We start from the raw sequence: 72,089 nt of genomic DNA, 5'->3' as shown, positions 1-72,089 counted from the left end.
GGTAGCACAATGTGCAGCGTGGATGAGACCTGATATCGTGTATGTCAAGCGGCCGGTGTTCCAGTGTAGGTTTGAGCCACAGGATAATTTTTTTAATGCAATAATTCCGTTTCTTGATCCTCGCACGGAACAAGATTACCTTTGTCAGTTAGAAAATGATGATGGCAGTGTTGAGACGTGTACTTATTATGGTGGATTGTGTAAGCTTGTGAAGGTGAATCAAAAGGCTTTTGTTGATGATGTGGTTAATGCATATCAGAAATTGAGTGATGAAAAAAAGTCCAAATGTTTGGAATTTCTATTGGGCCATCATCCGGTGCAAATTTTACATCCATATACTAAAGAGTGGAAGGCTAAGTTGGAAGAGATGGAGCTTGGTTGTGATGCTCCTGATGAAGAAGATGATGATATTGTTGGTGATAATGATACTGAGATTATAGATTGGATTGAGGATGAAGGTAGTGACGGAGATGCTGAATTTGATGATGGTGGTGAATTTGATGATGATGATGATGATCAAGAGATGGAGGAGGAGGATGAGGAGATTGATAATTTTGATATCAATGCAGACCAAGATCTAGTTACGGACATGGAAGAAAGCAAAGATGGTAAATTCCATGCCATGGAAGAAGATGTGAAGGGCTGGAAGGAGTTTCGGAAAGCAACAAACAGTGCAGAAGCAATAGAAAATATGGCAAGGAAGAGTGTCAAACTCTCTACAGAGCTATATAAGAAGCAAATGATGACAGCGGATGCAGGGGAAGAAACAACGCGTTCAGTAGACGGAGACGAAACTGTTTTAAGAGGAAAGCGAGCAAAGGTTAGTCCAGAAGAGTGGAAGTATGTTGGGGTCGGTCCGTGGAGAAAAAAGATTAAGAAGAGCAAACTTCCTCCAGATCTATTTCTGCGAGCAGCTGTTCGGCCTTTCAATTACAGAAATCTTGTTAAAGAGATTGTTTTAACTAGGCATGCAATTTTGGATGGTGATATTGGTAGGAAAGAATAAGGATATAGTTGTTTAAGAGTGATGTTGAGAAAATTAGTAGAATGAATTATTTTCCTTACTTTTATGTTAGGATTTTTTATGCTTACCTGTTTCTGAAAAATATTATGACAGCATACAACATCAGTTTATTTACACTTGTGCTTCTGTGTTTTCTAAAGTTTTTTATGTATGTGACATTTCTTTCTAGGACATGTCATGTTTGTCATTAACATACTGTGGCAAGCTTTTTAGTGAATGCTTTTTTCTAATACTCGTTCTCAATTTATGACTCAACACAATAGAAACTGTTCTGTTTATGTGTCAAACACTACTTATTAGTACTTGGTAGTACTTGGGGAAAAGCTTGAGGTTGTTCTAAATTTCTGGTTTAGGTGCCCTTGAAATTGCTCATCTAAATTTCTGTTTATGTCTGCTTTTCTCCCACTGAGATTCACATAAATATTGAGTCCTAGCCTTTAGGGGATGTCACAATTGCCATGTATGTAGATGCATGTAATCCAACATTTGTGACAGTCCTTGCAAGTCTAATAAAATCACTTTCATCAGCATCATATTTAGGCCAAGATCACAACTCTGACACGGTCAATTTGACTGACTCCATAAGAAAACACAAGGAACACGCATCATTGTTTATAAACTTAACATATAAAGGATTGTTTAAATAGTTAAACAAGAACAGCATGAATATTAAATAAAGTCTCAAATTTCATTGAGTGAATACTATTTTTGTGGCATTTTCTTGTTTTATAATCTCCAAAAATTATCAAAATTGTTTTTCTGTTTTATAACTCTAAAACTGTTTTAAATTAATATTACCAAACATGTCTTATTTTAATTTTGTTCTGAAAAATAATTTTTAAAAAATAGTTATGAAAAACAAATGGCTGAGAGGGAGAGAGCTAGTGTGAGAGTTACCTAGAAGATGAGGGAAGTCTCTATAGGAGTGATCAATGTTTTGTTGATGTAAGTTTTAATTCAAAGGGACGGAAAAACAGATTAATATTTGTGAAATGAATATTGCATAGAAAAAATATTAGTATGGAAGAATAACTAAAAGTGGGGGAACGTGTTTATGAATGTATAGAACAGAAAAGATGGTGGATCCATCTGTGATGGAAGAAATTGATTTCTTGAAATGCTATGATTCCTTTAAATTGTAGAATGGAAACCAAGTTAACTAATGTCTTTTTTAGTCTAAAGTTAGATTTTATGGAGTGGTCTCTAAATTCTGCACTGCTATAAATCTTGACAATATGACCGAGTTCTCTCTACAAACTCAATATCTAGTGGAAAATAGCAAGTGTAGTGGGGTGGGGGATATAGCTAGCAAGATCATAAATTAAGAAGACACAAGTAGCATGTTCGGTATTTTTATTTTCAACTAACCTAGCAGTTAATAATTCATCTCTTAAGAGAACAAGGAAGTATTAGATTTGAACCTTAACCCCTACGTATATTATACAATCTTTTTATCGACTGAGAAAATGTCACGGTTACGGTATTTATTTGTTTATACAAAAAAGTTCATAAGTTTATACTTCATCCGTTCCTGTATGTTAGCATTATTTGTCTCTGATAAAAAGGTGTTTACATATAGGGACAGAGAGAGTAGTAAATTGGAAAATCATGATGAGAAAATAAAATCAAATATGCCAATGTGTATTTAGCTCAGTTGACGGAGACATTACATAATATATATAAGGGTCGGAGTTCAAACCTCGAACTCAACAATTAAACTAATTAAAAAAAAACAAATATCATTCACTACACTGTATCCTAATATATATTAATGAGCATCTATGCATTCTCTATATGCAAAACTTATATCTGAAAAATAAGATAATATAGATAGAAGAAAATTTTTAAGATTTAAATACACTTATAGTCTTTTTATTTTACTAAAGCGGTATTTTAGTCCTCCTATTTCAAAATTATTATATTTTATCCTCAATTTTAAATTAAATATTGATACAATTTTAATCTCAACATGCATTTTTAACCACAAAAATGATAAGTTTTATGAATTCAAAAGCGGTAACTTTTTGGCTCAAAAGATATTTTTATTTATTTACTTTCAACGTCGTGAAAACCACATTATCCATCAATAAAAGGTGGATGGAGTTGTTTATATGACACCGATCAAAATCATTCATTTATCTTTTCCTATTTATGTTATATATTATAAGATAAATGAATGATTTTAATTGATATGAACACGGTATAAATAACTTGATCTACCTTTTATTATGGGTAAATAAAAAAAATTGTATTTGGAAATATCTAAGTTGGTGTTCTACAAATTGTCCAATCTGATGCCAAGAAATACGGAGCTAGATTGTAGACACCACCCATGTGGAAGGATCTAAATTTCAACAAGATGAAGGGGATATGGAAGCATGCATTATGGGAACAATGAACATATTTTTTTTAAGGAGAATGATAATCATTGTCCTTGGAGTATTGGATAAGGGGATAAAAATAGAAATATAACATTGAAAAATGGTGAAAAGTGATAAATTTAATTTTTTAAAAGTTAAAATGTTGTTGAAACTAATGCAAAAATGATACTTTTGGCTTCCTTAACCATTGCCCTTAGGGCAATAGTTAGCAAGACCCTTTTTTAAGAGGTGTGTTATTTGAAATAATCATTTGTACGACAACTTATATGATGATAATAATTTTACAATGAAAAGAAAATATTGATACAAAAGTTAAACAACATAAAAAGTAAGTAAAAATATAGAGTTGTGTTATTTGAACAACTTTTTGTATGACAATTTTTGGGACAACTATAAATGTATAAAGAAAATGAGGTATTGACATAAAAATCAAATCAATAGAGATAGAAAGTAAAACATAATATGAGTATTAGAAAGAAATTTGTCATAAAAATTATCAAAAATAATTGTACAGATATCATTTCCAAAAAATATAATGTAATTATCAGAGATAAAGTTGTCATAAAATGATTATAAATATCATTTCTCTATTTTTAATCGTTACATCTATTAATATATTGTAGGTAATTATTTCTTCTTTTTTGTTCTTTTTAACCGTAATTCTCTCTTTTATAATTGTAACATCTTTACCATCAAATTCAGTCTCTCTGTTTTATTTTATTTTATAATTTTATCTCTCCTTTTCTTCTCTCATGTTTGACGAAAAAGATATAACAATTAAGAAAAATTAAGAAAATTTTATCAGAGAGAATTAGAAAATTTTGTAGGGGAGAATCGGCTTCTATAGATTATGGAAGTGGATTCAATAATATGATATAAAAGAAATATACAAAATAAATGTTAAGTTAATCAAGGGGAGAGTATCATCTTCGTTTCACAAAGAAATTAAGAATTTAACTTATGAGAGATAGATACAAATGAGATATCGCTATGAAAAATATATATAATGAGATTCATAAAAAAAAGAAAAATTGTACTCTCAATTTCTTTGAAAAATGGAGAGGAATTTTTTGTCATTAAGAATGGAGCATCAACTACCTAAACCGATGGAAGTTACATCAGAAGAATCATTACAAACAAGAATGTCTAATAAATGAAAGAATTTTTTTTTTTGACACATTTGATAGGGCTGAAAAACACATGTAAATCAGTTAACTGCCGAGACAGTTCAAAACCGGCTGCAGTTAACTACCGAGAAACTTCAATGATGTTTTTTTAATGATTTTAACTACAAATTTTTGTTTCTCTTCAAACCACCATGAATGGTTCTTCATCTTCCATTATGCCGACAATTTTTTCTCTTTCCAACAATTTATTTTGGCTGAGATCTATTTTGGCTTTTGAGATTTTATTGGAAAGCAATTTTTAGTCATCTGTTTGCCACAACAACTTAATTCTCGATATAAAAGAAACACGAAAAGCAGAAATTTCATTTATTTTCCATTCTGATTAATTAGGGAAAGAGCAACAATTTCAATTTTTTACTGATGAGAAACATGAAGGGACAATCATGGTTGAGTTTGAAGATTTAATTTTGAGAGGAGTTTGAGTTTGATGATAAAAGCTAATAATAAAAATATAAAATAAATTGCCAACAAAATGAAACCGATAGCAGTTTGAGTTTGAAGTTTTTCAGCAGTTAACTACCGAAGGGTATTTGGATAACTTACATGTGTTTTTCAGCCCTATCAAATGTGTCAACAGCAATACTCAAAAAAAAAAAAACATCAGAACTAAGTTGAAATAAATAGAATGAGTTCGATGTGCAAAAAAATCTGCACGTTATTCGCGTTGCGGACATTATCATAATGTAACTTAATATGCATATTAGGAGTTTGAAAAATGTAAAAGATATTTGCAAGTATTAAAAAACTTAATTTTATATATAAAATTAGACAAAAATTTACCATGTTGATCACGGATCAACCCACCACAAGTTAAGTTTCCATTGCTGGTAAAGTGGAGATGATTTCAACTCAAAGTTTTTGTTCTTTTGTTGATCGATTTCAACTCAAAGTTAAGTGACTTAAAAATGAGAAATAATAAAGTAGAAAAGGTTGAAAAAAAACAAAATTTAATTTGTTCCAAGTTCTATGGCCAAAGCATAAAACTCTTGAAATCCAATCCAGCTAAGAGATGGTGACACTAAAAAATAATACCAATGCTATTGCTACGTGTCTATGTTTGATTTTAAGAGTACACAAGTCTAGCCCCACTCCACGTTGTTTATTTCTTCATCTTGTATTGTATGAACCTAATACTCAGCATTACATTTATCCGATTTTTTTTTAAAAAGAAAAGAATATTTGTATATCCAGCTGTCAACTCTCTCTCTATATATATACAAATGAAGATTGCAACATTTTTGAAGTTAAGATACTTCAAGGAAATATCATATAGTATGCTGATTTCAATATATCACAATGTTGCTCTATTCATTCTTATTAGGTAATTCAACTGAATTAATTTAAATTTAATACATTGTTATAAGATCTCCACGTTCTCAATATTCAATGTTTGCTCTTATAGATCTCTCACGTCCGAGATTTTAGATTATCTTAAAATATTTGTTATACTCAAAACGTGCTCAAACGAGTGAATTCTTAAATGGGTCAAGTTTTGAGTCATTTTCACATTATATCTTATAGTACGATTACTAAAACCAAAGTTAAAGGAATGTGAATTGTTGTTCTGAACTGGGACAAGTCAAAACTGGCGTAGAAGAAAAAAAAACTGCTCCTTTAGGTCACTAACTTATTACAAATCATGATTTGTCTACATACGTCATCCAACATAGTTATATCCATCTTTTGTCATACAAACCAGGCCTAATCTTCCTCCTAGATATGCTAACTTATTAATCAAGTCGAGGGTACACAATATTTAAATCTTAAAACCATCACATTCATTACATTTGATTGACTTGATCGTTAGAGTGTTTGCAGGTACACCACCCTCCCCATTTATAGAGGAGTCATCATCCCAAACCATTCAAGAAGAATGAGCATCAACGTTTGTCACTAGTCAGTGTGGTCCCAAGAGGACGTTTTTGGTTATGAATTCGTCCACACCAATTCCAAATGTGGCTGATGAGCTCCTACCTTACCACTATCGTCCTAGCATTTCTCCGTTCTCAACCTATGTCATTGTCCATTTGTGCAGTGTAGTGTGCGAAGTCTTGCATCAATATGGTCCAATTTTCATTTTGAATCAGTTTATATGCATGTGATCAGTATCACCCTATCATAAAGGACAATGATCATATATATTCCCTAATCAAGCAAAGTTCGTCAAATGCTTCTTTATGTTTTGTTTATTAAGTTTTAATTTTGAGTGAATTTTCTCCAACTATTATTGTTCCCCCTATGCCTCAAAAAATTCTATTATTCCCCCTACACTACCGTAATGCTTACAATATTATATTATTCCTTATGAAAATAATATTGAGGAAATCAACGAAAGTGGAGCGTTCATTGTCAATCTCAGCACAAACGCTGTGGAAGATAGTTTTAGATATAATGATATATATGTGGTTGAGTTTTTAGCATGTATATATAAATAATGGTAGAGTTGTAAACTTGACTATGGAATAAAAACATATATAATGTTAAAGAAGCGTGTGCATTTCCCCGCCAATTAAAACCTTTGAAAATGTCTCATAAGTCCTAGCTCAACCAACAAAAATATTGAAATTATTAGGTTGGACGTCATCATCGGGGTTCGTACCCCCGGCACCTCACTTTATGTTTGTGAGTTTATGATACCTTTGTCATTTCGTTTATCTAAAAAAAGGAACCCTTGAAAATTAAAATGATATTAAAATTAGATCAATATTTTTTTTCTTAATCATCCGATTATCAAACAAGTCCTTTTATGATAAAATATTTAGATTGGATCGAAAGCTAAATAAAGAAAACTCAAGTCCTTATGATAAAATATTTAGATTGGAGAGTTGCACACTATATATGGAAAAAATCTATAGTTTGTGAAGATTTTAACCAACCTCATCAACATGTGCTCACAGTGAATTTTACGTATGATTGTTAACAGTGAACTTTGAAATTCAATCTAAATTACAACTACTATATATGAGTAGAAGATTCAACTAGATGTGTCAATTTCATTGACGAATACTTACATTTAATAACGTAGGGCTCTGGGTGATTACATATGTCTCATTCACTCTTCTGGCTATAGATGATTGTGACATTCTTCCACTATGCTGTCAAAGAAAACTGTAAAGTTTTATAATTGATTGTGTACCTAAGTTTGGATGATGGGATAACATTAATGTAGCTAATATACTATATGTCTTATCCAAATATATATATGCCAAAGGAAAAATTGGAATGTGGTTTATTCATCTCCGTTGCTTTAACCTTATCCACACGACATTTAGGTCCCATTTTCTAAAGTTATTCTTGATGTTTTAATTACGTTTGTATGTGTGTTTTTGTTTCAAAATCATTTTGTTTAAAATTAATTTTTATGTTGAAAATGAAATAGATATTTTAAGTGTCGTGTTAATGAGTATCCTCAAAGCACTATTTAAACATTTTAAATTAAGTAATTATTTATTATTTAAAAATATCATTATATATAGATGTGCATTATTTGGACTCCTATGTTTGATTCGGTTACTCAAGAATCAAGATATAGGAGTCAATTCACGAGCAGGACAGCAGCGGGAGGTTGGACAAACCAGAAGTTGAAAGATATAAGTGTAATGTAGATGCATGCCTCTTCTCTATGGCTCGTAACGAGGCGGGCATTGGTTCTTGCATCAGAGATGATCAAGGTCGTTTTGTGTTTGCTAAATTATGGATATCACCAATCATTGATGCACATGTGAGTGAACCTATATAGGACTCATTCTTGCTTTAAAATGGGTACGGGATTTGCAATTGAATAACGTAGATTTTGAACTTGTGATTCTAAACGAGTGGTTGATAAATTTTATAGCAAGAAGTAGGTGTTTGTGAATTAGGTGGTATCATTAGTGCTTCTAGGTGTATTTTCAATTCATTTTAGAAACTTTTATGGTAAATTTATTAGAAGACGAACAAATGAGTTTGCTCATGTTCGTACAATTTTGACCGCATCCTTATTTAGTTTTTATTTTTTAGTTTTCGATATTGATGTGTTACCTAGTAGTAGTATCACAATTGTCTTTCATAACTACCAAAATTTTATTGCAAAACAATAAAGGATTTTTAATCCCTAAAAAAATTCTTTAAACAATAGTTCTTCAAATGTTTTCAATAAGCATTTTTTTATCCTGCTTCTAAGTTAACTATATCCCTTCAAAATTTTGAATTATTTTTCTCAAACATTCTTTTGTACTTAATAGAAACCTCTCTAGGAAAAATTTAGAATTTTTTTAAAAAATATGAACTAAATATGAATTTTTATATTTATGGTGCTTAAAAAAAATCATATTTAATGCATCTTTTGTTAAAATTCTAAATTTTTTTGGAAGAGTTTCTTATAATATTCAAAACATGCATGTAAAATCACATTAAAAAATATGAAGTGTACACATGAGTTGGCATAGAAATGTGGGTAAAATATCTGATAGAAAATATTTCAAGGACATTGACCATTATTTGATGGAAAAATTTAGAGGAATTAAAAACAAAATTTAATATATTTATAGTGGACAAAAACTTATCTAACCCAAACAATAATTGAATAAACTACTGATTTAATTCTCTTTTTTTGTTACATGAGAAAAGAAAAAGAAAAAGAAAGGTGGGGGATTATGTCCTTACAAAGGACATCCCAAGAACATCAACTAGCAAAGTCGATGACAAACTAGAAGGAGACTTCTAAGCATAATTAGAAGATCTAAGTTAATATATCCCATCTTTTCTAGAAAATATGCACAAATATTCCCTTTACGAAAGGTGTGATGAACAAATATGACACAATATTTCTGTATGAAATCTCTAATAATCTCTAACTCATTAGCATGGTGATGAAATTGAGATGTTTCATCTGTGACAAGTTGAACCACATGCAAGGAATCTTAACAATGAATTATCTTCCTAAATCCAGTCTGCCAACACGGTCTCATGTCATGGTTAAATGTTATTTTCCAAACCCCGTAGAGAACTCTCATACAAATTGAGAAAACCATGGCATCCACGTCCCTTTTTTCTTTTCTTTCCAAGACACCTCACATATTGTTTCGGGGGTGGGAGGTTAGACTTTCAAACGCCTGCTTGAAAACATGTAATTGTACGTAAAGATGGACGGTGTGATCTGATACTTCACAGAAGTTGTTCCCTAAAAAATAAATTTGTTACGAGAGATCCAAATATTCTTCATTATCAACCGAGCTAAGATATCCACTTCACCCACTAAGATTGCTAGGATCTCTGAAATATTGTCGAGACCAATGAAAAATGGTTTCGTCATCACTGCAGAAAGGGCAAGTGGACGCTAAAAGAATTTTCTGATGACACAAGAGACCAAGCATGTTTGCCATAAGAAAAATTACAGAGTAGCTAAGAGAAATGATGTATGTTTGTTATCAGGGTGAGTATTTCAGAATCACAGTAATCCACCGTGATTTTTTAAAAACTTCACCATGTAACTTCTGCCAAATCAAGATCTCTCAGCATGATTCTGACATACCTACTACAATACCAAACATATGCGTAATTTCCAAATATACGTCCAAGATTCTTGAGAAATTTCATTAGTGATTAAGTTCTTAAAGTATTTGTCTCAGATTTCATCTTTTTATTTTCTAATTGAGTTTTTTGTATAACTAATATAAGCTTTCTTTAAAGTAGAAACTAAAAATTCGTCAATTTCATCCTGATAAAAAAAACTAATAATATGATAATCAATTCAAGCAGAATTCCAACAAAATAATACTGATCATTTTGTAAATAAAAATATTGTGTAACTCGTCTGTATATGTTTAGAAATATCTAAGTTTTTTTTTAGAGGAGAGATATCTAAGTTCATGTTCTCCAAATTGTCTAATCTCATGAATTTGATCTGGACCAACCACAGAAGGATCTAAATTCCAACAACATGGTATGGATTATGGAAGTCGGGTCAGTAAAATAATAAAAAAGTAGATATAGTAAATTAAATATAAAGTTAAGTGACCTAAAAAATATATGAGAAATAAGGTTGAAAAATAAAATAAAATTTGGTCCTAGTTCGATAGTTCCATCAACAAAGCATCAAATCTGATGAAATCTAGTCCAGCTAAGAGATAGTGACACTAAAAATAATACCAATACTACGTGTCGATGTTTGATTAAAAGAGTAAACAAGTCTGTCCCACCTCACAGGCCCACATGTTTATTTATTGAACTTGTTTGTATGATTCTGCAAGAACCTAATACTACATTTATCCATTTATGTTCTTTATTTTTTAGAAAGAAAAAGGAAAGATTTTTCAAAACATTTGTTGGTCGAACTGTCAACTTTTTGTCTCAATGTAAATGAGTGAAGATAGCAACATTTTTGGAGTTAAAATGCTTCAAGAAAATATCAATAGTTTGACGATAATATTATGATATAAATAAACCACATAATAAATTTAATGCATTGTCTTAAAAATAATAATTAGAAAACTGAACTTTTCTAGCATCTGTTTGTTCTTAGCATGTATCATTGTCCACCACAAATTACACTTCTTAAACATCTCACCTTTACATAGGTCAAATGTTTTGGATATACGAACCATCATAAATTACTTACGATACTCATAACAAAAATTGCTCTTTAGACATCTATATTAATATATTCACAGCACCTCAAACTATCAAAAATATTTACAACAACAATTAATTATTATTTGATGTAGAAAAGTATTTATCTACTTATTGAACTCAGCCATATATAGGAACGATAATTAATTACCGTTCAACTCATTTTCTTAAATTGCCTTTTTTTCATAACGATGGCAGCTTGAAACAAGCAAGCAGTAAATTTGAGAATGTGACTTTGGTCGTGATTCAAATTATCATCATTGTTGAAATAGAAAATCCCCAACCCTTGGCGTTGGAGATCATGAATTGAAATATTGAAGAGTTACATAACATCTCATGACTGGATGAGAGAAAATTGAGAAATAACACGTCATCAATAATAACATGATAATCTCAAATTTTAGAAATAACATTGAGATTCCTCGAGTCACCCATAGAAAATGTCAATCTCACTTGTGTTCATGCAAATCAATGTTTATAGAACAAGAAAAATTGTCCTTATAGGTCTATACATAGAGTTTTGTTATGGATTGTCCTAGTATCTCTATGTACACAACTCGTGTCATTTTTCGATCCTACACTTAAATATCTCACCCTTATAGACTTTATGCTTCAAGGGTTGACAACTATTCTAAAATACTTGTTACTAATTGTTATAGTCCAAATGAACGCAAAAATGATCGATGTTGTGTACATATTTGATGAACGCATAGATGTACTCCCTCTGGTCTTGAATGTAAGAAAAAAAAATCACACATATTAAGAAAGTGGATTGAGTCATTGTAAAAAATATCATTTTTCCTGTTATGCCCTTGTTTTGGAAACATGACTTTTGAACTCCACCAATGAAAAATCTTTGGAATGCGTTAAACATGAGAATGTGAAATAAATTAGATAAAGTAAATGAGGTTAAAATTGGAATAGTAACATTTAATATGATGACTTTTGTATACTTTTGCTTACATTTGAGACCAACAATTTTTTTATTTTGTTTCTTACATTCGAGACCGGAGGGAGTACTTAATTAACTTAACAACTCATAGATGTACTTAATTAACTTAACAACTCATGATGGATGATCAAAGTCGAATCGTTTAATTTTAAAAAAATAAATCTCAATATAGACCAAAGTAAGGCTAATCTCAAATGGTCAAAGCCAATATACTCCTTCATTTTACGACATGCCTTAGTTTACACTTTACATCAATTGTTTTCTACTTTATACTAATCTAAAATTTCTTATACATAATTTTTTTATCCAATTGTTTCCCAAAAGATACAATTTTAACCTTTCCCCTCAATCAAACACTACACTACTAAAATCACATGGAATCATCAGAAAAAATCTCCAGGCCCCACCATTTTCCTCCCACCTTTGCCAATAAAAAATCCTACGAATCATAGGTGTCCAGACACAGTACACGTCATAAGTTTTGGTCGGTTAATTAGCAATATTTTTTGTTCCAATTCCATTAATCAATCCCTATTACTATTATTAATTGTTATTGTTGACGTTGATCTCTCCTCAAATCAACAACCACCACGCTAACATTGTCCGAACTATTCCTCGCCAATGCCAACTTCGTCAACAAAATTGAAGCATCGGAGCACGCCTTATCTGACCCATTTCCCGCCACTTCAAGTCCCGGAGACCCAGGCGGCGTCACCGTCTTGTTCGCCTTGAGACACATTTGCACCACCTTACACGCCGTGTCATTTTGCACCACGTCCCATAAGCCATCACTCGCAAGTATCAGACATTCATCCTCATCACTCCTTTCCGTTATAGTTACCTCCGGTTCCGAAATAACATATGGCTTCAAGTAATTGTCCCCTACAAAAATAAACCATAATTATTCACAACCAACGTACAAAAAATATTTATCAAAATATGTGTGGTATGACGATGGATGTGTTAGAATTTCGATCCAACATCAACATGTAGGTTTTGAAAAATTAGCTTGTGATTCTAAGATAATGTATTGGATGTGTCAAAATCACAATTATTAAGTAGTTTGGTACAACAATTGTGTTTGATTCACCATTAACAAGTTTTGAAAAATTATCTCGTGATTCTAACATATCCATATCATATAAACATGGATAACACATGTAAATCAACAGTTGTATAGTCGTATGATTCTGACATATGCACGGTAAAATGAAACCATGCACAACCACATTTGAACTAATCAAATACCAAATTTTAAAAGTTAGTTAACGTGCGCACTTGCACTCACTCACCAATAGCTCTTGACATGGCCAACACTCCAAGCACTCTTGCACCATCCCAATAGATCACACGTCCTCCGGCTTTATTAATCCGATCCAACTCATCGGGTCGATCCGGCTGCACAAACGAATACGGGTCAAAAAGTTAATTAAAAAAATACTACATACCACAAAAAATATGTAAATGAAATAAAACTAACCTTATGATCGGAGGAAAGAGGAATGGCAACCCCGTTCCGGCAAAGGACGGCCCGTGAATCACCACAATTCGAGACAATGATTTTCTCCGGCGTAACAACGGCAACAACAGCAGTAGAACCAACAGCATCACAGTGAGGAGTTTGAAGCTCACACTTACAACTGAAGCTCTGTTTCGTCTTACTAGAATTCAACACTTCTTCATCCATTCTAATAAAACTCTTCTCCATCGTTGATTTCCAGTCAACCTTCTCTTTCTCTACTTCTTCTTCAACAATTTCATGCAACCTTTCTTTACACATAGTCGCAACCTGTTAAAAACAAATTAACGTAATTAAAAAATAGATCCACTAAAAAAATTATTATGAATTTATGATAACGATTATTAGAATTTCGAGCAATTACATGTGAACAACCATGACCGTCGTAAACACCGAAGAAATGATCTTGTTTTTCTCTACAAAACGATGGATGAACAGAAACAGCGTCTTCCATTTCTCTTCTTCTTCCACAAACCGATGTTATTCCATATTTAGGAGAACACTCTTCAACAACAACCACTTTGTTTTCCAAGACAACTTCATTTTCCTTTGATTCTTCATCAGTACTTGATTCACAGCTATCAACCGCGTTTTCGCACTCTCGAGCTGGAGGTGGTGGAGGAGAAACCGATGGATCTAGCTTCTGTCGTTTCCGGCTATTCTCCGGCGGATCTGCCATGTATTTCAACGGTAGTAAATCCAAACTCCGTCGACCGGAAGGTCGTGAGCTTGGCTCAACCGGTAGAGTAAGAGTTTCTTCTTCTCCAACTACACCACAACAAATTTCAGCCATTGGATTAAAATTCAACTGAATTGAAAGATGAAAATTATAAGTAAAGAAATTTTGATTTGTTTGATACACAAAATGAATAATTGAAACACAATCAATTGAAGTTGTGTTTGGAGAAGAAACATTTGTAGTGGTAAGGTGGGGTCCACTTTTATTCACGGGCAGACTGCCCGTCACAGTCACGGGCAAACACTCGACATTTACAGTTGGTATGACGTTGAACGATTTAACATCAACATGAAATCTGAACCGTTGATTGAATGAATATTGTTTCATGATTGCACCACGTGGTTATGTCTTTTGTGTGTAATTTACGTGGTCCAATCATAATGTTACACGGTAGGTTGAAAGTTGTTCATTTCTGACACGCATGAGTAACACCAATACTTTTTTCGTTTTTTCTTTTCTTTCTCTTTGTCACGAATATTATATTTCCTATGTTTTTTCCTTTTTTTTTAAATTTTGTTACTAACACGTGGCAACATTGTAGAATACGAGATTATTTTGTTCAATTCTATTTTCCACGTCTGATCCCTAAGTTAACTGCATGAAGCCATGATCTGTTCGAATTCAGATTCTTTGCTCTTAAAAATCTTGCATCACGTTTTCATTTTAAGAGTTAAATAAAATAATTGCCGTATAAGAAGTTAACTAACATTATGGTTGTGAATTCAACCCTTGCCGCCCAAACGTTAAATTCTCATGGATGAATTATCTATAAATATATTTTTTTTTGGGATCTATAAATATCTTTGTTCTTACTGAGTTTTGATCGTACTCCCTCCGTCTTATTTTAACTGAGTTTTTATTCATTTCATATATATTTAAAAAAAATACAATAGTAAAAGAGAAAAACAAAAGTTTTGAGTGTTTTGTCGTATATTGGTGTATTTTTCCTTGTCATAAATATAAAGTATAATATATTGAATTGAGAATGATAAAAGTAATATTAATTAGAGTTATAATTGAAAAAATAATTAATATTGTATTGAAAAGTGAACTGAATCAATTTTTTTGGGACAATATTTTTTTGTAAATGGCTCACTTATTATGGGATGGAGGGAGTACCTTTTTAAAATGATGATGCCCGGTGCGGTTGTTTTTGGTGTTTGTAAGCAAGAACTGAGGGTTTAGGGTTGAATAGTTTCGTACATTATATTTATAAAATTTTTAACGTGTGTCCTTAGGGTACCTTGTGGTATCTTGTTCGACAGTTGCCATTTCAGTAAAATATTTCGGTGATAGTTGTTTTAAAAAATATTTTCAAACTAAAATATTTAATGATATACTTCATCCGTTTCAAAATGAATGTTGTTTGAGGTTTTTACACACATATTAAAAAATGCATTAATTAAAAGAAAGAGAGATATTATTTTACCAAATTATCCTAATCAACTATTGGTTTGTTTTTCATTAAAGAAAAAATAATATTTTGGAAGTAGTGTGCATAGTATTAATTGAAGGGTACAATTGAAAAGAAAAAAATTATTATTGCATTGGAATGAAAGTGACATTCATTTTATATTTTTTTTGCTAAAACGATACTCATTTTAAAACGGAATGAGTATTCATGAAGATTAAAATTTTACGGAACCTTAATTTTAATTATGTAATCAAATATTGAACTTAAATATAACCTTTTTTTTATCTTAATCGAATGCCAATTGATATTTTTAATGCCTGAATGCAAGGATATTTTCTTGAAGAAGGCCTGAATGCAAGGACATTAACAATAGGGAAAAGTTGAGTCCCGATATGTTCTACTACAGCTTCTTCCATATTATTTTTTGAACAAGTTGTCTCCTTAGTTTATAACGTTGATGGTTCAAGTTCACACGAATTTATTTAATAATTGTCACAATAGATTATAATTTACTAATGGTGGCATTTACGGTGATGCATCATAAAAAAAGTCATGATGGAAAGTGGCATTTTACTTATGATAGGCGGTTATACTCAGTTTCTTTATGTAGCTTATAATGTTTTTCTTTGAATTTAGTTTTAAAGTGAGCACGAATAGATGATGTTTACAGGTTTAGGAGCACCTCCAAAGCTCAGAACAGTTTCCACGTTCTGCCGATCGTTGTTGGGGTCAGCTAACCCTTCGTACTTCTTCATCATAGGTGGTTTTCGAAAAGACCGAAGCAAGGTTTTATGGTGACTCTTGTGAATGTTTCGTTCTTGAATATGTTTTCTTCCCGGTCATAAAATTATAGGGCTTGCCAACATTTCTTCCTTGGGCAGTTGATCCCTCCTCCCATGTCGCCCCTTCGTAATGAGGGGGTCGATTGATGGTCGGACGAGAGTCTGCGTCTTTGTGGAGCCACAAATCTCCTTACTTCTGGAGTTCTTTCTTTCTCTTTATTTAATTTTGTTTTTTTTTAACAAGAAAATTTATTAAAAGATAAAGTCACTATTCAAGGTGAATAGAGACAAGCAAGACACAAACAATAAAACATCCGACAAACCAACCAAAAACACCCTCTACATAGGGCTACCACCAAAACCATAAAATCTATTACACAAAAATCAATTTCAACTCCAAAAGCAAAAGTCAAACTCTCTAATCTCCAACGTAAAGTGCCAACATTAAAAACAACAACTTGTTGCTCGTACCAAAACTCCTCTAACATAACCACCAAACCGACCAATAACTCCAATTTCAACACATTTGTATCTTTATTTTTGTGTTTATAAAGGCAATTCTCCTGCTGATAAAGACTAAGATGTTTCTGATGTTTAGAAGTGTCATTGTAATGGACAGATTCCTCCGTTGGTTCGGGTGAAATGCACTCATGTTGGATGTGGTTTGAAGAGGAACATATCTTCCTTGAGGCAGATGGTAATAGGCACCCTCCAAGTTTTCTATATATACTATATTAGGCACAATTTCACAACATATTTCAGCATGTCGCAATGGAAAGGTAGTGTTACTATCAACAATAGGTTCGAGTATTTCTGGCACCATTTTTTCGTTATTGTTTTGGCAGAGACTTGAACCCACACCCCTAAGCTACATGTTGTGAAGGTGCACATGGTGTGAGAATGATCACGTGGATAGGTTGAGAGCCCTACATTAAAAGATATATGATTTGAACATGAGAGTCAGTCATCACCATACAAATTAAAATTAGTTTTATAAGGTTAAGTTAGATCCAACTTAAAAAAGAAAATATAAGAAAGAAAAAAAAAAAAAAAAAAGGAGAGCAATTTTTAATTGCTCCTACTTTTTTTTCCTCCAATTTTGAGATAGAAAATATATGATTTGACCAACTAATTTAAAATGTGATTTAGTTCTTCACATTATTTCACCATGTAAAGAAATATTTTAATGTCTCAATAAGCATAACTCAGTTGATAAAACATTGTAATATGTAAATGTTCGGATTTGAACTATTATTTCCAACTTATTCATTGTAAAATGTGAAATTCTAACTACTAAATTATTAGAAAGATAAAAAGCAATTCAATAAATTATATGCAGTGTTACATGATAAGTTTGTAGATTTCAAACAAACATGATCATTGTGAAAATTTAAAATAAAAAACATAACCTCTGGTAGACAACTACTAGATGTTAATTATGCAGAATCTGCCACTAAAACGATGAAAATTATGCATAATTGAATGTGAAAGACAGAAGTAAGATTTACTTGCTAATTGATCGTAGTTGAATGAAGATTAACACTATTTGTTGGAATGATTGTGATGGAAAACCCCAAAATCCCCAAAAATCACAAGGTTTAGAAGGAAATTAAGTGGCAAAAGTGGAAATAAACTACCTGACGTTATTTAAGGGGTAAATTCGGTAATTTATGAGGCCTTTGGAGATTTTGTTTTGGAGGGGGCTTAAAAAGTAATGATCATTAAGATAAGCAAGGGCCATAGGAAAGTGGGTAAGGCCCAAACAGCGCTATGGTTATAAATACAAGCAACACAAAATTGTACCTGATACCCCCTCACTTTATCTCCTACCCCCTCCAACCACCAATATTGCCACTATTTTGTTGTTGTTGTTGGTAATAACCAATATTCAAACTTTTTTTTTTTTTTTTTTTCTGTTTGTAGACGAAGTGGTAAAGATTACTGAAACTCATACATACCGTAAGGTTTTGAATTTGAACTCGGATAAAGACGTCAAACCTTACCATTTCGACATTGTCAGTTGAGTTAGGCTTTACTAACACCAATGTTCAAACTTTATCCCTCACATATTTTTTTTAATTAAAAATGTGAAATAATAAATTTCTAGATTTTTTCACTTGAATTTTTTTCAGGGACTCGAGAATTTTCAAATAGTGAAAGTTTTGGGACATTGAAACTCAAGCTTTTATTTAACGTCACTCAAACCTACGTTATGACCGATTCTACAAATTTTTGTGTGGTTTAAAGTTAAGATTTATGTTTTAGATTTTAAAAATAATGAAAAAATTGAAACATAAAAATTTCCGATGATTTTTTTTCAAATTTTCTTATTTTTCTTCTGATGCTCTTATTAAAAATGACATTGTGGGTGTTGAAATGATGCTAAATGGGAATTATGATAGTGAGCTAGAAGAAAAATTATTTATGAAAAGTAGGCTCAAATACAATACATGAGATTTTTTAAAAATGAAGAGGATGATGAAACGTATATTTGAAAAAATAATTACTATTACTTTTTCCACACTCTCACGCACTATTGGGAAAGTGACTCAAAATTGAAGAAATTGGAGTTCTGGTGTTGTCAACATCGGTGGCTGAATTGGAGAGCATGGTGGCCGAATTTGACCTGTTTTATTTTGGGCTTTTGTTTCGTAAATTTTCGGTGGCCGAATTCGATAGTAGAAAATAAAACATAAACGTATTTTCAGGCCTAGATTTGTTCCAGTTTTTTTAGGATTCTTTTACTGTAAATATAGACTTTGAATCAGAGTAAACCTTGAGATAGAGGGGGCTGAAACAAGTGTTTAGAAATGCAACAACAAAACTAGGGTTTGTATAGAGTTTGTCTCTTGGCAACAAACACTAGGGTTTGAAGGTTGATTCACCTTGGGAAACACTATTAGGATTGAGTCTCTTGGCTACGGGAAGAGATTAGGACTTTGAGTAGAATTAGGCGGGAGATTTATTCTTGTAACTCATTGATATCTCTTTTGTAAAGTTGCTCATCATTATAGTGGAAGAGAGGGCTACCCATTGATATTCTCTCTTTCTTTCTGTTGCTGTTGTCTACTTTTGACTTGTGTTTATAATTGTTCCATACGCTTTGTTTTGGTTGCTTGATTATCACTTGCTCGACACATCAAGTTTGTTATTGGTGTGATTTTTCATCGAATTCACAACACGCACCCTGTATAATTTCCAAAAATGCCCTTTGCAGTTCGGATTTCATAATCCGGACAAGTTCATATTTCATAATCTAAACTATCAACAATCATAATCTCTCCAATTTCAGCAAATTTGAATTTTGCTTTAAAAAACAACCAACAAAGGGTTTATACATGTCAAATAAAATCATAAAAACACAATGATGAAAGTTAGGAAGATTAATATTGTCCTTAAAATGACTAACCATGTTACAAACATGTTCAGAATTAGTGCTGGTGTTGTTCAGATTATGTAATTCGAATTGCATTAGCACCATGAAAAAAATGGTCTAAACGATGGAATTTTGAATTTTGAGGGCGGAGTCTTGATCATAAAAACACAAGGATGAAAGTTAGGAAGATTAATACTGTCCTTAAAATGACTATCCAGCTACAAACATGTCCAAAATTGGTGCTGATGATGTCTGGATTACGTAATCCGAACTGCATCAGCACCATAAAAAAAGGCTGTTTAGAGCGTGTTCGGATTCTATAATCTGAAAAAAAATCATGTAACACGCCCTATTTTTTGAGGTTTTTGGATTACAAAATCCGAAAAAAAAATCCGCAACTCATTTTTTCATCCTATAACAAAGGAAAAACTAAGTTCGGATTATGAAATCCAAAAATTTCAAGGATATTTTCGAAAAACACTGAACGTGTGATGACATGTTATAACGAGTTAGGAAGACATGTTATAAAACTCTCCTATAAAAGCAACATCAAGCACGAAGACATGTACTTGTAGACCTAGTCCGCATTTGAATCATCTAAAATGAATAATGTAAAATTAGAAAACCAATACTGTTATTTTAATAAATTATGGTGTATTAATTTTTTTTATTACTTAAATGTAATGCTAGGATCTGAGCCTGGAAGCACCAGTTTGACCCCCTTTTTATTTTTTTATTTTTTTTTCATATATATATATAGGGGAGGTTGATCACTTAATGTTCTGCATTGGTTGGGAATTTCTAGTGATCAATCGGCTGATATTTGCACGCATGCCCTCCAATTTGGTGCTTCACATTTTTGTAACAATAAGGCCATCTACAATAGTGGAAAATATTCAACAACATTCAACACCTACTTTTTTAATTCTCAACACATCACATCATTTTCTCTCTTTTATTTAACATTCATTTAACTTTTATCCTCTCCAATGGTTTTTCATTCAACATTCTTCCCCACCACTTTTTATTTCATATTCTTATTTAATTTTATATTTTTGTTTTTTTTACATAAAGTTATAATTATCGATTATAATTAAATTAAAATAATAAACACTTAACAATTTATTTTTTTAGTATTTTTGGAAAAACAAAATTTATTTAAATAATTTATTTTCACTAAAAAAAGATTAAAACTTCAAAAGAAAAGCTAATAGAAAGATAATAACAAGATTAAGATAGTGAAAAACTTGATTTTTTTTTTGTGTCCAAATCAAATGAACCAAGTCTCTATTTATAGACAAAAAAAAAATCATAAATTTTGGTTAAAAAAAATTAAAAAATTATTTTTGCAATGAAATAATTGAGTTCAAATTATTAAGATGATAAAAATTCAGGCAGCTAATCAGAAGATTACACGTGTCACCCACTTTATCCACAAAATATTTCTCTCTCCAAGTTCAACAACGTTGAACTCATTCAACTCCTCTCTCCTCCACATCATTTTTCTCTCATTTTCAACACCCTCTTCCAATAGTTCAACATGTTGAACTTGACTTTCAACTATCCCATTGTACTTGGTCTAAGTTGAATCTTGATAAGTTACTAGATCTCGTCAAACTTTTCTCGTCGTGGTGGTTGAAGTCTCATAAACCACGTTCCTTTTTTTTTTTTTTTTTTTTTTTTTTCATTCTTGGTAGGATAACCCGTGAGTTTGTATAGCTATGCCACCATGTAAGTTGTGTTTGGATTTTTGTTTTCATTTCGATTTTGTAACTTTTGACTCCGTTTTGATTTTCTATATGGCACACCTTATGGTTGACAAAAATTTACTAAAAAAAGTGTTATATGATACCGACTTCTTAACTAAACATAGTCTCATTGAAATATTTCAAAGATTTTGACATCTTCCTGTTTTTCAAGAAGCGGCAATTTTTGGTCTGATGGATGCCAAAGGTCTACAGGAGATTTCTCTTGCAATAAGACAAAATATGTAATATGAATTGATGAGTTGATTTATTAGATAATTTTGATGCAACTACTATATTTTCTTCATATAAATAAATACATGCTAGCAAGTGAGACTAATTACCTAGTCAGAGTCGTGTTTAGGTAAAAGTAAAAACCCTACCTAAAATAAGGATCTAGAATTTGAACTTTTCACACTGACCTTATTTGATGCTTCTAACTCACGAGCTTCTTAAGCTTGATGAATGATCCCCATTGTCTTTCTTTACTCAATAAAATTTTCATTCACTCAAATTGGGTTGAATACATAAAAAAAACAAAACAACCTCTCAAAGAAAGCAAAACAAAACAAATTTAACATTGCAAGAAAAGAAAATGCTACAAACAAATTCATAACTTAAGTTAATAGCATAAATCGTTAAAATGCCAACAAATGATAAATCTAACAAAATTAAAGTGATCAAAATACTCATGACTTTAAATTAAACTCCAAGTTATTGATTGAATATGTAATAATTTGAAAAAAAATATATGTTAATCTAAACCTAACGAACATCGCTGCAAGATGAAAAATCTATCAACACTGCATAAACACGATGAACAAATCAACAAAACACTCATGCTAAAAAATCACATATAAAGAACGTAAGAAAACCAAATATATTTAAAAACCACTTGCTTAAATTAAAGTGAAAAATTAAGGGTTAATTATGTTTTAGATCTCTATAAATAGGCGTGTTTCCAACATTAATTCCTACTTAAATTTTATTAAATTTTTGGTCCCAATGTTTTTTTCCGTTAGCGAAATAGGTCCTCGCTGTTAATTGTTGCTGATTGAGCAAACGGTGAAGCACACGTGAATGCCACATCTGGTTTTTTTTGTTGGGTTAAATATGTTTTTAGTCCCTAATTGAGGCATTTTAAGTTTACTGCTTACTTAATTTTAATAGTTGTTTTAGTCCTTACAAAAATACTATGCACTCAGTATTATAGTCCTTGCTCAATTTAAATTTGTTTAATTTATGTTTAAACTCAGTATGTTAAAAAAAAAAAAAAAACTTCTAATTTTAGTCCCTACTAAAACAAAGTTTGTTTAATTATCCTTAAATTCTTAAATTTTTGAACGAATTTTTTGAGACAAGTTTAGAACACTATGAAAGGTTCAATTAATAAAATTTAGAATTTTTTTAACATGAAACAAATTAAATATGAATTTTTAAAAACAATAAAAGTTAAAGATAAAAGTAATAAAATATGGACATATAAATCAAATTTTGCGGCGGAACATTTAGTAATGTTCTTAACACGTCTACAAAAAATTGTTAAACAACTTAAGAGTATAAGAATAAATTAAACAAATTTGAATTGAGCAGAGACTAATATTGAATGCATAGTATTTTTGTAAGGACTAAAACAACTATTAAAATTAAGTAAGGACTAAACTTAAAATGGCTCAATTTTATAAGGACTAAAAACATATTTAACCAACAGAAAAAAGTCAGATGTGACATCCACGTGTGCTTCCGTTTGCTCAATCAGCAACAATTAACAGCGAGGACCTATTTTGCTAACGGAAAAAGAAAAAAAAAACATAAGGGACCAAAAATTTAATAAAATTTAAGTAGAAATTAATGTTGGAAACACGCCTATTTATAGGGACCTAAAACATAATCAACCCTTCCAAAAACTAATGAAGAGGGAATAAGAGAGAGTAAATTCCGGATCCGGACAAAAAAAAAAAATTAGCTCAAAACCTCCTCTAATAAAAATTGGAATTATTTGAAGTATATAAAAGTTATATATAAACCTTGTTCCTTTAACAAAAATAATCCAATATTTATGAATTCAAACTAAATCAAACAATAACTAACTAACTTGCATGTCAAACTAAAACAAACATCAATCACTTGTAGTGAGATATATAACAATTTTGTTAAGTGTGTGATTTATTAGTATTGTACAAAATGGCATCACGTGTATGTCAGGTTGTAGATGATCAGTGCCTCTGCCCTGGTATAAAAAATAATGGTAAAAATATTAAAGAGTTCCAAAATTACTCTGTTTGGAACGTTGTATAACATGCTTATTTGAGTATTGGGGTTTCTATCTAGGAAAGAGTGAAGGAGAATAAGCTTGTGAAGTGTCATATGTCAAAGTTACTTTCATAACCAATGAGTAGATTAATTATAGGATGAAATGTCTGTTTAGTTGTTTTCATTGCCATAATGCATAGTCACACACGTGCTAGGTACCTTCTATTTGTCAGATCAACCTCTAGTTTCTGATGAACTCCTCTCATTATCTCAACTGCATTAAACTCTAACCATAAATCTAAATATCCACCAGATTTGGATTCTCTCATACTACTAAGTTTCAATATGAGTGACTTATGTTGGTGATCTCACCAAATATTATATAATTCATTAGGTTTCACTTGTATACTTCTTTTTTTTTTAATGTATGTTTGATATTATAGCCGATTTATTAAAATTACAGTGAGTTATCGTAATTTTGTAAAAGTTTAAAAGTATAGTTTCTGCAAAATTATTATATCTCATCGTCAAAATTTACCGTAATATTAAACATGCATATAAACTTATGATATCCAAAAAATTTGGGATATGTAATATTAGCAAAAAAAAATCAAAGACAATTTGCAATTTTTCTATTTCTAAATTTTCGTAGTTATTTCAACTTTTTCTAATAGTTATACTATCATTTATTCATTTAATAATTTATTTATGTGTAATAGTATAACTCACTTTGCCACTTTGATATCCAACATTTAATCAGATGCATAAAGTTAGATGCTTCCTCACAACCAAAGTACTGAGTGATCCATCCTCCTCCCACAATATTCTCTATACCAATTAATTTCCTGTTACCATGTGAACACAGGTAGAAGCAAGTGAATAAATAAAAGTACATCCCAAAAATAGGACAAAATAAATATTGTGAAAGGGTACCTGAATTCCCCTCGTATACACCAATGCATCTATCTACTACTAGTAATCTATCTAACATTGTAAACAACATAAAACAAGTCAAATGTGATATTTCATCAAATTAATATACATTGAAAAATCAGAGGGTGTGACGTCGCCGTTTATTATGGAGGAACGGTCGATGTCATAATATTATGTATAATAAGGTGGCTATCACTGTTTTTATTTTGCTTTACTATAACAATAACAATCTTGGGATTCCAAACATAAGCAAAATTTTGGACATTTTTAGGTTCCTAGGTGGTTGGTCTTTTTGGGAGGCTTCATTCCAGCTTTTATGTGTAACAGCTACATCTATAAAATGTCATGAATATGTATATGTATATATATCCATTCCAAGACTAAAAACAAAGGACGCGTTTAATTTACTATAGGCTAAATGATGTGATGTTCTTTTGTCCTTTCTCTCTATTTGTCAAACTATATTAATTCCTCTCTATTTTTATATAAGTAATATTCAATCCAATGTGTGATTAGTTGGGTTTTTGGATGTGTTAGGATGAATTATGTCATGTGGAAGATAACTCTAGGGTTTACAATTTATTAGGATAAAATGAGATGAGTTATTTTCTTTTTAACAGTAAATTGTTGTCAAGTTAGTTGTTACATTAGTTTCAAAATTTGAATTATAGATCTTAACGTGTCTTAGTTCACCAACCGAGTTATCTACGTGACATAAATGAGGTGATGTTATTAAAGACAACGTAGGTGATGTGAAACTAATAAGTAGGTTTGACATGTTCATGTTGCACCGTGCACAATTTGGAGTTGTTCAAGAGTCGATGTAGATATTGATTCACAATTCATCATCAACTATGAATTTACATTCTCCAATGTTATAATTCAACATAAGGGAATGAATTATGTCGGTGATCTCTCATCATTATTCTTGTTGGATCCAAACAACTTAAAAAAGTGCAAGTGAGTTTTAACGGTTAATTCGTCAATATATTCTAGCATGCAGAAGAGAATCAAAAAACCCTAACGATTCAATATGCGTATAAATTAAAGACCTAATACAATAGTGAATTTTAACGGTGAGATCACACTCTGTCTTAAACCATTTTTTAGAGGTTCATGTTACGTGCGCCTACGTTAGACAAACCCGAATATATTATTTACTAACAACCATTGTCAATATTTTAGTAACTTTGAACTATAATAGATAGTTAATATATTTATACAAAAATATCTCCCTAGCTAGCTAACTTATTAGTGATAATCAAGGAAGAAGGAGGTTATTGATTATTTATCCAGGTTATACATGTGGGGACTTCTACTGTTAGTTAGCTGGAATGTATGTAGCTGAAGTGATTTCATGTTGTCAGTTTACACTGTCGTCAGTCTCTTTCACCACTTCAATATACCTTCCAGTTTAAACTTTACATTCCCTCTCTCTCTCTGCTTCCTATCTAAACTTTCAGTTTACTGGATGCATCATATTTCTATATGAAATAAAGATAAATAGTATAATAATAACAAATTTCCACTTGCATATTATTTATTTTTTTCAAGAAAAGAAAAATCCAAGTTTAGTTTATTCTAGAGCTATTCCTCTTGTTCATCTTTCTTTGCCTCACCCTTCAAAGAAACCCTAGCTCTTTAACAAGTAATTTTGAGTCTTGTAGTGTTGCTTTAATTTTTATGTTTGGCTTCTACTTGCACTCTTTATTTTAATTTTTCAATTTTTGGATATGTTTTTGGTTGTTATAGGCGGCTGATTATATATAATATATATATTCTGCAGGAAAACTCCAATTTCATTGTTTCTTATAATCTCTTCAGAACAACTTGTGCATTATATTAGTCAATCCTTTCAACAAAATGTACTTAGCTTGTAAAAAAAATATTAATTTTGAGTGTAAATTGTATTTTCCATTGTCATTTTTGAGTCATTGAACCACATGCAGTTAACCTTGCTATATATATAGTAATTAATATCTCAAACAGAAAAAATGAGATAACACAATTCCATAACATGTTGAAGAAAAAACAAAGGTTGCAATTAACTTGAAAGAGAAATAAAATTAATATCCAAACATTTGAAGATACTCATTATAGTCAATGTTTGCTTAGGCAAAGAAAAGGTTTCTCTTGCCATTTATCTAAAAACCTAGTTAAAAATTACCCAAGAAAAAAAAAAAAAAAAAAGAAGGAGCTAGGAGAAGCATTGAAGCAACTCCATTAATTAATACAACTTCAGAAATCATAAGTTGTGCCCAAATACAATAAACTACTTAATAATTTTCTGTTGTTTCCCCAACCTGAGTTCAAGATCTAAATCTTCCATTCCATGATCGAGTCCAAGTACAATTTCTGAAGGTTGTTGAAAAGCCAGGAACCTATGATGATCATTTGAACATGTCTTGAGGAAAACAGAAGGCAATGAAGAAATGTTATTAGTCTTCAATCTCTTACAATTGATACCTTTTTCCTCACAAGGAAGTACAGTTGATGATTTTTGTCCAAACATTCCTAAAGACAAACTTGTTTCAACACAATCATTACAATCTAAAAAATTGTCTTCTCTAGCATTGACAATAGTTGAGACAATTCTAGAAGGTGAGAGGGACCTTCTTCTAGAACAAGGTTTAAGTTGATGATAATTACAATCTATTTTTGATGACATTTTTGCAGAAAAATAATGATTACCTAGTGATGAGTTAATCAAATCATTGTTCTTCTGAGGGCTAAGATTTTGTTTGAGCCTAGCTCTATCTCTCCTATGAATATTCATGTGACCACCAAGAGCTTGAGCAGACCTAAACTCTCTTTTACAAAAGTTACATGAATAAAATCTTGGTGGCCACATGCTACCATTCAGTATATTCCTAGCTGCATCTTCTGCAAAAGCCTTTTCTTCCCATGATTCAATTGGTGCTTGAACTTGCCTTCTCTTCGTCCAAAACCAGTACTGATCAGAGTAAGATCCCTCCATGCCAGTAAAAGTTAAATTTACTATAGTTGAGAGAGTATTAATTAATTGAGAGAAAATAGCTATAGGACTATGTGGAAATAAGAAGCAATGAAGTGAAGCAAGAGAGAGTGAAGGGAATATAAATGATTTAAGGGGGTGACCTTGTCCATGTATATATACTTGAGTAAACAGTAGTTTTATTTTTAGTCCTTAAAGATGTGAGGTGATGTCGCAATAGTCTCTGAATGTGTTAAATTATAAAAACGTACATACATAAATGCGTCTTTCGTTTTTAGTTTGATCATCGATTATGTCTTTCATTAGTTATTTTTATCCTCGAACGTGTCTTTTGTTAGTCCATTTAGTTCATAAAATTTTCAAGAAAAGTCAGAACAAGGGGATATTTTTATAATTTCAATATATTTAGAGACTATATTGACACTACTATACCTAACATATTTAGGAATATTTTTGCAGCTTAGGAATCTATGAGTGATCATAGATAATGACCAGATATAAAGTTATGTTTATAAGTTGTGTCTATTTATTTGGCTTTTGTTTAGTGAAGAAGCTACTATTTGTTTTTAGTTTTTTTTCTTCTTTTTCTTGGTGAGATACAAAAGGTCTAGTGGGGTCTCTTTTAAGAAACTGTCTTGTATCAGATTTTATTCACACGGATGAAGAAAATAACGGTTATGATAGCAAGAATTGAGAAATACTGCAAAACTAAATAAATTTTTGAAGGTTCCATCAACCTTATATATATGGTAATAGTGTTGACTTATGTTAATATGACACTAGTTTTTTCCTTTGGTAAATGCAGTATATATGTACTGTGTGCATGTGCATGAAGTATATAGCTCATTTATAACTCTGTACCATTACAGCAACTAATCTGTTATGCAGAAAGTCTTATTTAATTGTTTTCTACTTTGAGCTTATAGTAGTAATTTATGTTTTTAAGATATATACAAAATGAATGTGATGAGAAGTGAAGTTAGTATAGGTTTTGATTCACTTTTGGGGAGAGCACAAAGTGTTTTTAAAGATTTGAAATTGATTTTATATGTTTGGGATTTTTCAATAGAATATATACAAAACGAATTGTTCTTTATGATAATTGAGATATAGAAATTAGAACTTCGCTTTGAGGTAATGTAGTTTTGTTGATTGAAATTTAATTCTCTATTCCTTGAAATACTAGATTCTACTTGTTTAAGATTCATGAGTAATGGAACATTTTCTTCTTTGATTTTAACAGGCTGATGTTGGAGTTGGAGATATGCACCTGTTTCTTCAGGGTTTGGATACAAGTTTCAAATGAGGTGATTAACTGATGTAATATATGTTTGATTGTTATACTAAGCTACATATGTTAAGGATGACATAACAATTTAATGCCAGTATCATACAAGTGTGCACTGATGGTTTATTTCTTAACTTAATTTATTGATATCTCATTTTTTGCAGGAATTGTTGGAACAATGTTGGCACTAGCAGTAAAGAACCATGGGAAAATGTTAATGCCATGTTTTGATTTCCCTAAACTTTTCTTATTTGGAATGTAATATATTTCAATGGCGGATTAGATTTGGTATGACTACTAAACTTGTGTGAATGTGGTCCAAATCAAGCAGGGACAAAACAAATATTATTAGGTTCAGCTTATTATCTATTAAGGACACTTGGTGTTGCTCTGATAGTAGCATATGGATTGTATTGCTAGAATTGTATGTTGATGCTAAGACTTAAATATCTACTGCACAAGTGCACTGCCAAAACCAATGGATGTTGCTCTTATAATGACTAGTAGTATTTTCTTAAAATGCCATGTTTTATTTCCATTTTTTTCGAGAAAGATGTGTATTTAAATTTATATCATTGGATCATTTCAAGACTAGTAACTACAATGTATCTTTAAATTGTTTTTTTTATCAGCTAGGCTTAAAAAATGACTTCAAAAATATGGACAAATTTTAAAAATAAAAAACAAACAGGCCCATTTGAAGAAGGCCCACAACTGATCCAACCCACCCATGCAAACTGTAAACCGTCGAAACCGAGACTCGTCTAAACCATGTGTGATTGTGGTCGGAATCGGGCCTTGCAATATGGTGAACGGTTACATCCATCTTGGCAAGTTCAGGCCCAAGCCCGGCCGAGCCCACCCACTGCTCTACCCTAGCCAATTCTTATCGAGTCGAGTCAAGCTCAGATGAGTTCAATTCAACTCAACTCATTTCCAGCCCTAGAAGGTGCAGAAACATTTTCAGCCGGCCCTCTATCTCCAACTTGTTCAGCCTTTTCCTGCTCCAATTGCTTAGCCTCTTGCTCGGGGAACACCTCGGATTGTAATGATGGGGCAATATTATTTATATGTACCCACGTCAGTTCCCATAAACTTTTTTCATCACCACTACTACTGCTTTGCTCTAGTACATGGCTTGCTTTCATAACAAGCAAAGTGTTCTTCATAAGCTCAGGGACAAGCTCTTGAAACTTCTCGCTTCTCCTTCCCCTAATTTTGACCTTCATAAATATTTCAAAACGATTCAAAACATTCAACCACAATTTGCTGAAGTCTGTAGATTGTGATAGGTCTTGGAGTAACAAGAGGAAAACTTTAGACAGGAGCTTCAAGGCAAGAATAAGTGTTCCTTCCATGTTCCGGTAGTCCTTTGGAGAGTGCGTCTGAGAACTTTCAAGCAGGTCATCCAGCACGGTGAAGATTACTTGGTCAAAACATTGTAACCACAAGTCATGTGGGAGATGAATTCCAACTGATGCTGTTAAGCAATTCTGCAATGATAACAACGCGTGGTTTCGAACCTCTTCTCTCTGGTCCATACATAGTTTTTTTAGTCCCTGTACGAGCCTCAACCACATGTCCTCAATATTCTGCAACATCTTTGCCATTTCTTCTGTCGTTGCTTGCTTAGCATCGTTTGCCCACTTCTCAAAACAATTGATAGACCCTGCCATTAGATCAAGTGCCACTACAGACCGCTCAACCTGTCCAACACGAGATTCGGCAAATTGCTTTGCAGCATCTACACAGAGAGCAAAATTAGATGGAAGTATGTGGGCTCCATCTGACATAATGAAAAACAATGCATCAAATCCAGCCTCAGATGATTCCAAGTGTCTAGCAGTAATAGAAAGCAGTGATGTTATCGTCCGCCATCCTAACTGAGATCTGATATGAGAAGCATTTGCTTTCACAAGGTTACTAACTTCCTGTGTAATCTGCTCATAGTATGTATCAGCAACACGGGCATCAAGCTTCAGGACAAGTTGCAGGGACCTCAAAAGTTCATCGGTCATGTTCTCTTTGTAGGGAAGTAAGCGATGGCAAATCCTCAAGAGTCCAAAAACAGCCTTCTCTACCTGTGTACAAGGCATCACAGTGGACTGCACAATATTGGAAATATGCTCATAAACATCCTGCCAAAGAAGTTCAATTCTATCTCGATTATTCAGAGTGATTGCTACAAGTAACTCCAGGCAGAAGACTGAAGTATCTTCATCCTCAGATGTGCCATTCCCTTTCTTAGGTCTCACTCCTGCGCTTTTGAGTGCTTTAACAAGGTGCAATAGAGATTCAGCTTGCAAAAATTTACTCTCAGTAAATATGCTCTCAATGTGACACTTCTGAATTGTCTGAAGGGAACACTGCTGAGCAGCAAGTTGTTCTTCTGATGGTTCTGATCTTGTCTCTTCAGCACCAAGGTATAAGAGTTGACTAAACCTGCTGATAAATCCCGACGATCTCTTTGGAGTATTAACAGATAAAAGCTGAGATGAAGATAAAGAGTTAGCATAACGCTTCCCATTCCCAGTTTCTGTGGAAGGCTCTGACTCTTCGGCCGCATCATTGGCCATTTGAGCAGGAAGAAGACCTAACTTGTGAAATTTTAAGATGCAATCAAGAATATTCCTCCACCCTGTACGAATGTAATCACCATACCTATTGGCAATAGTGAAAACAGTCTCAGTTGCCATTCTTGCTTTTGTGTCCTCTCCAAAGGCTAAGATTGACTCCTCGGGAGATAACGGATCCAAAATAGTAACAAACTTGCAAAGTGACACAACCAAATCATCTAGTATACTTTCAAGATGATAATAAGCTGATACCTTTGCAACAGCTAAGAATCCGTCCATGCATGTTTGGTACACCTCTTCAGTTTCAGCATTATCAAATACCACAGAAATGGCTGCAACTGTTGGACCAGACATAATGGAGAACATATCATAATCAAGGTGTGCTCTGCAATCAGAAACAATGAAGGGAGCTGTGTTTTTTGACTTGTGTATGAGATAAATCCAACGACTCGGGGTCATTTCGGGAAAAGCAGAACCTTGCTCAGGAGTTGTACGGATCTCATTTTTACAAATTGAATGATATAGTTCGGACAGGACTTCCCGAGGTAGATCATTGCCACCATTTATTCGCCTATTGTTTCGGACAAAATCTTCTTCTGTCATCTTCTTTTTGACCTGTGAATTGTGCTGGTCTGTATTAAGCATTATAATTGAATATGATAACAAAAGAGCAGCATCCTTGTTAGCTAGGATATGCGGTGACTGCTCATAATATCTCTCAGAAAATGCTTCAAGCACCCTCTGGATCTTCTGTGATTCTCCAGGCAATCTGAAAGTCTCCAAAAATATTCGCAGGGCTGTATCTAATGCCATGTCATTAAAATCAAATGTCCTAGCAAATTCCTGAAGAACCTGAACACAGAACTCATCATGGTTTCCAAGGTAATCCCCAATAAGATTCTTATCCAACCCAGTAGTGTATTTGAAAAAGAAGGCAACACTTTGGGGATCAAGCTTGTCAGGCAAAAGATGTGTTCCTTGAAGAAACTGAAGACCTTTCTTAGTATCACGATTAAAATGATCGGCGCCAATCATCAATCTTTTCTTGAAGTGCTTTCTTCGACCAACAAAAGGAACCCAATCATTTGGATCATTGAAATTTTCACACTTTTCAAGCCAAAATGGAGTATACTCTTCAAGATTCACAACAGAATGTTCTGAACTCAAAGATCCGTTACCTATCCTTTCAGCCATTCCTTGTATGACAGCAATAAGACCATCCAAAGCAAGAATATTCATGGAAGATAATGGACTGTTCACAGGAAATGCACTCTTGGATAACAAATTAGCAATATCTTCAAAGATATTACTGCAAGTTATGTCACAGTCAAAGTTAGCATACATCTCCACCACGAATGCTTTTTGCCTGCAGAAGTCAACAAGTGCCTCCATGGCTACTTCCTGCTGTTGATATGAAGCCCCGTATTTGCTTTGTGCAAGTCTCAAAATTACACAAGAAAAAAATGCTTCTAGCTGGAACTTGATTTCTGTACGAAGATGGTGATACAAATTTAAAACAATGCTACTTACCATAGAAAGTACAAGGGGACTCATTGACAAACCAAATTGCATAAGATTGCAGAATAATTCATCCTGAATTAAGCTCAACAATCTAGGGTGTAGGTGAAAGGAAGAACCTCCCAACTCTATGGCTGAATTAATCAACGTTAAAGCAAAAAGGGGAACGTCTTCATCAAATGCTATTGTGTTAGATCGAGGACTCATTCCCATATGCTCACCAACATTCAACAGTGAACATAAGAAGCGAAATATTTCCAGCATGCAGGGAATCCCATGCGGTTCATTCATGAGCTGTTTATTAAGATCAGTCTCCTTGCCACTGCTCGTAGCTGTGTTTGCATCCACTATAACTGCTGCTACATCACTAACAGTATTGGAAGCAATGTCTGTGGATACAGATTGACTATCACTTGCTGAAATCAAACTACCATTTTCCAATTGATTGTGCATAGAATTATGCTCAATGTTTTGCCCATCAATCTGTCAAAAAAATAAAAAGCTATCAGTTATTAGATACACATGTTCATACATGTTCTCGCTGTCAAATTTTGCATCAGTAGATCAGTTTGATTTATATGACAATTAAAAGCATCCCTTTGAAAATTTGCAGCATTGACCATAAAAATATCAGTATTTGCATACATTAAGAAACCTCTTACTTACATACACGAACTCTAACAATTACTCTCTTTAATGTTTTTCCCCATATATGGAGGTGCAACAGCCAACAAGAACGTGGTGCAGGAAAAGACATGGACAGTTATATTTAGAGTATTGTTATTTGAACATCTAAAAATCAACAACTATTTGACAAACCGTATAAAAATAAACAGTTTATAACATTGATGTGAGTGGGACTATGAGAGAGAGAGAGAGAAACAACTAATTAAAAAATGAAACAGTACTTATACAGTATATATACGGTGTTGGAGAACCAAATAATTGTCAACATAACATTTCTAGGTCTCTTATCATTTTCATGAAATTTTCATAGATTTTAAATTTAGGGATTCTATTGAGTACTTTAGGAAATTTTAGGGTAATTGTGATACAGTTGAAGTCCTATAGCATACAACATGCAGGGGTGGCACTGCCTTATAGGTGAGGAGGTATTAACCCCTTCTTTTCTTCAAAAGAAATTGCTTTTCCGATTTTTTGCAAGAATGAAAATATCAATTAAGTTAAGCCCTACTCATCGTTAAATCTTTCACAATGGTCCCCCTTGTTAGTTTACTCAAAATCTGCCTGACTTATGCGGACTACGGGAAGTTGTAGAAATTTCCTCATTTAGGTTTATTATTATGCCCAAGTTTAACAGGGGTAAAAATGCTGCATATTAAGGGTTGCTACATTAAAAATGATGTCATAATAGCCAATCAAGTAGTAGAATGTCCAAAAATAGATAATTAACTAAGTCTTTTCTAAGGGTTTTTCTCAGTCTCCTTTTGCCACTATCAGTGTTGTCAATAGCAGAGGCGGGGCCAGGGGGACTAGGGAGGGCCAGGGCCTCCCCAAAGTCTCAAAAATTTCATTTTTAGTAGATATATAAACACATTTTATCTAATTGTTATATTATATATACTAACGTTTACATAACATATCCATCATATGTAGTCCGGCGCAGTGGTCATGCAACTCACATATAAGCTTTAGGTCGTGTGTCCGATCCTCCAGTTTGGTCATTTTTAGCCTATCAGCAGTATTTTTTGTATTTTTATACAAAAAATGCCATGAAAATGCTGTAAATTGCAAGTATTGAACCATGGTTTGGGTTGCAAAATACAAACATCCAAACCACTTGACATGTAGCTGTAGATTAAAATTATAGTGACATATTAAATATATATTTTAAAATTATGGCCCCCTCATAAAAAAATTCTTGGCTCCACCACTGGTCAATGGAAGATGGCGGACCATGGCAGAGAGCCAGAAATCCGATATACCGGCCGACAAATGGCGCCACTATCCTTAACAAAATTGGCCATGGCGGAAAGCCAATATTTGACAACACTGCTAACTATCGGATTATACTTCATCTAATCAACCCTCCTAACCAATCTCTCTACCAGTCTTCTACACACTGTGGTTATCAACTCTAATGGTGGCCGACCCCAAAAACACTAAAGCAGGATAGCGCATAGCGAGCTGACATCTATTAGGTATTTTTTAAGTCTTAATAAATTTTTAATACTGAAGAATTATACACATAAATGCTGAAGAATTAAAAGAATTACTTGTGTTTCATGAAATATTCATAAGTAATTAATAAAGAAACTCACAGGTATTAAGGAAAACATAGAAGTAAATACCAACATAAGTTAAGGAATTCAACAAGTTTAAGCTCTAAGGCTTAAATTAAAGTAACTAAACATTAAAAATTCAAATAAATATTCTACTTAAAGAGCAGAAAAGCACAGCTAATTGAACTTTGGATGGTGGTCTTTTGCCCAAAAAAGAGGTAGAAAATAAAAAGGTTGGGGCTGGTGGAGAGGAGGCTAGGGTCACATGGCAGCTTCAAAAACAACAAAGGCTGCTCATGGTATTTTCTTTCAACCCCTTATATTACCCTATAGCACACCTCTAAACCACTCTACTGAAGTCTTCAACCATTATAGCGAACTCTTGATAACCTAACTCCAAACTTGTCTAAATCACCCAAGACAACAGTCTACCATCTCTTTTACGATGGAAGCTACCACAGTTTTCTCTCTGATGATTGCATTTCTATTTCTACTGTCTAGCGCAGCACTAATCCATCATACCATTCTATTTCTGCGTCACTGAGTTTACTTTCTAGTGACTCTTTACAACCCAACATCTAGTCTCGTCGTATAACAATGCAGGTTTTACAAATGTGTGATATAGATATAATATCTCTCTGAGCTTGAGTGGTATTTTTCAATCACAAATCACTCCTAAAGCATTCTTGTATTTTAGCCATCCTTGCCTATATCCTATGGTTTGATATCTCCCTCTATCTCCCCATCATTGTGCATGATGGTTCCACAATTTTTTTCCTCTAAGCTAGATGTTAGTCTCTTGCTAAACTTGCATTTGACATACTGATTTACCTGAAATCGTGTTTTCACAGGCTTGTCCCCATATCTTTAACTTCCTATTTACTTTTTCTCTTGATTTCTAACTAAAACTATATTATCTGAAGAAAGAAGGCATTGTGACACCGTCTCTTGGATGTGTTCAGTAAGCATGTCTAAATAATATTACTCCCAAAATATTTCCTTCTTTCCTGGTATAATCTAGAGAATCTACCTAAAACATTTCAAGGTCTTGATCTAAAACAATACTAACTCAATCATTAGACTCATTCCTACATTTGAGGGGAAATCAGTAAGGCAGGTCTTAGTTCATTTTAGGCCAGACTACAAACTTAGTCAGAAGCTAGGTTTTAATAAGCTGATCAAACATTGTATGATATACTTAAATCCAAAAATATCACCATATTTGTAGGGGAATAATAAAGGACAAAAGTGCCTTTATCTTAGGAGCTTTTCCTTCTTTTCTCAAAACACACTTAAGTTTGAAGAAAATTATGGTTAAAACAAACTTTGAGAAAATTATGGGTTTGAAGAAATCATGAGTAGTTAAGAAAAGCATAAAAAGCACCTAAAGAAATGCACCTGAGTTTTCTCCGATAATAAATAATGGAAATTAGAAAATTGAAAGAAGTGATTAATAATAATGTAAGAAGAGAAAATATTGTAAGTTTCAATGATTTATGATTTGTCAGCCAACAATAAATGAATAAAAACATCATCGTAACAAAAAATTTAGCATAAATTTGAATTGTAACCCCACAATAAGGTCCATATTATTCCTCATAATCATGTTCCTCGCTAAAAAGTAGCAATTGATGGAATGGTCACAAAAAAATAGAAGATGATTGCAAGAAACAGGGCAAAGGTAACACAATATTTATACCTCTTCCTTTAAAGCGGTGCTTCCATTTACCAAAGCATGCTCTGTGACATCAATGTCTTGGAGGTGAGAGAAAATTGTGCGGACAAGTTCATGCATAGTGTAGCGCGCTATCCTCTGCAATAACTCACTTTTGGTTCCCGCCTGATGAACTATACGGAAACAAGTGTTTACTATGGTGCATATATGTTGGTTACTTAGCATCACAGATGCTTTACTTTTTACACATGCAAGAAGAACTTGCAGTATCTTCATCAACACCACTTCTTCGGATCCTGGATCCGTCACCTCAAATCTGCAACTTGTAACAGCCTCGACTACCAAGTGCATGGAATCCCCAACATTGACAGTGTTTTGATCAATTACATCCAAAGTTAAAATCTTGTAAACAGACGACAGAGCAACACCAGTAATTGGTGCACCAGTTTCATCAGATTGAATCACATCCAGAAAAGGCTGGAGATACAAGACGGGGTTTATGACATGCCACTGACTCTGCCAAGAAAAAATTTCCCTCCTTAATGCCTTTAAAGATTGAACAAGGGAATGCTCCAATTGATCATCATCCGACATATAATGAACACCCCATCTAACATTTCTTCGCATGACCGCCAAAACAGCACCAATTTCTGCATTGATCATGCATGCCACACTAGTTCTGCTAAGGTATCCAACACCACACTGCCCAGCTTCCTCTTCCATTGCATTGATATCAGTTTGCATTTGCAACTTCGCATGTGCCATTTTGCCTAGCAAACCTATTTGATGTTTACCAATAGAATTTTCAGAAATGAAACATAGCCCAAGGATAAACAATGTTGAATCCGACAACTAACATAGAACAATATAGATATCCACATGTCAAAGTAAAGCATAAGCCACACAAAAATTTTAATCTCAACAAAGTTTAAAATATGAAACTCAGCTTAGAATCAACTAAAACTCCAGAGAAATTCATCAAGGCACTGTATATATGGTGAATAATACATAAAAACAGTGGTGAATAATACATTCGTACAAGAACACGTAAACATGAAGCAGTGTTGTCAAATAGCAGCTATAGTGGCGCTATAGCATCATAGCATAGTGGAATTTTAACAGAATGCTATTATTATGCAAACACAATTAGCATAAAGTATTGTCATATAGCATCGATGTAGACAGCTATTTTCCGCAATCTGCGATCGGCAACACTAACATGAAGGCAAAGATGTTCAAAATTATAAGAGCAAAAATGAATTCAACTTTATCATCGATCGCCTTAAAACCACATATAAACTTATCAAAATCAAACCAACGCTGCATCAACTTTCCAAATTGTCAAAGCGTCATTACACTAACTCAAAATTCACAAAGAACAAGCTGCTACTCTAACCAGCAACTGTAACTCACTATTTCCTCCACCAAAACCCAAACCTCAAATAAAAACCCTCAATTTAACTTCACCCACAAATTCCCTAAAAGATCTAGAATAAAAAAAATAAAAAATAAAAAATAAAAACCCGCTTTTTGATCAAATCAATATCATTACACAGTAACAACAAATCCAATGATCAATCTGAACATGGCCCATTTCAAATTAAACTCAAAATTCAACATAACTGAGTCCTAAACACTATCTTGACCCGTTAATTCCAACACTAACACGAATAAAACGAAAATCAAAATTCAATCTTTATAATAAAAAATGTGGAAATGAAAATGAAAATAGTTGAAGATGAAGAAGAAGAAGAAGAAGAGGGAAGATTACCGAGATCGTGAGAGTTAGGTCAAAAATCGGAGCTGGTATGTGACATTGAAATCATGCTACTTCAAATCTAAATCTTTACAACAACAAGGTTCCTCTTTTTTACACACGCGACAAATTATGATAAAAATGTCACTAATTTTTTTTCATTCAATGGTTTTTTTATTTCACTTTCACCACTGTTATGAAATCCGCGTGAGCTTTAAACTTACTCGAAAGAAAAAAAAAATGATAGAATACGGATCCGCCGATATATGGATTTTTCAAAATTTACGATAACTAATCTAATTAACAAAAATTCTATACTAAAACTTGTATATATTTAAAATACTTGAAAAAAATAAAAATTAATTAAAATAACTCAACTCAAATTCTATCTCATGTTGATTAACTAATCACCTCTTTCATTACTTTCATCCATAAGAAGTATAATTTTAAGTGGTTCATCGAAAAACAATGTTAGTTATGCATATCTAAATTTAAATCATATACATCTCTATTGAGTGTTTACAATATTATCTCACTTTTTTACTCTTCATCTTTTTCTACGATACGTATCTCTGAAGTATCTTATAAGTATCCTTGTGTGTATGCGGTGTATCGTATAAATATTCGTTAGAATATTTTTTAAAAATTTAAATAATTAATTCATACTTCGTGGGTGCGTATCCGTGAAATATCAGTATCCGATGTGGGTACATCTCCATTTTGGAGTATCCAGACTTCACAGATTATGATTCATTAAAAAAAAAAAAAATCTATTATGATCATCACTCGGATAGTCTAATGACACATAATTTATTTAATCATTTTAGCTCATTGTCATAAAAAAAATTAATTAATTACTGTTAATGAAATTATTGTCTTTTTTCTTTTTAAATAAACTAAGTATAATAAGAGTTTAATTAGTATAATTTCTTTTCGATGTGAGTTTTCAATAGTTACTTGAAAACTCACATCGAACATGATGATTTATGATCAATTTTTGTTTTATAATTTGTGTCCGTAAAATAATTGTATATTGATCTGATATATTAATTAAATTTTTACAATAGCTACTTGAAAACTCACATCGAACAGGATGATTTATGATCTTTTTTTTTTTTTTACAATAAATCACCCCTTTAAATCATTTTTTCTCCTTTCCCTTTATTTAAATAAGTGATTTTACACATATTTAGTTTTTTTTTCTTTTCATAATTTTGTTGTCTAAGTGTGACATTTTTTTAAAGAACGTCTAAATGCGACGTTGTTTTGTTTTTCGTCTTTGTACGACATTGCTTTGCTTTTCCGTCTTTTAAGGTGTTTGTTTCGTTCAGATTGTCAGTTCAACTTCGATCTAGTGCAAATATAATCAATAACTTTTTTTTGTGTGTAAATTGAGTATCATTCACATGTGCAACTGCGAAGATTAATTCATCAAGTTTTGTAAGACCCAAATGGACGACAAATAATGACACTAGATCATACTACTTTATTTTAGTTGTTGTATGCCTTTTTGAGCAAGTTAGGGAGTCTTTTGCATTGAATTGATGCTGAAATAGGTTCATTTTAGCCAAAGATGTTAATAGGCTATATGTTCATGTAATGAGATACTTTTTGAACAATTTGGGTGCTATTTGGCAAGCTGCAGCTACCGGAAATAATGTGCCACAACATAACCTATATTATGGCATGTTTCGAGCAGCGTTAGATTTTGGTTTTAGAAATTTTGGACAATTTGGACTGTGTCATTACACGATGGAGCTTTAATGAAGAAGCCACGTAGGATTAATGAGCACAACGTGTAGGGATGGCAATACAGGTCAGTCCACCCCGTTTTGGCCCAGCCCGCTATTAGCCCGCCAAAAACGGGGTGGGGCGGGGGCTGGCTCAAACTCACACCCCGTCCCGCCTAAAGGCGGTCTATTTTTTAAAATATTTTTTTATTGATCTTACTTATTTCTAATACTAATAACAATGTTAAGAAAATGTGTCAACCCTAATCCTAAATGATTTTGGCTCCAAACATTCCTGGCCATTGATCAAATCTTTCTGATGGTTTGCATTGTAAATAACAAACCCTTTAACTAATCAATTCCCCAAAATCAGGCGATGCGGTTGATCAAGACAAAAAATATGGGAATAATGGCTCTCTATTTCTCTTTGGCAACATTCATCGGTTCACATAAAATTCCACCTTCTCTCCACACAAATTTCATTTTTTCTTCTTCTTCTTCTTCACCCTCATCGCCTCCACTTCCGGCAACCTCACCTGAAACCACTTCAAGAATGATGAGATTGAGAGCGAGAAGAAAATTCCAATTCAAATCTGCTGCTCAAAATCATCCCCATCTCCATATGCCTGTTTCAATCCGTGGAAACACGTTGGATTTTTCTCTCCAGGTAATCCATTCTATGCACCTTTTTTTTTTGTTAATCAACTGTAGTTAATTTGTTTTATTTTTAATTCTATGCTATTTCTTTAATTTCAAAATATGGGTTTGGTTCTGTCTCTTTCATGAGGTTCGTGAGTTTTTTTAAGGATCCACGAGATTCATGAGTTAACATTAAATTGCTTAATTTTTTTGCTTTTTTTCTAATGGGTAAACAATGATGTTGTCAAGAATGTACAATGGTAAAAAGGATGGTGGGTTCTGTCTAATCAAGATAAATTGTTAAGTGATTTTGAAACTCTGAATAAAGCTATGTGTGTTTGAGCAGAAACACTTGAAGGAATTCAATTTCTGATACCAATTTTTGAAACTCTTTTTTTCCTTAAAAAAAAGAGTGTGATTTTTGTTTTAGTACTGGCAAGTAAAGTATTGTATTTGTTCATTATTTTGCATACTTTTGATGTGTATTTCTTTTTGTGTGTTTTCAGTTGTAGAACAATGACTTCGATAGAAGATTGTAATCATTATAGAGGTAGAAGATGGAAAATGTAAGTTTATGGATTCAAAATGAGGACTTGTGCAGTGATAGGGAAGAATTATGATATGAAGACTCTTCAAAGTCATAGCTATAAATGCTATTCAATCACAAATCAGTGTTAGGTAAACAACAGATATGAATCGCTGAGGTAACAAAAAACAAGCAACAGACATGAACACATCCAGAGACTTTCTTCCTTTTTGCTATGGTAATCCACATATCTCTGTTATTTAATTAGGTAAAAAATAGTGTTGTTGTGAATTAAAAGTGGAAAAAAGAATGGTGATGTTCTGTTTACAACTGGTTTTTGTTAAAGAATTTCGAAATTATGAATAAAACTACATATTTTGACAAAAACACTAATCTTTGTATCTACTCTTGAGGACACAAAAATTAAATGCAAGGTTGCTCATGCTAATCATGTTTGTGGCAAGTCTTCTATAGTCATCATGTCAGAGTCACTATATATACATGTAGACTAGACTTTGAGTTCACCATTACCTGAGAATAGCTTAAGCACATCACAAACTTAAAGATATTTTCTGTTTTTTTATTCATCCTTGCAAACTGCTGCTGCTGGAACTAAATTGTGCCTTTGTTCTTTGCGATCTCACATTCTGCGTTCAATTTGTAGGTTCATCTCTACCACTTTCTCTTTAATAGCATCATGCCTGTTAGATCTCACATTCTGTGTTCTTTTTAGTATATATTTTTTATCTTTCTTTTGGGTTTATAAAACTTTTTTGTTTGTGTGCTGCATATATTATGCTCTAGAATTTTGATTTGAAATGAAATAATGGGATTTGAAATGTGACTTATGTTGCATTTTTGCGATTGTTGAGGTGAGGTGAGTGGTTGTTGAGGTGAGCTGATATCATGTTCTAACGAGGAAGAAGAGGCTACTTTAATGATATTGATATCCAGTTAGTATTGATATTAGAATGGTAGTGTCTTACAATTCTATAGTTCTACACAAGTTTCAGAATTCAGTTTTGATCTTCGTCCTGTTTTTGAATTGGATTTCTATCTAATTTGCTATTTTCTCTTATAGTCATTGTTGCAAATCGAATGCCTTAGTTTTGTTTGTTGTGTTTTAAATGTGTACAAAGATCATAAGTGTACAAATCTACAAGTATCAACTCCTTTATAAAAACATCTATTGAGATATCTCATTGTATACATTCTATATACCAACACACCTAACATGTTTCCACCACACTTGTGTTTGGAGGAAAACGTTTTTCCACTAGGCCAATCGATAGCTTTTTATTATTTGTTGTTACTGATAATGTCCTTTGGCAATTGTTTAGAATGCACACATAATGCAACCTGATATTAATTGCATTTAATATTTTATTTGACTTTGGAATGCTGAGTGCACTTGAATAAAGGAATAACAACTATGCATTTGAGATTGTACATATCAATGATATTAGTAGATATTCTCAATGTAAGCCAACTGACATTTTCTTTCAAGCATGCTTTCCCTACTTAGTTTTAAAACATTATAACCTAAGCTACAAACTAAATAATGCTTTGTTTCATGTGTGCTGATCGAGTCCAAGACATGACTGCATCTTCCCAACTAAGTCTCTCCCCTATTGCACCAGGTAGGTACGTTTTGAAGTGTGCTAGGATTTCAAGAGTTAGCGAAGATAGCCAAAACTTCATATCGAAAGCCAAAAACTTGGAGGAGGTAGAGGTTCTGGATAATGATTATGGTATGTCTGCACATCTCATTTGCATCTGTTCAATAGTTAGGTTTCGTAAATGGAGTTGTGATTTGTACTAAACATATATGTTTGTGTTAATCAGTCGATGGAGCTGACAGCACCTGCCAGTATATAGATGATAATCTAGACATTGATATGGACTGCGACCAAAACGGTGAATTGTCAGATGTTCCTGACAATGAATCTGGTATGACTTATAATTAATAATGTGTAAAACAGGTAAATTGTATTTTCTTGAAACCTGTTTTTACTTCATATCATATTAAGGATGAGTTATATATAAACATTGCTGGCTGTGAGAGTTATATGTTGTTCATGTATCAATCAGACATAATAATCAATTTGTTTTTTCAACAATCTGATATAGTTCAATAATGCCACAATTTAGAGTTTTTTTTGTTTATTGTTTGTTTTTTCTGTTTATTATTTGATAACAATAATGTAGTTGAATAGAGTTCTCATTAATCATACTGTTAAAAAAATAAAGGACTGATTTTTGGTCGACATTCAAGAATGCCGTAATTTAGAGTACTTACTTTTATACAATCCAATATTTTTGGCTTCTTATAATCAAGTATAGGATTTCGTGGAGGATATTAAGGTGTTGGCGTGGCGTTGGTGTTTGAGTTGTTTGAGTTCGCCGACTTTTTTGTTTTATGAATGGCGGTGGAACCCAAAAAGAGTGAATTTTGCGGTAAAGGGGAATTTTTTTTGTGACTTCAGGTTGAGGCTAGGGGGTATGCGACGTCTGCTGTTTCTGTTTTTCGGTGCTGCCAGTTGTATATTTCAGCCTCAATTGTGTTCAGTTGCGGCTTCTGCTGTTTCTATTTCTGCAATTTACGGTGCTGTTTCTGTTTTTTGCTTCCTCCATGCTGTCTGTTTGCTGTCAGCAGGCTTTGATTCTGTTTTTTTGGGCGGATTATAGGGTAACATCAAGGAAAGGTTTGAAAATACTCATAACTGATGAAAATGGTGATTGCATTGATAACACAACCAATGTCGTATACAAGGAAGTATTTCAGAATGTATAAACTTCGACATACAATATAAGAATCAATTAGCTTATTTTGTAATTCACTTTATCTAACATTTTCATTATTTGTATTTTCATATTATGCTTAATTTTATTTGTTACTATATAAGACTGGCTTGAAACTATTTATCAACATGTACATATATTATGTGTTATAATCTATTATATTTTAATCCACACTATAAATGCCCGTGCGTCAGCACGGGTTGGGGATCTAGTTATTATTAACAAATACACTGCTATTATAAAAACAATAAATTCAATATAAATACTCTTAACATTAAACAAATCTCAAAATAAATCAACCATACATCCAACATAAAACAAATTACAAAATAAATCCAACAACATGAAATAATACTCGATATAATGCAGTGGTGAATCGATTTTTTTCTAGAGGTAGTGGACTAGTGGTGAATCAGTTATCACTATTAGATAGAGTGGGACAAGTTAAGGTTGGGTTGGTATCATTTGGCCCAACTGTTTATGGGGTGTTTAGATTAAAAATTCAGTCAGTAATAGTAAAAAAAAGAAAGTTTAATAATCTCGCAGGTCAGCCCGCTCCACGCCGCTATGACCCACTTTTTCAGCGGGCTTAACAGGGGCGGGCCAACTAGAGAGATGGGCTCAAAATCTCACCCCAACCCGCCTAAAATGAGGGGTTAAACGGGCTGGGCCTGTTTTGCCACCCCTAACAACGTGGCACGATGGATATGTGCCATGATGAAAACGTTACAAAAGTGCTTCAATAAAGGCCAAACACGAATTCAGAGCAAGGGTTCAAAATTTTGGAGCTTTGAGAGCATATTCAGCAGTTGAGGACCTATGAACAAGGAGTGGGTCTCAAACCAAATCATAATTGGTCTTGATTTATGTAATGTTTCATTATTCTTTGTTATTCATTGTTTTAGTTATGAGTAGCTAATTCTCTTTTGATTAATTCATGAAATGAATCTATTGTAAACAGTATTCATGTGATTTGTATGAATTCTCTTTGACATTAATGAAATCCTAGTATTATTCAGATTTGCTTGAGTGTAATTTTTTTGTATGTTTATGGATGATTACTGACCCTAGCTTTTAGATATATCACTAGTGCAGAAAACACTTTTTAAATCAGGTGAATTTGACTTTTTAAATCGGGTGACCATCCGACTTATAGGTGGCCGATTTAAAAAACTGTCTTTGTTTTTAAGTCTGCCCCCTTTACCCGATTTAAAATCGTTTAATTTAAATCGGTTGAACCCATCTAAAACCTTTTAATTTAAATCGGATAAACCCATCTACATTTGTATAGTCTCCATTTAAAATTTAGATTTTAAATCTGTTCAACCCATTTAAAATCTCTCTCTATTTTTTTTAAACACGATTATGGTGCAGAATTTAATATAATAACAAAAAATTTCATAAACTTAGCAACTAATATGAAATATCATATGAGCAAATTTCATATCAGACCTGTCATTGTTACAATATCAACCAAATCCAAAGTTACAATATCATAAAATTAAACAAAAGTTAAACATTGTTTCAAAGCATAGTTATTGACATAATTAAATTACATCAACTCTTTCCAAAATCAAACTTGCACAGCGTTCTTGAACTTTTGTCATTTCATCATCAGTTAACGGAGTTTCGTCTCCAAAAATATGGAGAAAAAAAAAGAAGTTAAGATAACATATTAGAATATGAAATTAACTTTAAAAAAACATTAAGAAACACAAATGGTTGTAATATTTAGTTATACACCATATTCCATGAGTCGGTAATGCCAGCTAATACAATGTTCAGCATATGTATCATTATAAAGTAGCCACACTCATAATTGAAAGGTTGTCTTTGGCACTATAGTTGTCATAAATATGAAATTATATTGAGTAAATATCATATATATATATATATATATATATATATATATATATATATATATATATATAACTTATAATATTGTATGAATATAATTTTTAACTTACTATGGGAATCTCCCATGTTGGCTTTCTCGCCTTTCTGACGCCACTCAACTTGTTATACCCTTCTATAGCACTACAATAATAAAATACATTCATATAAATTGATGTGTAAAAAATCTTTATTAAATTACATCCAATTAGTTAAATATATATACTTACGAATTAACAATTTGCACAAGATTTTTATCTGGCTTCCAACCCATCGAACATAAGAAAACGACATTTTGTTTTTCTGGTTCAATAATAAGCAATTGCCAATGGCGACTACATTGGAAAGAAAAAAAAAAGATTTGTTTTCCAGTTAAGGCTTTCGGAGCAATTTTCCATTCTGGGTGTCCATTAAAAGCTTTTCTCAACCTACGATATGGGTGATTCAGTTTGAGAAATCTCCTATGTCCAAGGTAAACTGTCTTCCTTCTATGTTTCAATTGGTGGTAGCAAGTGTGTTTTTCACATATAGGACATGCTTTATGTCCCTTAACACTATAACCGGACAAGTTCCCATATGCAGGAAAATCATTGATGGTGCAAAATAACATTGCACACATCTTGAAATAATCATCAGAATGGGCATCAAACACATCAACTCCTTCCTCCCAAAGTAATTTTAAGTCTTCAATCAATGGCTTGAGATAAACATCTATGTCATTTCCTGGTTGCTTAGGGCATGAAATCATCATGGATAACATAATGTACTTGCACTTCATGCAAATTGAAGGAGGCAGATTGTAGATAACTAGGAGAACGGGCCATGAACTATGGTTACTACTTAAATTTCCAAACGGATTCATTCCATCTGTAGCAAGTCCAAGCCTAAGGTTTCTTTTCTCTTTCCCGAATTCCGGATATAAATCATATATTTTCTTCCATTGCAAAGAATCAGCCGGATGACGAAGATACCCATCACGTTTCCTCTCATCTGCATGCCATATTAATTTTTTTGCATCTCTTGCATTAGCAAACAATTGCTTAAGTCTTGGAATTATTGGTAGATACCATAACACCTTCGCAGGAGGATGCTTTAAGCTATCATCACAATCGAAATCATTGTCCTTCACTTTGTAGCGTGATAGCCCACACCTAGGACACTTCTTCAACATTTCAAACTCATTTTGGTACAATATACAATCATTTGGGCAAGCATGTATTTTCTTATACTCCATACCCATCGGACACAATATCTTCTTAGCCGCATAGTTACGATTGGGCAATGTGTTACCTTCTGGCAGCATTTCTTTCAACAGCTCAAGCAATTCAGTGAAGCTTTTATCTGTCCATCCATGTCTTGCTTTCAAGTTGAACAATCTCAACACCGCAACCAGCAGTGACATGTTTGTGCACCCCGAATACAAAGGCTCTTTTTTGTCACGACACAAATTGTCATACACATGCGCTTGTTGAAAAGACTCTTGGCCGATATCACGAATCATGTCTTCTAGCCGATAACCATCCATATCAACATCGACCTCCTTTCTTTTTGACCCATTTGTATTGTTTACCGACTCACCATGCTATATCCATTTGGTATAATTTTGGCAAATCCCGTTACAAATAAGATGCTCTATTATTAGCTCAAAATGGAATGGGGCTCCATTGAAACATTTAACACAAGGACAATAAAACCTTCCATTATTCTCATGAAGTTTTTCAAAAGCAAATTGTATAAACTCTGTCACTCCTTTCCTATACTCTTCACTAGCGCGGTTAGCACTCATCCGACTACGATCCATAACTGCTGACTGAAATAACCTACAACCACAAAGACTACATTAAGGTGGTTACTTGGACTAATATAGTTAAAGAGCAGATAATGAAGGTATTCACTATGTTCTAGGAAAGAAGAGGAGACAGAAAGTTAATAATAGCTAGTAAAGAGCAGTTTTATGTGAAAGTAACTCAGATAAGTCACTGGTGCAGCAACTCACATCAGACACTATAATTGAGGTGGTCCTATATATATATAAGCTAGTGATCTAGTGATCTGGTGCAGCAACTCACATCAGACTAATATTTGTAATTTTATATACCAAAAAATGCTTGAGTGGAATGTTAGATAGGCTTGATGGCTACTTACAATTATATGAGGAATTTATGAGAGAAATACAAATAAAATGCTTCCAAAAGTAATATTTTGTATGTTTTGTTTACCTTAATCAAATAACATCATATGAATGTTGTGCTTATAGTTCATATATAGATGTGACTCGTCAACAGCGTACTTCACCTGTAAACAAGCATACAAATCTCAATTTAGATTATGAATACTCAATGAAAATAAAAATAAAAAATCAAAACAAAAATGCATAGAGTATTGTTCACCAAGTATCCCTATACCACATTTTATCCCTATACCACATATAAGTAATAAAAAAAAGTGCTCTATTATCACTTAAAATATCAAAACATGATTATCCCTATACCACATAACACAACAATAACAATTCTGAAAAGCAAAAAATTCAACATAGCAACATCAATTTAAACACAAAATCCCTTTATGGCTACATATATCAAATCCCAAAGAAGGAAAATCTAATAAACACAAAAAAAGTTAAAAAAAAATAGCATAGATCTAAAAAAAATCGAATTGGGAAAGAGAATGAAGAAAGAGAGCATTTACAAATATAGCAGAGATCTAAAATAAATCAAATTGGAGAAAAGCATGAAGAAATAGAGCAATTACAAATATGAAATGAATTCACCACCACAGCAAAACCCTAACGCTGCGTGACTCTTTCATTGAGAATACGAAGGAGGTGGAGGAGAGGATGAGAACTCGCACTGTTTAGAACGAGAGGAGGGTGTCGTGAGGAGGAGAACTCGCACAGATCTAGAAAGTTTGTGAGAGGCAGACTGAGAAATTTGGATTTTTTTTTGCGTTTAGAGCAATATTTGGGATTTAGTTTGATATATGTTTCTTTTATTTTTATTTTTATTTTAATATAAAATAGTTTATAAATGGGGTTAACCCATTTAATATGTATTGCAGTTAAAATCATTCTTCTGGTTGTAGTTTTTAAGTCAGGTGGATAGCATCTCATTTAAAATCTCTGAGCTAATAAGTGTTTTTTGTACTATTGTATGAATTGATCTTAGAATTTAAATGACTACTAGCAAGTAACGAACGTCTCACAGTAAGTTAAATGGCAAGACTACATAAATATAAGATGAAATACCCATGATGATTAAACTCAAGTCTAATAGGTACCTACAAAAAATACCCATGATGGACGGGTAAATACTTGCATTATATTGCGTCAGAGTAATTATCCACAAATTTGAACGGATATGGGTGTGGGTATGGGTACTCTGTGCCCAACTCTCCCCATGTCTGCATATTATATATACTATAATTATAATTTTATGTAATACTAAAAATAGTTCATTAAATCTTAATCTTTGATATTTACTGTAATATGCACTTGTTTTTTATACTTTAGATATTTTTATTTGACTAAATATTACGGTGTGCAATATTTTACAAGTTGATTTAAGAGATTTTAGATCATATTTAAATTGAGTTGTGATGTTTTTTGTTATTTATTGTCTTTTTGTTGTTAAAGTGCTGATAACATACACGTGTAGGGACACTTAGATGCCCATATGATATGGGGACGGACACCAAACTTATTGTCCGCAAGAATATGCATGGAGTTCGGGTACGAGAATTTTTGTAAACATGCTAATGGAGATGGACACTATAGTACATCCATCGTCTTCCCTACTTTTTGTATATATATGTATAATTTTAGGTTAACTAAAGTACTCATACTTTTTGATTAATACGTGTAGAATTCTACTATATTGACTTTTCTTATAAAAAAAAAAAAAAAAAAGTCTACTACATTGGCTTCAATTATTTGACTCATTTAATAAGTTCTTTCTCAAAAGAAAATGGAAGGAAGTTCAACCCAAATGACCCATTACTCGTCTATCTAAGGTAGGGCACGTACTTTCCTTGTCCCAGGCAGACAGCAACATGACTTCCATTAAAAACGAGACACTGCTATTAATTCCCATAGAGACGAAAATGCTTTTATCTATTGACCTATGTCGCGCTGTTATACCCTGATTTTGGACCTAAAAATACTCATTTAAATTTCTTTTTTTAACACTGATATTTGTCAATTCGCTGTTGTTTTACTCTGAATCTTTGCTCTTTTTTCATCTGCATATTTTACTGTCTCTGTCTCAAAGTACGTTCAAGCTCGATTTTCTTGCATAAAATTATTCAAAGTGTCTCTTCTCGCATTATAAGTCATTTAAAAACTCTCTAAAACATCGCATTACTTTTCTTGCATTTTATTTCAAAAAAATCATACAAAAGGGTATTTTGGTCATTTCCTGCAGTGGAACCCATTTTAGTCCATGTGTTTGCCTCTGAGTCTTTTCAACTTGTCTGTACAAATCATTGTTGAGTCTTCGTTTAAAAATCATTTCAAAAATTGCATTTGAGTCAGTTTGGGTCAGTTTAGTCCCTAGGGGCATTTTGGTCTTTTCCTGTCAAAATTTCGACAGGGAGGTATTTTAAAATACCTCATGTCAGTAGTTGGTTCGTTTTAGTCCTTTTGTTGATTTTATTTTTTGTTTCACTTTACGTTTTTTCAAATTACCAATTTTAATCCAATTTTATTTTAATTTGCATTTTTTCCAAAATTTTTTTAAATTGCATTTAGGTCCTTTTTTTTTATTATTGCAGTTCAGTCCTGTCACTTTTCTTTTTTGCAGAAGAGTCCCAAGTCCAATTCCAGGTGGTAGTGTCCCATTGGGTCTCAGATACAAGTGGCAGCCTATAAAAGGCGCATTCAATGCACAAGTCAAAAAAATATCAATCACGCGCCACCATCACAAACACCTGAGAAATTTCTCTCTCTTGTCAGTTAGATCAAAACTCAGAGAATCACCAAGAACAATCTCAAACCCTAGATTTCCAGATTCACCAAAAGGCATCAAAATTATCATTTCTTTCTGTAATTCTCAAAGATTCTTTGCGAACCTTCATCATCGAATCAATCCCTTCGCAATTCCAGTGCGAATTCATCACCGTTGGTGACGAATTCAAACACGATCACGAAGGATCCGAAATTTGAGAAGAAGAGGAAAAGAAGCAAGGTTTAAACCGGCGAAGAAGATGAAGAAGCAGAACCAGTGAAATCACCGGTTTATTTCCGGTCCAGCAACCAAATTAACAACACAGAAAACGAAGAATCAAGTGTTTCCGAAGAAATTCAACAAAATCTCCATTAAAACTCAGGTAAACGCTTAAACTTCAATTTTCTTCCTCAAAAGCAACAACGAAGCCAAGGCAGTGTAGATCTTTGAAAAGGAAAACGTTTTGGTTCAAAAAAGATTGAAAACCTAAAAACGTCATCAAAACCGAAAATAAATTCTAAGATCTACATCATTCAAAGCCTCGTTTCCTTTATTTTCTTTCAAAAATATCAACCAGAAACGAATAAACATAGATCTGCGAAGATTTAGAGGTTTCTCTTTCAAAAAGTGTGAAACCCTAACTTTCAAAACCGGAGCAAAAAACCTCAGATCTACGACGATTCAGTTGTTATTTGTGAAAACCAGCGGTGAAATCACGTTTAGATTGAAGAGAGGATTTGATTGATGTAAATTTTTTTGAGTTCTGGAAATTAGGTCACCGGAAAGTGCATAATCTCGCCGGAGAAGATGAAGTTTCCGGCGGACCTTCAAGGTCTCCGCCGTCACTTCATCCTCACCGGCGGTGAGTTCTGGAGAGAGGTGAGAGGTCTGAGGGAAGAGAGAGGTTTAGAGAGAGAAAGAGCAGGGAGCAAATGAATAAACCGGTCTTGAGACATATATATAGGCCACTGAACCGGTCTGGTTCAAGACCGGTTTATCTTGTTTGATCTTGAGCGTTGGATTAATCCAACGTTCCCTGTGTCATCAGGCTGCTGAGCGTTGGGCTTTGGGTTTGGGCCTAGGGTTCCTGTACGTTTTTGCTTTTTTTCTTGTTATTTACACCTTGTTTTCTTGCTGATTGAACCCCTGCTTGCTCAATTTTTTCTCTCAAAAATTCTAGAAAATTCCTATGGTTTTTAATTCATTTTTGGTATTTTTTGTGATGCTTTTCACATGTTAAAAAAGTGATAAAAACATAGACGTTATTTTCTTGGTTAATTTGTTCTTTTTGGCATAATTTTGTGAATCTCTTGCCATATTTTTCTTCATAAATTTTGGCACATGTTATGAACAATTAGTATGCAATTTTATGATAAATGTGATGTTGATTTTATGATTGTTCTACTGTTTTGGTATGATTTGTGTGTTTCTTGCATTTCAAGCAACTTTTCTTCTCAATATGTCTTGGTTATTTTCACCATTTCTTCACCATTTTATTTCATATTCAATTGATTACTTTTTCCTATCACTCATGTTATATTTTCATCTTGTTTTGCTAACATTATTGACTCATGTTTCACTCATCTCATAGCATCTCACCACATCATTCTCATTTCTACTAGATTAGGTTTTATTTTTTTTGCAATTTTCCTTTTTGTATTTCCAATGGTTATGTAATATTTTAGGCTAGTTTAAATTCATCTTTTAAATCCTTGCAAGACCATAGCATGTATTTAGGACTCGATGTAAAGGACTACGGACACTATAAGTGATGTACACCGACACGAGCACCGACACATGCACACACCTCACATGGATATTCTAGATGCATAATTAGGGAATGTATGTTTAGATGTATGCTTAGGTTTTACAACGCTTAGGCAAAAATCATTTTCCCAAAAAAATGTGAATAACCTCACTTGAAAACCTTTTTCCCAAAAATAGGAGTCAAAACTCCTCATTTTTCTTTTATTTTCTTAAGTAAAAATCTTAATGAATTTTAATCATACTTAGACTTTATTTTGCAAAATAGCTAATTCCACCTCACATTTTCCATATCTCATGCCCTTGAGGCCCCTCATCTCCATTCTTCAAAATTCCTTTTTCAAACTTAAAATCAACCAACAAAAACAAAAATAATTTTCGAGAATGAACTACGTTTGGTTTTGATCCCTTAAAAGGGTACGTAGGCAATGAGTTAAAACTCCTCCAAGCCAAGTAAAATAAAATCCCAATCATCTTCTCTCCCCCATTCTTCACTCAAAACTTCTTTTTTAATAAGTAGGCAATAAAAATAAAGCGTAGAAAGAAACTTAGGAGAACGGTTCTTATGGAATACCATAATCGTTCCGGGTGCCTAACACCTTCCCGTAGCGAAAACGACCCCCGAACTTAGATTCTAAGGGTTTTTCTCAATTTTGCCCTTCCCAAGAAAAAATAGAGAAAATCAAAGATTGAAAGGTTCAAGCCTAATTAATGACTTGACACCCGAAAATCGCGATAACACGCGCATTAACTCTGATGTGGCAATTAACATGGATAAGTAGTATGCTTGTCTACATACAAAATTGTTGTTGACTCTTACTTCTGAATTACTCACACTTATCACATCCATCTGATTAAGAGTGGAGACTTTAAGTTAAATTTCCAATCAATTTGTTATGGACCGTGTTATACCCTGATTTTGGACCTAAAAATACTCGTTCAAATTTCTTTTTTAACACTGATATTTGTCAATTCGCTGTTGTTTTACTCTGAACCTGTACTCTCTTTTCATCTGCATATTTTACTGTCTCTGTCTCAAAGTACGTTCAAGCATGATTTTCTTGCATAAAACCATCCAAAGTGTCTTTTCTTGCATTACAAGTCATTTGAAAACTCTCTGAATCATTGCATTTCTTTTCTTGCATTTTATTTCAAAAATCATACAAAAAGGGTATTTTGGTCATTTCCTGCAGTGGAACCTATTTTAGTCCCTGTGTTTGCCTCTGAGTCTTTTCAACTTGTCTGTACAAATCATTGTTAAGTCTTTGTTAAAAAAAAAAACCATTTCAAAAATTGCATCTGAGTCAGTTTGAGTCATTTTAGTCCCTAGGGGCATTTTGGTCTTTTCCTGTCAAAATTTCGGCAGAGAGGTATTTTAAAATACCTCATTTTTGTAATTGGTTCATTTTAGTCCTTTTGTTGATTTTATTTTTGGTTTCACTTTACGTTTTTTCCAAATTACCAATTTTAGTCCAATTTTATTTTAATTACATTTTAGTCCAAAACTTTTTAAAATTGCATTTTTTAGTCCTTTTTCTTATTTGCTGTCCAGTCCTTCAATTTTCTTATTTTTTGCAGAAAGGTCCCCAAACAGATGTCCTTTTCTCATTGGTTCAGAAACACACATGACAGCCTATAAATAGCACAAATCTGCACAGATCCACAGAATGGGTGCCACATCACAAATAGATTCAGATTTTCTCTCTCTTTTCTGTTAGATCAAAACAGAAAATCATCAAGAACATTCACAAAAAACCCTAACTTTCCAAAACCGAAAATCATCACAAATTCATCAGTTTCTTTTCGATTCTCAGAGATTCATCAAAGAATCTTCATCATTGAATCGTGTTGCTCTACAATTCAAGTGTGAATTCACCACTGAAAGCGGCAAACTCAAACACAATCGCATAGACTTTTTTTTGAGGAAGAAGAAGAGGGAAAGAAAAGTCGAACCGGTGAAGAAGAAGAACGCCGATTTATTTTCGGTTTCAAGTCAGAAAATCAACAAGCAGAATCAAATCGAAGTTTTCCGAAGAACATATTCGAAATCTCCAACCGAAAATCACAGGTAAAACTCAAACTTCATCTTTCTTTCTCAAGAACATCAACAAAGGCGAATCAAGTGTAGATCTATAGAGTTTTAAAAGTTTCCATTCGAAAAAAAACAAAAAAACTTGAAAAAGTTTCTTTCAAAACCGCGAAAAGAAATGTAGATCTACGTTGATTCGAACTTTGCATGCAAAATCCAGTGCCATATTCGTGTTCAGAACAAAAAAGGATATCCAAAAATGTAAAAAATTTTGAAATCGGAGAAGTTTGTTCAACTCCGGCGGCGGCGCCGCCACCCTTGGGCGGCCGGCCACCACGCCGGAGGAACAAACCTCACCGGAGAAGATGAAGATCATCTTCCATTTCCGGTTTCCGGCGAGAGAGAGGGAGGAGAGAAGTGAGAGCTTCTCTCACTAGAATGAGAGAAGAGAGAGAAAGGAGAGGAAGAAATGAAAAAAACCGGTCCATAAGCCTTTTTATAAACAACTGAACCGGTCCGGTTTATTTCTGATTCTTTCCCTTCATTTTGAGCCTTTAGATCTAGGGTTTGGTTTCTTGGATCAATCCAACGCTCCCTGTGCATCCGGATCCATGGGTTTTGGGTTTGGGTTTTCAGTTTGTTTATTTCTGCATTTTTTCTTATTTCATGCTATTTGCACCCTGTTTTCTTGCTATCTGAACCCTCTGCTTGTCCAATTTTCTTGCGAAAAATTCCTAAAAATTCCTATATGTTTCTTTTTAATAATTGAACCAACTCTTCACCATTTTTTCTCATGCCTTTACGGCCTCTTTCTCTTCTTCAAAACCATTTTCCAAAAAAACTAAAATCAATCAAACACGCAAAAAAACATTTTTTGAAAGAGAACTACATGGCATTTTGATCCCTTAAAAGGGTATGTAGGCAAGAGGTCAAAACCTCTCAAAGTCCAATAAAATAAAACTTCAAACATTTTCCTCCCTCCATTCTTAACATAATCGACTTCTTTTTAATAAATAGCATTAAAAATAAAGCGTAGACATAGAACTAAGAAAACGGCTCCTATAGAGTACTATAGTCATTGCGGGTGCCTAACACCTTTCCGTAACGGAAACGACCCCCGAACTTAGAATTTCTAAGGGTTTTCTCAAATTTTGCCCTTCCCAAGAAAAAAATAGAGAATATCAAAGATTGAAAGGTTCAAGCCTAATCAATGACTTGATACCCCAAAATCGTGATAACAGACCGGTCAGAAGATCAATCCCATACTGACACATGGGCCAAACATACACCGCCTTAAGACTCAGTGCATGAAGGAACACATCAACTTCAATGCACCGTATCACATTCGAGCATGCCTCTGCGTGACGATCACCATACTTGTGTCCTATAAATACTCCCTTATCACACGCAGTAATTTCCAGAGACGACTATTCTCACGCGCCATTATTTAAGGGTGACTTAGTTTCACCCTCAAGGTATGATTCACTTTTCACAACACTTTCTACACTCTTTCAATTCCATTACTGACTTGAATTGAACGTTAACGTGCCTGCAAACACCTTTAGTCCCACCACAAAGACTCATCGTCACCGTTGCCTCTCATCCATCCTCACCGAACATATCACAATTCATGTGTACATATAAAACTTTATAATAATTCAATTAAATGCTTAACAAAGAGGGGGCTCTGCCCGCTTTTCTGTACCAAAAAAAAATGCTCATAGGAATTAAATACTTAATTAACTCTTAAAATACATTTGATAAAACTGTAGGGTTTCAATGTTTAATAAAAATATTGTGAGCCCAAATTTTTTTTTTGAAGGGGGAGCCCAAATTTTTTGGTTCACAAAATTTTGGATCTCTTAAAACCTTCAATGTATGACAGCTTATTTTAGCCCTCAACTACTTCTAGAAAAAATAGAATTTGAATCTTCGTCATCCTATAAAAAAAATTTGAAGGCCTGAAGAAGTACTCAACACACTTAATTTCTTATTAGCCAATTTAACTAACACTTCCCTAACTATCTAAGATGATTTCCCCCCTAAAAAACATCTAATATGATTTTCGTAAAAGCATTGTAGGGTAGGGGGTCAAAACGCTTGACAAAAGTATGCGGATTGGCATGGTGTAGTAAATTTAGTAAAACGAAATAGAATTAGTCTACAAAAAAAACCCTGTTGATTTTGTTAGAGGAAAAAAACCCATTGATGTATTATAAAACCCCAAAAAAAATTGTTCTTTTTTAAGTGTCGTTTGAGTACGAATTAGCGTTCTTATTTAACTCTTGTTTTGATAGTTTAAGGGTACGATATGTCAATCATACTCTTTCTCATTTACTTTTATACTTACTCATTTTTAATAAAACTAATTCATGTTATCTATTTGAAAAACTCAAGTTTATTTTGTTGTTATCTTCAAATTTAAATAAAATGATGGTTACATGAAGAGTTGAAATTCTATAAAAAAAAATGATTAAATAAAGTATATTAGGTAGATTAAATAATTTTTTGTTTATCGATATTTTTCATATAAAGAGTTGATAAAAAATTATTAATAACTTTGCAGAAAAAAAGAAGAAGAAGAAGAAGAAGAAAAACAAGAAGTAGAGGAAATACTATTTAAAGGATCGGTGGGACATATTTTCTTATCTCACACATTGCATTGAAATTTTTAGACACGTCTGTATTTTATTTTTTTTACAAGAACGTTTCTGTTTATTATATACCCGTTTTTCAATTTTCGCATATTCTTTAAAAGTACTTCTCTCATCTCCGTTTCAAATCTTTGTCCTTCAACAGTGGATTTCTTGTCTGCTCCAATAGAGTTTTAAATATGGTTATTGTAGAGTTTTGAGATAATAGACTACGAAATGCATAAAAAAATATAGATAAAGAAAAATTGGTAAAGAGATAAAAATAGTGAAAACAACTTTGTGTTTGATTGGATGTATCATTTATAATTAAAAAATTAGGTATTTATATGCAAAAGCTATCCCTACTAGCCAAATGACGTGGCTTACAACATCTAACCTATATTGGTTAATTTAGTGGGTAGTGCATGAGTTTTCCTCGTTGAGGGGGTCATGGTGCCCTATGTTCGACTCTTGGATTCCTCCATCATGACTCGGTCTTTAGTGTGCATGAGTTTTCCTCGTTGAGGGGATCATGGTGCCCTAAGTTCGACTCTTAGCTTCCTCCATCATGACATGGTTTTTAGTTTGTAGCTCTCCAAGAACGTGATTCATGTCTCATTGCCCTTCGCGGTTAGTGACACAATAAACATGAAATGTGGGTCTTTACTTTTTAGCCTTATGTCAAGTCGTACTAAGCTTTGACTAAATATAAATTCCTTTTGACCCATGTTATTGGCCAATACTCACTAAACTTGATAAAGAATTGATTATCCCTTATTGATCAACTGTCCTAGACTTCAACCTTCCCTTTGACTGGGAGGCTTCCTTGCCTAAACCTTAATCACATATCGACCTATATTGGCTAACACAATAATTTGGTTTAGGTGTAAACACAACAAAATTTTCAAACTATCAAATTGACAATAAATAAACACAAAATCAGATGGTTAAACATAAAAGCTTGACTCCCTTCAAGAAGATCTTAATCCAGGAAAAATTGATGTGAGGCCTCTCACCATCATGATAATATTAAGGCTCAAAACCTCTTTGAGGATAGTAAAATCTTACAACAAAATTCTATTGAACAAAAATGGTTTTTAAGAACAATGCCTCTATTTTAGATTTTAATGACAACAATATATTTGAGAAAAATTGATAATTTGATGTGTGTTTCCTTGTGTAGAACAATTTGATCATCTAAACAGAAAATCTCAACGGTCAAGTTTTGCCAGGTGAAAACATAGTACATTGTATGTGATCGTTATAATAGTATTATAACACAAAAGTTGCACTCCTATACAAAATGAGGTACAAGGAATATTACTTGCGATTGTACTTTCTAAACTGTCTAAAATGAGGTATACAAAATTTCGAATTATATAATCCAAACTGTCTAAAACTTTTCCGGATTATAGAATCCGAACCCATCCAATACACTTTAGTATCAAGATCCTTCAGGGTGCTTCAAGTTTCAAAAGGCTTGAAAAGTTTCAGATTATATAATCCAAAATGAGTTTGGATTACATAATCCGAACCAGAGGTATTTTGAGAAAAAAAACAAGGCGCGCGAGAATAACATAGGGTGAGAAAAGTAATAGTCGAATAAAAATGTCAGCATTATTGGGTTAGTAGGTTTATTAGGTTTGAGTCTGATTTTACCTGAAACTCGTTATTTTCTTTTTTTTATGGGTTTTTCATTTTTAAAATCATATTCACTCAATTACCCAACACAACCCACTTTTTTCAGTTTTTTTAGGTGGGTTTGACTGGGTTTACCGGGTTGACCCAACCTATGCACACCTCTATGTGATGTGGAAAAAAAAAATTTGGTTCTATGAGAAGACGATTGATGAGTTACTTGGCACCCTGACACCTCTTGTATGCGGAGTGGAGATTGGAGGGCGAAGCTTGAAGATGTTAAGGATATTGAAGATATAGGAATATTGGAAGAAATCAAAGATGAACTATGTGTAGAGGGTTCACTGTGGCTTAAGCAAGGCAAATGGTTGTTGCCAACAAAGTTTAGTATGAAAGACACGAAGCCGATGGCTAAAGCATGGGGTCGCATTGTGGTGCACACTCTTGAGAGTTGTGGGAACTCTTCGGAATTTCGGTTGGTGAGAGTGGTTGTTGTGCAAGCAATCATGAATGATGATGAGATAAATATAGGGAGGATCATAACGGAGGATATAAGAAGAATTGGCAATAAAAAGAAGAAGGCTTTTTCTTATGGACAATGTGGACTCATTAATGCATTGTGTGAAGAGGCGAAAGTTGGAAGAACGGGAAATAATCTTAAGCTAAAGAGAGGGTGTGTATTGGATTCAAAGTGGCTTGTTAAAAGCAAGTGATGCACCAACTAAAGCATCCATGCACCCTAATGGAAATCGAGCAAGAGTTGAAGATGAGGAACCTAGGGTGTCTAATGCTAGGTTGTTAGATACTATAAATTCTTTATATTATGAGTGTTCCATATGAATGCTATCTTTGTCCGAATTTGCGGCAGTTCTTTACGGACGATCGATTAAGTTATAATACACACGAGGCATTTTTCTTTGGTACCTTGAGCCTTTTAAGCCACCCTTTTATATTCTTATTATCATTTTTGAAACCACTTTGAGCTTTTACATGAAATTTCTTTCTTGTTACTAAGTGACGAATCATGTCACAGTCCTAAACCTTAAATGCACCCTGTTTGATTTCTCTTGGAGTTAGATAGATTTTTTTTTTTGACTTGATGTGGTTTGAAGCTAAGTTTGAAATTGCTCTTTTGAATTAACAACATTTTAAGTTTGAGGTGGGGTAAATGTATAACTTATTTATTAGAAAAAAAAATGAAAAAAAATGTAGATTGCCATGGGTCTACACAATAAAAAAAAAAAAAAAAATCAAGAGCCAAAAACATAAAAAAATCTGGTCTCTTAAAAAAAATGTTTATTTCTATCAAAAATAAAAAAGATAAATAGTTCTACTGTAGTGCCCTTCTTGTCTAATTCAAGGAAGGAAGGTTGACAATTCATCAATGTTTAGTAAGAATCCCTAGGTTATTAAACTAACTCCAAGTTCTTTTGTTAATCTACCTTTTTAAATATATCCACCCTTAACCTAAACCACGTTATAACCCTGAAAGACCTCAAAATGTGTATATAATATTATTTTGACTGTCTGTTTAGAATTGTCTCAAACTTACAGCAAGGTACATTCACGTGACGACTGGAGTGGGAAAATGTCGTGACAAACCCTACTGGTTTTAGGCGATACATACATGTATCATGGAAAAGAGTATGATTGAGAATATGAGCTACTTTCTCCATGCTAGTCCCGCTTGAGTGTAACGAGGTAAGTTAGTCGAAGCTGTAGATGTGATGAATAATGTTCTGAGCACAGCACTCGGAAAGGTACATTTTTTTCTGAAAAAATACAAAGAATAATTTATGTTTTTGTTTAGTTACTTTAGGACAAGAATCACTTTAAGTTTGGGGTTGTGATGGCAGGTCATCTTACGTTATTCTTAGCATGTTTTTCAGTCATTTTTAGTAGGATTTACCAGCAAAACAGATGAGTATTAGATCAATTGCCAATGATTTAGGGAAATTTGTATTGATTTCTATATTTGAGTATGTAATTGTATTCTTCCTGAAACATAGCAATTTTAGGGTGTTCTTGATGTAATTCACAAAGAAATCAAGCATATCAGGCAAAACAAGACATCTGAAGATTTATGTGGTCCTTGGGAAGATGAATAATGAAGATTCACAAGGCCACATAAAACTTTATAGAGGCAGAAATTATGTTCCCAAGTTCCAAGACATCTTACATTGACGCAAACACCTTTAAAGGCGAATAAATTTCAGCACCAAAACACACCCAGAAGCGCCCATGAGCACCAGAAGGGGCGCCAGGCGCCCCGAGCTAATACAGAGAAGCGCTAGGCGCATGCATGGAGTAGCCAGGAACATGCGCCTAGCGCATGACCTTAGGCGCCCAACACATGGTTGCTTGCAAAGGTAGTGAAAGCGAGTTGATCCTAGTAGTAAATACTTAGGAGGTGACATTACTAATATTCAGTAAAATCTGCTGAACCTAGGATGTAACTAGTTATTAATTAGGGAAACAAGTGTCTTTGGGAGTGAACGATCCTAGAAGAACCATTATCCTTGAACCCTTATAAGGTAGATGCTAATATGGATGCCCGTTTGTAGAACTACCAAGAGGAGAAGGAGAGCGTGCTACGAGTGTCCTAAGATTCATAGATGGGAAGACCTTCAGGAACATTGGCCTTCATTGTCTTTGGAAATCTAGGAACACCAATTTAAGTTTATGTATCAATTACCTTTAAATTAGCAAGATCACGCACATAAGGATCACCGTGCGATCATCAAGTGCAATTAGCCATCGGAGGGATAGACCAAGATCAACCGAGATAGTATAGACCCCGTACGTAAGGATCATCGTGCGAACAGCAGGTGTAGCTTGACAACCGACTAGATTAGAACGTTCCAACGGCCCCATCACTTGAATAGTCTACTTAAGATAACTAAAAGCAACATGAATGTTATTTAATTCCGACAAAATAGATAGGGGGATTCTAAGAGTCCTAACCACTAACTTTTCTGCAACCAAACATGTAAATTGCTCTGTTGAAAACAGATAAAAATTGCAATCTCTAACCCTTATCTTTTTTATTATTATATCGTCAAAACAAAATAAGTAACGCGAATTGTTTAGACGAAACGACAATCCATGTGGATATGATATTCTACTTACACTTTATTACTTGGTAAACAATTTGGTACACTTTCTTAACCGATCATCACCTACATGAGTTAACTTATGCTGGGGTTATAACCTAAATGAGTTAACCCATGATGAGTTATAACCTACATGAGTTAACTCCCGCTGGATTTTAACCTACGCAAGTTAACTCACGCGTGATGTACCAATGTAGAGTAAATAAATACTTGGGCCACGTGACCCTTGGGCCGGCCCTGGTTATCACAATCTTGCACTATGTTTTTATCATTTAATCCAAAAATATTTAATAAATATCAAATTACTAAACTTTTTTATTGAATAATTTGATAAATTAATTGATCTATAAATTAGTCAACATAAAAATTGAATTTATGTCGGTAAACCAGTCAACGATAAGCCATTCAATGGCGAGCCATTCAATGGTAAATCATTCATCGGCAAATTCTGAATCCAATAAAAATTGAATTTATGTCGATAAATTAAACCATTCAACGATAAGCCATTTAACGGTAAATCATTCATCGGCAAATTCTGAATTCAACTTATCTAAATTTGGAAAATAATTATTTATAATTTTTATTTATTAAAAAATTAAACACAAATTTTTAATGGTAAATCCGTAAATGGATTCAATTTATTTGTACTCTAAGTAGCTATTTTATCAAATTTTCTTATCGTGTCCACAAAAACTACACTTTAATTTGGAACATCGACAAAATTACAAGGCCACCTTATTTGTCATAACTTGTTTTGACTCAAAATATGCATTTGGGTACTTACATACAATTTTTTTTATTTTTTTTGAAGGACATACAAATTTAATATTGTTTGTAGTCATTAGTATTATACTTGGAGTGAGAATCGAACCCCTGGCTATTTTTATCACTTCACTTCTTAATATCACCACCCAAACCATCAAACTTATATCCCCGATTTTCTTTTATGTTATCTTAATCTTGCACAGTATTTTTATCATTTAATACAAAAATATTTAATAAGTATTAAATTAACAAATTTCTTTATTTAATTTTTTTATAAATTTATAAATTGGTCAACTATATTAATATTAAATTTATATCAGTAAACCATTCAATATTTAATCATTCAACGGTAAAGTATTCAACGGTAAATTTTGAATTTGATTTATAGTAAAAAAATTAAATATTCTTTTTTCGTTATTAACTAATTACACATTTTCTTTTCTTATTTCTTAGCCTGTCGTTAAAGTATCAAAATTACAAACACCTATAAAACCTCATTTATGTTAAAAAATTATCAAGTTAATTGAAAAGAAAAAAGTCTATTATTGACTTTATTCAAATGTCAATATTAGAAATAACCAAATTTATAGAAACTATTATAAAAATATATTTAATATTGTCAATGCCACATTTTTTTGACCCTATAAAAGCAACTTCATACAATCACACAAACCACAAACACATAAACTTCTTGGCCTCCCACGAGGTGCTCGAGCTCATAGATTCCATAATTTTACAAAATACAAAACATTCCAAACCACAAAAACACACTGCCACCCATCAACTCACACCCTCCCCTTTAACCCATCCCTTATTATGGCCCCTATTTTTCCTCCTCCGTAATCATTCCTTTTTATATATGCAACTTGTTCTAAAATCCTTTTTCCTTATTTTTGAATAAATCTAAAGGTTATTTAGTTAGGTGGCATAATAATACCAAGTTGTAGGGTCATTTCATACTTTGGCTAGTTTCATTCAAAACCTTGAAATCTTTTCCACACACCCACAAGCACAAAAACAAAAAACACTGTTTTACTTGTGAGTCAAAGAAAACAGCACACTACTAAAAAAAAAACACAAACATTATCATCTCAAACATTCACTCAATTCCACCTTCTTCTTACCCTTTTTCACACAACATCCAAAAAACATCTCAAGTTTTTCAAGGTGAGGTTCTACAAGGTTTCTTTATATATAAGTTTTTTTTTTTTTTTTAGAAAGTTAGGATAAGGTTTTTTTATTTTTGTATTTTTTGTGTTATATCAATTAATTTTCTAGATTTTTATTTATTTATTTTCTGGGTTTGTGATTTTTTTTTTTAATTTTTTGTTTGTTTTGGTTTAGAAACATGTCGAATCGATGGTGGAGTGGAAGACAAACGGAGGCGAACCCGGTCGAAGGAGAGAACCGAAACGGTCCAACCCGGATCATTTTACGAAGAGAGTCACGAAGGGCAAGTAACGGTAGCGTTAACGGCAACGTTACCGGCGGTAACGTTACTCCAACGAGGAGTAACACCAGCAATACCGGCACCGGCAACAGCAACGGCCATGTTAACGACGAACTTGAGAACAGCAATGGCCGTTCCGGCGACCAGACCGCCAGAAGTGGACGCCGGCCACGTGGACGTCCGCCGGGGTCGAAGAACAAGCCAAAACCACCGCTGATGATCACAAAAGAAACTCCAAACGCTCTTAGCAGCGTTATCTTGGAAGTCGCCAACGGAGCCGACATCGCCCATAGCATTTCATCCTATGCTAACCGTCGCCACCGTGGTGTTTCAGTTCTCAGCGGCACTGGTTATGTTACCAACGTGACACTCCGGCAAGATAATGCTCCGGGAGGAATGATATCTCTTCAAGGGAGGTGTCACATTCTGTCACTCAGCGGTGCTTTTTTGCCTCCGCCTTCGCCGCCTGATGCTACTGGACTGACTGTTTATCTTGCTGGAGGTCAGGGGCAGGTTGTTGGAGGATTGGTTATCGGGTCGTTGATTGCGTCGGGGCCGGTGATGGTTGTTGCTGCAACTTTTGCTAATGCTACTTATGAAAGGTTGCCTTTGGAAGATGAAGATGAAGGAGATGAAGAGAATTTTCAAGAGGTTGATAACATTAATCTTGTTGTTAACAATGGTAATCATGTTGCTAATGGTGATGGTGGTTCTGGTTCTCTTTCTGGGTCAGCAAGTGGAAGTGGTGGTGGCGGTGGTGGTGGTGCAACTTCTCATGGATTAGGTGAATACAGTTTTAATCCAAGTATGATTCAAAATGGAAATGATAGTGGACATGGACACGGACACGATGTGTTCTGGCGTCCACATCCACCTCCATATTGAAATGACCTATCTGTTTGGTTGGTATTACGGTAGATGACCTAATTTAGTTGAACACATTAGTTTACTACGATTTTAGTGGATCCACCGTCTTACCAAACAAACACTAAACACATTATAACATTACTCTATACTCCTTGTGAACTTATGTGATCAAGTTGAGATTGTTTTGTTGTAATGTGTCCTAGCTAGCTAGTAAGCCAAGGTTAGGATGTTTTCTTTTGTTGTGGGTTTAAAGGGATCCCTTCCCTCCATAATTCCCATAATTTTGTTTTGTTTTATAAACTTTGTGGTAGTGTCACAATGTTTGTTTGGGAATTTTATATGGTTACTACGCAACAAAATTAACAATAATACAAATGGTTTTTGTACCCAATGAATAATAATAATACCGAATGGTTTCTGCTTTGGAAGTTTCTTTTCTGTTTGTGCTGTTCTGAATTCGGATAGTGATATTAATTACTACTATATGATAACTTAATTATAGTTATATGTAAAGGGTGGAACCAACAATAAATTGATCCAATAATTGATAAGAGATTTTGACCATTAAGCAAGTTAAAATAAAAAAATAAATATAAAGGGTGGAGTTAAAATCTTTGGCCAAACTTTAGGTACCAAACACAACTTAAGGGTGGAATCGAATCCGGTATTTTCAGGTACGTCATTGGAAGGAGCTCCTTGTCATTGGAGTCCAAATAATTTAGTATCAGATCAATTTAAATAGTAGTTAATTTAAGTGACTGACATATAAACCGGTTTTGTGCAAGGGAGTTGATAAAATTCAATCCTAATGTATTATAAGAGGGAAAACAAATACACTATTGTTGAAATTTTGAATGTTAAAAAGGATGGACAGAAGTTATCTGAAATTTAGTACACTGTTATCCGAAAGAAAGGGACAGAAGAATGGAAAAGTGAAGGTTGAAGATTGAAATTTCATGCTTACACATGCTTTTAGGTTTATGTTGGTATCACGTATTCAAATACTAATCAAGACAAATATATTTTAATCATTTTTTAAATGAGAGATGATTTGGTTTTGGTAGGTATGGTTTGATGAGGGGGAGATGGGGACAACAGAATAATTGTGTACCTTTGGAATTTTATCTCGAGAGTTCTTAACAAATCAGACCTCTCCGGTTTTTCTTATAATGGTAGTTGATTCCTCCTTTCCATAAATCAAATTGGGATAAATTGATCAATAAAGATAATTTTTTTATTATTATAATGATAATTTTACTAAGATTTGAGGTACATGGTCAAACTCTTCCCTTTAAATTCTAGTAATTCTATAAAGTTACATCGTCAAACTCTTCCCTTTAAATTTACACCTTATAATCTAGTAATTCTATGAAGTTACATCGTCAAACTCTTCCCTTTAAGTTGACACCTTATGAAAAAAAAACTTAGGTCCTATACTTGCAAGAAATCAAAGTTGTCAAGAACACAACGAAGACAAGATTAAGGTATTACGAACTAAGTAACAATCGATTAGCTTAAGAGTCTCCTTAAACAAAACAAAAAAGAGATTTATGACCTCTAATATCATTAAAAAAAATTAAATACAAGTCGTCAACATCACTCTTCTAATTTTGTTCTACTACACTTAATTTGAATTCCGATTCTCTATTTCCCCCTCTTTTCTCAGCTAGCATATAATATGAAAACGAATCGAATCGAAGATCATTTTCCCGAACATACAAAGTCTAAAACATGAATACATTATAAAATCAAGCTAGCACAAAATTAACTCGACCACAACATTTTCATCAAACGGTTTGCAGCAGGCTGGGTTAAACTAAACACGGATGCTTCTTGCAGTGAAAATGGTCGAGCAGGTTGTGGTGGTATTATTAGGGGTAGCGATAGTGAATGGCTTGGCGGATTTGCTAAAAGCATCGGTGTGTGTGGTGCTTATATGGATGAGTTTTGGGGAGTGCGCGAAAGTTTGAGGTATGCTATAAGCTTGGTTTTTCGTGCGATAAAGTCGAATGTGCACTCGCTGGTGGTTGCTAATGCTCTTATACGTAATGGGAAAGGTTCCTATGGTAAGGTCTCTGAGAAAATTCGTCTTATGATAGGTTTGGCATGGTAAGTTATTCTTAAGCACTCGTATCTTGAAGCTATATAACCAATTGCAAATGCCATAGCCAATTATGGGAGCTCGTTGTTTGGTGACAATTTTTTCAAGTCATGCCCGACGAAGTATACTCTTGTTTATATTTATGGAAAAAAAACTCACTCAACCGCGTTCTTTTTTTTTTTTTTTGAAAGGGATTTTTGTTCATACATGTAAGCATGTGTTCAATGTGTGCATATTTCCAGGTTGATTTTACATTATTTTGTCTAAACTTTAGTGGACATCCTCTTTACTTTTGGTGGGGTGGTTTTGCCTAAAATTTAGACGGTGATTGGTTCAATGTGTACACACGTAGCCATTTTACCCTTTTCCTAGCCTCAATTGGAGTTGGAGCATTTTATGATTTTATCCCCACCGAAAAATTGACAATGATGAAATTGTTAATCCAAGTATTTTTTTTTATTTTTTTTTGCATAATTTTCCGTTTTTAAGAGAAAGATGTTCTAGTGATCCGAAGTTTAACCGAGAGATAAGTAAAATTTGATCAATAATTATTCTACTAAAAAATTGAACTCAAATTCTCAAACAATTCAACTTTCATAAATTTATTAATCAAAGTATATACATTTCACATAGAACCCAATTAAAATCAAGATAATACTATCATTCAAAAAAAAAATCAAGATAATACTATTTTTTTAAAATCTGTCTATCTACGCACTCTCCTTCTTCAAAGCTTCATCAGGTATAATCTCCTCTATTGAATCTTTGTTTATTAATTTTTTTTTGGGGGGGAGTGAGGATAACAGGAAAATTTCTTGGTTAAGTTGGCAAACTGTTTGTTTAAAAAAGGAGTATGGTGGTTTGGGGGTGAGGAAAGTGAAGGAGTTTAACATAGCTTTGTTAGGGAAATGGTGTTGGCGGATGTTGGTAGACAGAGGTGGGTTGTGGTATAGGGTTTTAGCCGCCAGGTATGGCGAGTTAGGTGGCAGGTTGGAGGTTGGGGGCCGGAGAGTTTCTTGTTGGTGGTTGGAGGTGAGTCGTCTTAGGGTGAGGGATGGAGTTGGTGGTAGCGGCTGGTTTTGAGGATCAGGTGTTGAGGAGAGTTGGTGATGGGGCTGATACTTCGTTTTGGTCCGATAGGTGGTTAGGGGAGGTTCCTCTTTGTGTGAGGTTTAGTCGGTTGTTTGAGTTAACAGAGAATAAGTCTATGTCTGTGGCATATTTGCTCTCTGTTGATTCGGAGCGGTGGGGGGAAGTGTGGAGGTGGAGACGTAGGTTATGGCAGTGGGAGGAGGGGTTGCTAGAGGAGTGTAGGGCTTTACTTCTTGATGTTTCCTTGAATCCTAATGTTGCAGATAGCTGGGTGTGGCTTCCGGACCCATCTAGTGGATACACAGTTCGAGGTGCATATAGTTTGTTAGTCTCTCAGGCCGTAGACTATGCTTTGGATTTGGTGTGGCACAAACAGGTTCCCTTGAAGGTTTCCGTTTTTGCGTGGAGGCTCCTTCGTGACCGTTTACCGACAAGGTTAAATTTGATTTCTAGACGGGTGCTATCGCCTGACATGTCTTCGTGTGTTGCTGGGGGTGGTTATCCTGAATCGGCCCAACACCTTTTCTTATCGTGTGATACCTTTGGTTCGATGTGGCATTTGGTGCGAGATTGGATTGGTTGCTATGGGGTGGACACAGATAATATTTCCAATCATTTTTTACAGTTCACTCTTTTGGCAGGTGGTGGTGCTGCTAGACGTTCTTTTATGCAACTTATATGGCTTCTATGTGTCTGGGTTGTTTGGAATGAACGTAATAATCGTCTGTTTAATCATGTGGTTACCCCCATCCCTTGTTTACTTGATAAGGTTAAGTTGATGTCTTTAGGTTGGCTGAAAGCTAAAAAAGCTACCTTTGTTTTTGGCACTCAGCAGTGGTGGTCAAGCCCTCTTGTTTGTTTGGGTATTGGCTAATATCTTTTTGCTGTGTCTTGTTTGTAACCGTTGTAATTCTTGGCTTCTGAGGTAGTCGCAAAAGGCACACGTTGTGCGTTTGGGACTGCCCTATTTCGTATATAATTTCATTTTGGCTTGTTAAAAAAAAATACTATTTTTTAACTTTGTTAACATGATATTATTTTATATTAGGATTTTGAATATTAATGATATGAATTGAATTCTTTATAGGAGAAAAAAAAAAAAAGATAAGCATGTGCACACAGGTGAATAACGAATTATAAAAAGAAAAAAGAATCAATTTTTTTTTTTCTGTTAATATATTTATATTTTAATACTGCTTTTAGTGGATCAAGTGTTACTGCAACTATTTTAGAGATGCGCATACATACATGTCACTTTTGAACTTTTGCGATTTGTAGAGAGTGCGTTGTTTCAACTTTTGAATTTCTTAACACATTTTTTAGTATTCACTCTTTGGATGAAATCAATATATATCTCACCATTTTGTGTGAATTCAATTTTTAAAGTGCAGACCCACAATAATTTAAATCGATAAGAGATTAAGTATTAGAAAGGATGTTTGTGAGAGTTAACTTAAAATCAGGTTTCTGCAGAATCGTGGCACGATGGCTGGGCAACGTGGCACGATGGAGGTTTTAGTTTTTTAGGCAAGGCACTGGAAAAATCGTGGCACGATGGTGCGCTGGCGGATAAAAATAAAACATATTTTTGGGTGCAGATTTGTTACAGATTTTGAGCAGATTTGTTACAGATTTTAAGCGAGACCTTTACTATAAAAATAGACCTTGTATCAGGCTATTTAGAGAGAGAGAGAGAGAGAGATAGAGGGGGCTGAAACAAGGGTTTAGAAAGGCAACAACAAAACTAGGGTTTGTATAGAGTTTGTCTCTTCGGAACAAACACTAGGGTTTGTGGGTTGATTCACCTTGGGAAACACTATTATGATTGGAGTCTCTTGGTTACAGGAAGAGATTGAGACTTTGGGTAGAATTAGGTTTGGAGACTTATTCTTGTAACCCATTGATTTCTCTTTGTAACGTTACTCATCATATAGTGGATCGGAGGGCTGCTCTCTCCCCCAGACTAGGTCAATTTGGACCGAACTGGGTCAACAAATTCTTTTGTGTTCTTCTCTTCTTTGTGTTCTTCTCGCCGTTGTTTTCTACTTTTGGCTTGCATTTAATTGTTCCATACACTTTGATTTTGGTTGCTTGATTATCCCTTGCTCCACACATCAAGTTGTTATTGGTGTGATTTTCATCAAATTCGCAACAATTGGCGCCCACCGTGGGGCAAGGGTCGAAGGATAATTAAGTACCATGGGTTCAAAGTGGGATATCGAGAAGGTTACCGGAGATAACGATTTCGGGTTATGGAAGGTAAAGATGGAAGCGGTGTTAATACAGCAAAAGTGTGAGAAAGCTTTGAAGGGTGAAGGTTCGTTACCGGTCACCATGTCACAAGAGGAGAAGACCGAGATGGTGGACAAGGCCAGGAGTGCCGTTGTCTTGTGCCTCGGGGATAAAGTTTTGAGAGAAGTAGCAAAGGAAGCAACCGCGACATCGATGTGGGCAAAGTTGGAATCTTTGTATATGACAAAGTCTTTGGCTCATCGACAATTCCTAAAGCAACAACTCTACTCATTCAGGATGGTAGAGTCAAAGGCCATCATGGAGCAACTTACGGAGTTCAACAAAATCCTTGATGACTTGGAAAATATTGAGGTGCAACTTGAGGATGAGGATAAAGCTATACTCTTGTTGTGTGCTCTACCAAAATCTTTTGAATCGTTCAAAGATACCATGCTCTATGGCAAGGAAGGCATTGTTACCTTGGAAGAAGTTCAAGCGGCTTTGAGAACCAAGGAGTTGACCAAGTCCAAGGACTTGACTCATGAACACGGTGAGGGCCTAAGTGTCTCAAGAGGGAATGGTGGAGGTAGAGGTAACCGGAGAAAGAGTGGAAACAAGTCAAGGTTTGAATGCTTTAACTGTCACAAGATGGGTCACTTCAAGAAGGATTGTCCGGAGATTAATGGTAACTCCACACAAATTGTCTCTAAGGGTTATGAGGATGCTGGTGCTCTGATGGTGTGGTGTTGTTTGGAGGATGAAGAAGGTGATGTGTCTCACCTTGGGATTGATGCCTAGTGGAGCGGTGATCGTCTGGAGAGACGTTAAACACTCAACATCAGCCTGGAGAGGCGGTGGTAAGAATACTCATGATCTACCTGTTGAGGTGGAGTTTCAAGGTTGAAGACATAGTGGGATGTACGCATTT

At 33.6% G+C, this 72,089-nt stretch overlaps 7 protein-coding genes across 15 annotated transcripts in view; 3 read left to right on the top strand and 4 right to left on the bottom strand.

The window, feature by feature from the left end:
* Positions 1 to 1,142, top strand: part of LOC11442963 (uncharacterized) — a 2,332-nt gene extending 1,190 nt beyond the window's left edge. For both annotated transcript variants that reach the window (XM_024784579.2, XM_003616422.4), the window contains exon 2: positions 1 to 1,142. This exon is cut by the window's left edge and continues 886 nt beyond it. In XM_024784579.2, coding sequence (XP_024640347.1) covers positions 1 to 1,006 — 1,006 coding nt within the window. In that variant the 3' untranslated portion in view covers positions 1,007 to 1,142.
* Positions 1,143 to 12,332: 11,190 nt separating this feature from the next.
* On the bottom strand, positions 12,333 to 14,557 carry LOC11435594 (protein phosphatase 2C 37). The gene is made up of 4 exons (XM_003616420.4): positions 14,037 to 14,557; positions 13,634 to 13,942; positions 13,446 to 13,551; positions 12,333 to 13,035 (listed from the first exon to the last, which is right to left on the bottom strand). The coding sequence occupies exons 1-4, from the start codon at positions 14,463 to 14,465 to the stop codon at positions 12,704 to 12,706; spliced, it is 1,176 nt and encodes a 391-aa protein (XP_003616468.1). The 5' UTR covers positions 14,466 to 14,557; the 3' UTR covers positions 12,333 to 12,703.
* A 12,629-nt stretch (positions 14,558 to 27,186) lies between these two features.
* LOC11439397 (probable transcriptional regulator RABBIT EARS) lies at positions 27,187 to 27,891 on the bottom strand. The gene has a single exon (XM_003616418.3). The coding sequence runs from the start codon at positions 27,889 to 27,891 to the stop codon at positions 27,187 to 27,189; it is 705 nt and encodes a 234-aa protein (XP_003616466.2).
* A 1,841-nt stretch (positions 27,892 to 29,732) lies between these two features.
* On the bottom strand, positions 29,733 to 39,176 carry LOC11438427 (ARF guanine-nucleotide exchange factor GNOM). Its single transcript, XM_003616417.4, has 3 exons — positions 38,960 to 39,176; positions 37,213 to 37,967; positions 29,733 to 33,753 (listed from the first exon to the last, which is right to left on the bottom strand). The coding sequence occupies exons 2-3, from the start codon at positions 37,951 to 37,953 to the stop codon at positions 30,097 to 30,099; spliced, it is 4,398 nt and encodes a 1,465-aa protein (XP_003616465.1). The 5' UTR covers positions 37,954 to 37,967; positions 38,960 to 39,176; the 3' UTR covers positions 29,733 to 30,096.
* Positions 39,177 to 41,822: 2,646 nt separating this feature from the next.
* On the top strand, positions 41,823 to 44,760 carry LOC11428960 (uncharacterized). Of its 8 annotated transcripts, XR_005646338.1 has the most exons (5): positions 41,823 to 42,077; positions 43,480 to 43,590; positions 43,685 to 43,821; positions 44,326 to 44,444; positions 44,528 to 44,760. XR_005646338.1 is itself a non-coding variant. In XM_039834525.1 (4 exons), exons 1-4 carry the CDS (start codon positions 42,041 to 42,043, stop codon positions 44,328 to 44,330), a joined length of 309 nt encoding a protein of 102 aa, XP_039690459.1. In that variant the 5' UTR covers positions 41,823 to 42,040; the 3' UTR covers positions 44,331 to 44,760. The 8 variants fall into 8 exon arrangements, 4 of the variants coding, with proteins under 4 accessions (XP_039690459.1, XP_024640343.1, XP_024640341.1 ...); XR_005646337.1 differs by having other exon boundaries at positions 44,326 to 44,760; XR_005646336.1 differs by having other exon boundaries at positions 43,685 to 44,444.
* A 1,780-nt stretch (positions 44,761 to 46,540) lies between these two features.
* On the bottom strand, positions 46,541 to 49,481 carry LOC120580500 (uncharacterized). Its single transcript, XM_039834151.1, has 4 exons — positions 49,289 to 49,481; positions 48,754 to 48,829; positions 46,765 to 48,354; positions 46,541 to 46,678 (listed from the first exon to the last, which is right to left on the bottom strand). The coding sequence occupies exons 3-4, from the start codon at positions 48,057 to 48,059 to the stop codon at positions 46,600 to 46,602; spliced, it is 1,374 nt and encodes a 457-aa protein (XP_039690085.1). The 5' UTR covers positions 48,060 to 48,354; positions 48,754 to 48,829; positions 49,289 to 49,481; the 3' UTR covers positions 46,541 to 46,599.
* A 14,627-nt stretch (positions 49,482 to 64,108) lies between these two features.
* Positions 64,109 to 66,164, top strand: LOC11435904 (AT-hook motif nuclear-localized protein 20). Its single transcript, XM_003616411.4, has 2 exons — positions 64,109 to 64,586; positions 64,764 to 66,164. Exon 2 carries the CDS (start codon positions 64,768 to 64,770, stop codon positions 65,752 to 65,754), a length of 987 nt encoding a protein of 328 aa, XP_003616459.1. The 5' UTR covers positions 64,109 to 64,586; positions 64,764 to 64,767; the 3' UTR covers positions 65,755 to 66,164.
* Positions 66,165 to 72,089: the final 5,925 nt, after the last annotated feature.

The sequence above is a fragment of the Medicago truncatula genome, chromosome 5, assembly GCF_003473485.1.
Source record: "Medicago truncatula cultivar Jemalong A17 chromosome 5, MtrunA17r5.0-ANR, whole genome shotgun sequence".
Classification (NCBI taxonomy): Eukaryota; Viridiplantae; Streptophyta; class Magnoliopsida; order Fabales; family Fabaceae; genus Medicago; species Medicago truncatula.
The sequence above is the reverse complement of the archived record's forward strand: the minus strand, read 5'-3'. Positions and strand labels throughout refer to the sequence as shown.

Excerpts from the sequence above, each read along its gene's own strand:
- LOC11439397 (XM_003616418.3), bottom strand. The coding sequence starts at position 27,891 with ATGGAGGGATCTTACTCTGATCAGTACTGGTTTTGGACGAAGAGAAGG.
- LOC11438427 (XM_003616417.4), bottom strand. The coding sequence starts at position 37,953 with ATGGCACATGCGAAGTTGCAAATGCAAACTGATATCAATGCAATGGAA. Across the intron at positions 33,754-37,212 it reads GCACCGCTTTAAAGGAAGAG|ATTGATGGGCAAAACATTGA; the intron begins GTATAAATATTG and ends TTTTTTTGACAG.
- LOC11435594 (XM_003616420.4), bottom strand. The coding sequence starts at position 14,465 with ATGGCTGAAATTTGTTGTGGTGTAGTTGGAGAAGAAGAAACTCTTACT. Across the intron at positions 13,943-14,036 it reads ACGGTCATGGTTGTTCACAT|GTTGCGACTATGTGTAAAGA; the intron begins GTAATTGCTCGA and ends TGTTTTTAACAG. Across the intron at positions 13,036-13,445 it reads GGCCATGTCAAGAGCTATTG|GGGACAATTACTTGAAGCCA; the intron begins GTGAGTGAGTGC and ends TTATTTTTGTAG.
- LOC120580500 (XM_039834151.1), bottom strand. The coding sequence starts at position 48,059 with ATGGATGGTTATCGGCTAGAAGACATGATTCGTGATATCGGCCAAGAG. Across the intron at positions 46,679-46,764 it reads CTTGTGCAAATTGTTAATTC|TGCTATAGAAGGGTATAACA; the intron begins GTAAGTATATAT and ends TTATTATTGTAG.
- LOC11435904 (XM_003616411.4), top strand. The coding sequence starts at position 64,768 with ATGTCGAATCGATGGTGGAGTGGAAGACAAACGGAGGCGAACCCGGTC.
- LOC11428960 (XM_024784572.2), top strand. The coding sequence starts at position 42,041 with ATGAACACATCCAGAGACTTTCTTCCTTTTTGCTATG. Across the intron at positions 42,078-43,428 it reads CTTTCTTCCTTTTTGCTATG|TCCAAGACATGACTGCATCT; the intron begins GTAATCCACATA and ends GTGCTGATCGAG. Across the intron at positions 43,591-43,684 it reads GGTTCTGGATAATGATTATG|TCGATGGAGCTGACAGCACC; the intron begins GTATGTCTGCAC and ends TGTGTTAATCAG.